Source organism: Oncorhynchus kisutch, linkage group LG25 (genome assembly GCF_002021735.2).
Source record: "Oncorhynchus kisutch isolate 150728-3 linkage group LG25, Okis_V2, whole genome shotgun sequence".
In the NCBI taxonomy this organism is placed as follows: Eukaryota; Metazoa; Chordata; class Actinopteri; order Salmoniformes; family Salmonidae; genus Oncorhynchus; species Oncorhynchus kisutch.
The window spans coordinates 5,493,250-5,565,338 of record NC_034198.2 but is presented as its reverse complement, the minus strand read 5'-3'; the positions used below and the strand labels follow the sequence as shown (position 1 = coordinate 5,565,338).

At 43.6% G+C, this 72,089-nt stretch overlaps 2 protein-coding genes across 5 annotated transcripts in view; both read left to right on the top strand.

Annotated features, from left to right (window-relative positions):
• LOC109875701 (ATP-sensitive inward rectifier potassium channel 12-like) overlaps positions 1–22,488 on the top strand; it is a 31,610-nt gene extending 9,122 nt beyond the window's left edge. The window contains exon 2 of the mRNA XM_031805279.1: positions 15,874–22,488. Within this exon, the coding sequence (XP_031661139.1) occupies positions 16,041–17,381 (1,341 nt within the window). The 5' untranslated portion in view covers positions 15,874–16,040 and the 3' untranslated portion in view covers positions 17,382–22,488. The remainder of the gene's footprint in view (positions 1–15,873) is intronic.
• A 13,555-nt stretch (positions 22,489–36,043) lies between these two features.
• Positions 36,044–69,676, top strand: LOC109875691 (mediator of RNA polymerase II transcription subunit 24). 4 transcript variants are annotated; one of them, XM_020468106.2, is made up of 26 exons: positions 36,044–36,175; positions 36,939–37,069; positions 37,172–37,254; positions 42,202–42,240; positions 42,353–42,426; positions 42,736–42,959; positions 44,351–44,462; positions 44,567–44,717; positions 44,880–44,993; positions 45,127–45,174; positions 47,845–47,927; positions 48,030–48,116; positions 48,361–48,460; positions 48,768–48,910; positions 49,091–49,128; positions 49,254–49,336; positions 49,719–49,897; positions 50,184–50,283; positions 50,622–50,797; positions 54,490–54,754; positions 62,570–62,751; positions 66,246–66,339; positions 66,485–66,584; positions 68,120–68,200; positions 68,480–68,628; positions 69,240–69,676. In XM_020468106.2, the coding sequence occupies exons 2-26, from the start codon at positions 36,940–36,942 to the stop codon at positions 69,354–69,356; spliced, it is 2,952 nt and encodes a 983-aa protein (XP_020323695.1). In that variant the 5' UTR covers positions 36,044–36,175; position 36,939; the 3' UTR covers positions 69,357–69,676. The 4 variants fall into 4 exon arrangements, with proteins under 4 accessions (XP_020323695.1, XP_020323694.1, XP_020323693.1 ...); XM_020468105.2 differs by having other exon boundaries at positions 47,842–47,927; XM_020468104.2 differs by having other exon boundaries at positions 45,127–45,180.
• Positions 69,677–72,089: the final 2,413 nt, after the last annotated feature.

Genomic DNA, 72,089 nt, shown 5'->3' with positions numbered 1-72,089 from the left:
AACTCAGTTTTGTCCAAATTTAAAAGCAAAACATTTTCCGCCATCCACTTCCTTATTTCTGAAAAACAGGTTTACAGGGTAGGCAAGTTTGCGGCTTTACCTTGTTTCATTGAAATGTACATTTATGTGTTTTCTGCATAGCAGTGAAAGTTGACAATGTGGTTCTGAATGACATCACCAAGAGGTAGCATATATAAAGAAAACAATAGTGGTCTTAGAACGGAACCTTGAGGAACACCGAAACGTACCTTTGATTTGTCGGAGGAAAAACCATCCACAGAGACAAACTGATATCTTTCAGACAGATAAGACCTAAACCAGGCAAGAACTTGACATGGTAGACCAATGAGGGTTTCCAATCTCTCCAAAAGTATGTTGTGACCAACGGTACAAGCAGCACTAAGGTCTAGGAGCACGATGACAGATGCAGAGCCTTGGTCTGACGCCATTAAAAGGTCATTCACCACCTTCACGGGTGCGGTCTCAGTACTGTAATGGGGTCTACAACCTGACTGGAGCGTTTTGCTGAGCAACTGCTTTTTCAAATAATGTTGAGAGGAATGAGAGATTCGATATAGGCTGATAGGTTTTTACATTTTCCGAGTCAAGGTTATGCTCTTTCATGAGAGTCTTTATTTCTGCCACTTTTAGTGAGTTTGGTACAAATCCAGAGGATAGGGAGCCATTTACTACATTCAACATAGGAGGGCCAAGCACAGGAAATAGCTCTTTCAGTAGTTTAGTTGGAATAGGTTCCAGTAGATAGCTCGAAGGTTTTGAGGCCATTTTAGAGATATACAAGATTTTTTTAGAGATATACAAATGTTTGATTTGTTTTTAATCTCCTCATTTAGGTTGGAAAAGTGGGCTGATCGAGCAGCAGTGAGGGCTTTTCAATATTGCACGGTACTGTCTTCCCAAACTAGACGGAAGACTTCCAATTTGGTGGAGCACCATTTCTGTTCCAATTTTCGGGCAGCTTGTTTCAGGGCTAGGGTATTTCCTCTATACTAGGGAGCTAGTTTCTTGTGAAATGTTGTTTTTGTTTTTAGCAGTGCGACCACATCTAGGGTATTACGCAAGGTAAAGTTTACATCCTTGGTTAGGTGGTTAAATTATTTTTGTACTCCAACATCCTTGCGTAGGTGGAAGGAGTCTGGAACGGTATCTAGGAATCTTTGGTTTGTCTGACAATTTATAGCGCAGCTTTTAAAAATCCTTAGTTGGGGTCTAAGCAAATGATTTGTTGCGATTGCAAACTTAATAAGATTGTGGTCCAAAAGTCCAGAATTTTGAGGAAAAACATTTAGATCCTCAATATCTATTCTACAGGACAAAACTAGATTCAGGGAATGGTTTTGGCAATGCTTAGGCCCGAGACATGTTGGACAAAACCTGATGATAGCTCTGAAAGACTTTTCGAGTGGGTCTGTTGACTTGTGAATATTGAAATCACCAAAAATGTTAAAATGATCTCCCATGACTACGAGGTACGATGTGAATTCAGGGAACTCAGTTAGGAACGCTGTATATGTCCCAGGAGGCCTGTAAAACAGTAGCTTTAAAAAGTTATTGAGTAGGCTGCATAGTTCCCTTTCAGTCGGTCACTCGGTATAACATACTATGGGGAGTCAACGACAAATCCTATTCACCTGAAGCAAACCGATATCACGCCCAATGGATGCCAAGCCCACCCCGGGAGCCCCCCCTTCCTGGCTCTTAACTGCCCCATTGGAAACATGTCCTGTGAATCATAGTGTAATATTTTTGTCACCTATACCCTTTATGTACTGTATATAATTTTCAATACTTGTTAATAATTCCTGGAAGAACGTTTCCCGCAATTTACACACTTTTCAAGCACACGAAGGCTACGAGATTCGGCTCCAACTTAGGTGTCTGTTAGTTGGGAGAGAGTACTCGTCCCCCTAGATGTTTCAAGTTTTGGGTCTTTGTATTCGTTTTGTGTTTGCTAAAGGCTAAATACATTCTGCTCTGCTTGGGTAGCTAATGCTTCATTGCTTGGGTAGGATTTGTGTTGGCTAAAACCCCACTACTTTCTGCTCTGCTTGTGTAGCCGGTGCTTCCTTGCTTGGGTAAGATGGTCAGTGGAAAGACTTCAAAAAGGCTAACCAGCAGAGTTTGAGCCGCTGACTGTGCCCTAGGGCATGTGGTTTCACAATGAAAATGTAAGATACTCATGAGTGCTGTCCTGTTGCCTGGGGTGGGAACACCCTCAGGAAGCCTTGGGTCACACCGTTCGTGTGACCATCGTCTCCAGCTGGTTCTGGACACCACCCTCTGCAACTGGATCCTGAACCTCCTGACAGGCAGACCACAGGTTGTGAGGACAAAGGAGTTGATTGTTTACTTTAGGAAGCAGAGGAGGGAACATGCCCCGTTCCACATCAACAGTACTGCAGTAACAGGACTGCAGAAAGTCACTAATTTTAATTTCCTCTGCGTCCACATCACCGAGGACAACACCACCACACTGGTCAAGAGGGTGCAATAGCATCTCGACTTCCTAAGGTGGCTGAAGAAACTCGGCATTCCACCCCGGTCCTCTCCACATACTACTGCTGCACCATTGAGATCTTCCTGACCGTTTGCATCAAGTTTCAAGTTTCCAGTTTTAATGTCACATGCATATGTAGCAGTGTGATGTTGTTCCCCTAGATTATGCACCAAGTTGCACACAAGGACCAATTCAAATAGGCCAGGTCAAAAGGGGATGTTAATAATTTGATAATAATAATAATAATAATTCAGTGTATTATTTTATTTAACTACAACTGCATAGCTATTGTTTTTCTTTGGTGTACAAACACTTTTCATATCAATATTGTACATACATGTGATTGTAAAAGTTATTTCCTTTTGGCACTCTTTTGCCTGACCTTCGGCTAGCAAGGTGCCTGAGAGCTAAGACTGCGCCAAGGGTTAACATAATGTGTGTTGTCTCTTCGTGTGCAGGGCAAATAAAAAATAATTAAACTAGCAGACCTCCAATTGTGGCAGCGTCCTAATTAAAAGTACACAATGCAGAACGAACCACGCTACACATATGTACAGTGAAATTCTTTCTTACACACTCTAACCCCAACAATGCAGTAATCAATAACGATGTAATAGATAAAATAACAAGGTAGAACAAAAACTCAAAAGATATAAGAGTAAGAAATAAAAACACAATGAAGTAGGTTAGCATACTATATACAGGGTCAGTTCCAGTACCCTATTTACAATGGGCAGGGACATTAGATCGATAGAGGTAGATACAGTTGAAGTTGGAAGTTTACATACACTTAGGTTGAGGTCATTAAAACCCGTTTCTCAACCACTCCACAAATTTCTTGTTAACAAACTATAGTTTTGACAAGTCGGTTAGGACATCTACTTTGTGCATGACACCAGTCATTTTTCCAACAATTGTTTACATACAGATTATTTCACTTACAGTTCACTGTATCACAATTCCAGTGGGTCAGATGTTTACATACACTAAGTTGACTGTGCCTTTAAAAAGTAAAAAAATACCAGAAAATGCTGTCATGACTTTATGAGCTAAATGGCTAATTGACATCATTTGAGTCAATTGGAGGTGTACCTGTGGATGCATTTCAAGGCCTACCTTCAAACTCAGTGCCTCTTTGCTTGGCATCATGGGAAAATCAAAAGAAATCAGTCAAGACCTCAGAAAATAAATTGTAGATCTTCACAAATCTGGTTCATCCTTGGGAGAAATTTCCAAACGCCTGAAGGTACCACGTTCATTTGTACAAACAATAGTATGCAAGTATAAACACCATGGGACCACACGGCCGTCATTCCAGATGCCGAGCAGTTGTCATACTAGGCGGTGATGCAACCGGTCAGGATGCTCTCGATGGTGCAAAATCTTTTCAGTTTCCTGAGGGGGAAAAGGTTTTGTCGTGCCCTGTCTTGGTATGTTTGGACCATGATAGTTCATTGGTGATGTGGACACCAAGGAACTTGAAACTCTCGACCCGCTCCACTACAGCCCCGTCGATGTTAATGAGGCCTGTTTGGCTCGCCTTTTCCTGTAGTCCACGATCAGCCCCTTTGTCTTGCTCACATTGAGGGAGAGGTTATTGTTCTGGCACCACACAGCCAGTTCTTTGACCTCTTCCCTATAGGCCGTCTCATTGTTGTCAGTGATCAGGCTGTTGTGTTGTCAGCAAACTTGATGATGGTGTTGGAGTCGTGTTTGGCCACGCAGTCGTGGGTGAATAGGGAATACAGGAGGGGACTAAGTACACACCCAGTGTTAAGGATCAGCGTCGCAGACATGTTGTTGCCTACTCTTACCACCTGGGTGGGCCCATCAGGAAGTCCAGGATCCTGTTGCAGAGGGAGTGTTTAGTCCCATAGTCCTTAGCTTAGTGATGAGCTTCGTGGGCACTATGGTGTTGAATGCTGAGCTGTAGTCTATGAACAGCATTCTCAAATCGGTGTTCCTTTTGTCAAGGTGAGAAAGGGCAGTGTGTAGTGCGATTGAGATTGTGTATATACTGTATACTTTATACTTCCCTATCTATTCTTTACTATCTATTGCATCTTAGCCGCTCTGACACTGCTCATCCATATATTTTATACTTCTATATTCTTATCCCATTACTTTACTAGATTGTGTGTTAGGTTTTGTTGTGGAATTTGTTTGAAATTAGATTTTGTTTCTGGAATTGTTAGATATTACCGATATTACTGCTGTACCGTTGGATCTAGAAGCAAAAGCATTTCGCTACACTCACAATAGCATCTGCTAGCCATGTGTATGCGACCAATAACATTTTATTTAATTTGATAACAAGGGGGCTAATCCTTGCACACCGCCTCCGAATAAACAGCGCAGGTTCTCTCTCCTGAGAGGGGCAGGTGGATGTATTTGGATGAGCCAAATTCTTCCGCAAGATTGTGTGGCTCTGGAACCTCCTCCCCAAGCATTTACTGTGGCAACAGTTCTCCCAAGTGTCTTGTTCAATGGGGTCAAGTTACTGGTTGCCGAAGTCCCCGAACCTGGTGTGGACTGGATATCAGAACGCACAGTTCCTTCTCCACATTCAGACACACGGAGTGGTGGATATGAAAACAATAATTAATTATCCCAGTCCTCAGGGTAGAGCGCTGCCCCTTCAGGAGATAATTTATGGGAGACTGGCAGTCTCACCATGGGTGATGACGACGGTGGTGAGAGGGTACAGTCTACTTTTTTGGCTTCATTACATCAATGGTCCCCGAGGTCCTAGCACCTGTCTTTTGAGAGGAGATTTCCTCTCTCCTTCAAACGCAGGCTGTTCGTGTGGGTCCCGTGTCAGAGGTACAGAGTGGTTGGTAAAGCCTGTACTTCTTAGTTACCCGAGAGCGATGGAAAGTTGGATTCCATCCTGGTCTTACTCACCCTTCACCAGCTTTTGCAGTCTGTGCACTCCAGCGATTGGTTCACATTCATAGATCTGAAGGATGCATATTTTCAAGTGCTATACATCCTCCCCATCTCCCTATTGCCCGCACATATTCTATGGTGGTGGAGGCAGTTTTGGCACCGGTGCAGTGTCAGGGGATCCGAGTATTTTGTTTATCTGGATGAGTGACTGGTCATAGCGGAGTCGAGGGAACAGGTGGAGCTCCACACTGCCACTATGGTTTTCTTTGGGGTTCATAGTGAATCACAAGAAAAGTTGTTTGACTCCGTTCCATGTCTGTGGAACTTGTTCATTTTATGTCTCATTTGTCTCATTTGTTTCTATTTTTGAGTTTATGAAAGCTGTGGTGCCTCTGTGACTTTTGTTGATGTGTCTGTTTCAGCGCTGGGTGATTGTCGACGACAGGATGGTGGTGGTATGCACCAACAGACAGGGTGGGATATCGTCTCTAACTCTCCTTAACCTGGCCCGTTATCTGCTCGTATGTAGCAATGCACATTTTCTGTTGCTCAGGCTTTGGTCCTGGACGCTCTGTGTGAGCCTCTGTTTCAAACATTGGAGTCTGTGGACCTGAAGGTCCTTTCCTAAAAGACTGCCCTGCATATTGTGCATTTATCCAGGTTACCACAGTTACCCTGCTGGTTTGAGCCTTGGACTGCTGTGGTTCGTTGATGAGGCTGCGCGTGAATGCACATTATCAAGTCACAGCAGATGCCCTGTTGTTTTGGACTTGCGGTTCCTTGTGTGAGTTCTGGCATTCCAGACTCCTCAGTACTCTATGTTAGCCTTTTTGGAACCAGTAGGATCTACGGACTAGGCCTGCCGTTGACAATGTTACCCAGCTTTTTGTCCAGAGTACCACAGTTTTCCTGTGTGTTTGAGCCTTGGGCTGCTTTGATGTGTGGCAGCGTGCGAGTACACAGTTTCCGTGTTACTGCAGGTTTTCTGTAGGTTTGAGCCTCAGGCTGCCATGGTTCAACAACTCTTGTTGTACGCATAGCCAAGTTGCAGCAGGTTCTGGTTCCCTATGTGGGGCTGTGACAGTTCAGGCCTCATGAGGCTGTGACAGTTCAGTCTTCTCAGGTAAGTATTAGGGAAAAAGGTGGCTTCTGTAATCCATTTTTGGAGTCGGTAGAACGTGCGTGTGCTGGGCTGCAATAGGTCTCCTAGTTTGGTACCCTCCTGGGCAGGCTTGGGGCATGATTGTATGTCCCCATAGTATGTTATACAGAGTGACCGACTCAAAGGGAACGTACAGTTGTGAATAGCCCAGTATTATAGGTAGGCGGGGTTTCCGAGGGCAGTCTCGGCATCCATTGGCCCATTGGGTGGGATTTCAGTTTGCTTCAGGTGAAACGGTCACCTGTGTAACCAGGATGAGAGGCCTCATTTAGAGCAGTAAATTCTTCTGGCTTAAGCCAGGATTCAGTCAGGCCAATCATATCAAGTTAATGATCAGTAATTAGTTAATTGACTATGACTGCCTTGGAAGTGAGCGATTTAACATTTAATAGTCCCATTTCGAGATTTGAGGTGTTATCACAAACTCTTTCATTTATGACAGGAATGGAGGAAGTCTTTATTCCAGTGAGATGGCTAAAGTAAACACCGCCATGTTTGGTTTTGTCCGACCTATTATAGATCAAGGCAAATCTACTCTGCTCTACTGTGCTGTACTGTGATGTCCAAACTTGTGAACCATTGACGTCTATGATTATTTCATAAGTATTGTTTGGTGGTGGAGCTCATTACAATAATAGCCCGTGTTTAGAATTATACCCAAATATGCAAAAGAAGGATATTGCATATTGTTACCTTTGTGTATTCAGGATACACCACCATGAAGTGAATGATATTCAAATCCATAATTATGCATTTCTGTATAGTACAGATCAGGGGCCCATGACCTCCTTGAATCTCCAATCGTTTTTGCGTGGTCACATAAAAAACTGAGGGAGATTTTATTCTGCGACCAAACTTTGCATCTGCACAGTTTTTCAATCAAATGTGTTTTTGTGAAATGTTCTGTGTCAATTGATCAAAGTAGTAAATAATAACAAGTCCCATGATGGTAGTGACTGCTAATTACTGCTTATCACTTATTAAAACCTCTACGGGATTGGTGTCCCTATACCGGGACGGTTGATGTTAACATGTGCTAATGTGGCTAGAATGACATTGTAAGTAACAGCAAACTTTCCAAGACATAGACATGTCTTATATGGGCAGAAAGCTTAAATGTTTGTTAATCTAACTGCACTGTCCAATTATAGTAGCTATTACAGTGAAAAAATACAATGCTATTGCTTGAGGAGAGTGCACAACAACACGGAAACTGGTTTGATACATTCACCTCTGAAGGTAAATAATGTACTTACATTCAGTTATCTTGCTCTGACTTGTCATCCTGAGGGTCTCAGAGATAAAATGTAGCATAGTTTTGTTTGATAAAATCTAGTTTTATATTCAAATGTAGGAACTGAGGCCTCCCGGGTGGCGCAGTGTTTAAGGGCGACGGCTCTGTCGTAACCGAACACGACCGGGAGGTCCGTGGGGCGGCGCACAATTGGCCTAGCGTCGTCCGGGTTAGGGAGGGGTTGGCCGGTAGGGATATCCTTGTCTCATCGCACACCAGCGACTCCTGTGGCAGGCTGGGCGCAGTGCACGCTAACCAAGGTTGCCAGGTGCACAGTGTTTCCTCCGACACATTGGTGCGGCTGGCTTCCGGGTTGGATGCACGCTGTGTTAAGAAGCAGTGCGGCTTGGTTGGGTTGTGTATCGGAGGACGCATGATTTTCAACCTTCGTCTCTCCCGAGCCCATACGGGAGTTGTAGCGATGAGACAAGATAGTAGCTACTAAACAATTGGATACCACGAAATTGGGGAGAAAATGGGGTAAAATAAAAAATTAAATAAAAAAATAATAATTTTAAATGTAGGAACTGGGTTCTACAGTTTGAAACCCTGCTGTCTCTGGCTCCACACCCATCTCGCCCGGCCATCTAGATGTGTGAAATTTAGTGTATAAGCTAACTCATCTCTGTTGTTGTTGTCTTAGCTGATTAGCTGTTGTTGTCTTACCCATTGTTGTCTTAGCTAGCTCTCCCAATCAACACCTGTGATTGCAACATGCCTTGTATACTGTTGTTTAGGATAGTTATAATTGTTTTAGTTTACTGCGGAGCCCCTAGTCCCACTCAACATGCCTCAGATACCTCTTTTGTCCCACCACCCACACATGTGGTGACCTCACCCAGCATAACTAGTGCGTCCAGAGATTGATTGAGTGATCTCTCTTATCGTCACTCAATGCCTAGGTTACCTCCACTGTACCCGCACCCTACCATACCCCTGTCTGTACATTATGCCCTAAATCTATCCTACCAGAAATCTGCTCCTTTTATTCTCTGTCCCCAACGCACTAGACGACCAGTTTTGATAGCCTTTAGCCGTACCCACATCCTACACCTCCTCTGTTCCTCGGGTGATGTAGAGGTTAACCCAGGCCCTGTGTGTCCCCAGGCGCTCTCATTTGTTGACTTCTGTAACCGTAAAAGCCTTGGTCTCATGCATGTTAACATCAGAAGCCGCCTCCTTAAGTTTGTTTTACTCACTGCTTTAGCACACTCCTCCAACCCTGAAGTCCTTGCCGTGTCTGAATCCTGGCTTAGGAAGGCCACCAAAAATTCAAAGATGTCCATCCCCAACTACAACAGTTTCTGTCAAGATAGAACTGCCGAAGGGGGAGGAATTGCAATCTACTGCAGAGATAGCCTGCAAAGTTCTGTCATACTTTCCAGGTCCATGCCCAAACAGTTCGAGCTTCTAATTTAAAAAATGTATAAGTCTCTCACTGTTGCCGCCTGTTATAGACCCCCCTCAGCTCCCAGCTGTGCCCTGGACACCATATGTGAATTGATTGCCCCCACATCTATCTTCAGAGTTTGTTCTGCTAGGTGACCTAAACCTGGATATGCTTAACACCCCAGCAGTCCTACAATCTAAGCTAGATGCCCTCAATATCACACAAATGATCAAGGAACCCACCAGGTACAACCCTAAATCCGTAAACATGGGCACCCGTCAGTAGAGGATACCTGGTCGTTCTTTAAAAGTAATTTCCTCACCATCTTAAATAAGCATGCCCCTTTCAAAAAATGTAGAACTAAGAACAGATATAGCCCTTGGTTCACTCCAGATCTGACTGCCCTCGACCAGCACAAAAACATCCTGTGGCAGACTGCACTAGCATCGAATAGTCCCCGCAATACTGACTGCATAGTCAGTTAGGAAAGCAAAGGCTAACTTTTTAAATGTGCATCTTGTAGTTCTAACTCCAAACAGTTTTGGGACACTGTAAAGTCCATGGAGAATAAGAGCACCTCCTCCCAGCTGCCCACTGCACTGAGGGTACGTGTCACCTTAGTCACACCCTGGCCTAACAAAAATAGAGAATAAAAGCCTCTCTATGGCCAGGGCGTGACTAGGGTGGGCATTCTAGTTTCTTTATTTCTATATTTTCTGTTTCTATGTTTTGGCCGGGTATGGTTCTCAATCAGGGACAGCCGTCTATCGTTGTCTCTGATTGGGAATCATACTTAGGCAGCATGTTTTGCCACCTTAGTTGTGGGTAGTTTAGTTTGTTAGTGGCCTGTATGGCCCTAGTAAGCATCACGGCAGTTTCCTTATTCCTTGTTTTTGTTGGCGACGCTAAAAAAAAAGTAGTCTCAACACGCTGCACCTTGGTCCAGTCATTTCCACCCTGATGGTGATCGTGACAGAACTACCCACCACAAACAGACCAAGCGGCGTGGCCGGGAGGAGCAGCGTTTTCTGGAGAAATTGACATGGGAGGAGATCTTGGAAGGCAAGGGACCCTGGGCAAAGGCTGGAGAGTATCGGCGTCCAAGGGAGGAGATAGAGGCGGCGAAAGCAGAGCGGCAACATTACGAGGAGTTGGCACAGCGGAGCAGGCACGAGAGGCAGCCCCAAAATATTATTTGGGGTGTGCACACGAGGAGATTGGCTGAGTCAGGTTCGAGACCTGAGCCAACTCCTTGTCCTTACCGTAGGGAGCGTGGTACTTGTCAGGCACCGTGATATGTGGTGGAGCGCACGGTGTCTCCAGTGCGCGTTCACAGCCCGGTGCGCTACATTCCAGCTCCCCGCATCGGCAGGGCTAAAGTGGGCATCCAGCCAGCGCATCTGGCCGCCAGTGCGTCTCTACGGCCCAGGATATCCTGCGCCGGCTCTGCGCACTGTGTCTCCGGTGCGTCTGCACAGTCCTGTGCCAGCGCCCCGCATTTGCCGGGCGAAAATAACCATCCAGCCAGGACAGGTTGTGCCAGACCTCCAGTGCGCCTCCACGGCCCAGTGTATCCGGTGCCTACTCCAAGAACCAAGCCTCCAGTATGTCTCCCCAGACTGGTGAGTCCTGTGCCTGCTCCCAGAACCAGGCCTCCTGTATGTCTCCCCAGCCTGGTGAGTCCTGTGCCTGCTCCCAGAACCAGGCCTCCTGTATGTCTCCCTAGCCTGGTAAGCCCTGTGGCAGCTCCACGCACCAGGCTGCCCATACGTCTCCTCACTCCAGTGATGATCCATGGCACGAAGCCTCCAGTGATGATCCATGGCACGAAGACTCCAGTGATGATCCATGGCCCGAAGCCTCCAGTGATGAGCCATGGCACTAAGCCTCCAGTGATGATCCATGGCACGAAGCCTCCAAGGAGGATCCATGGCACGAAGCCTCCAGTGATGATCCATGGCGACAAAGCCTCCAGGGATGATCCATGGCCCGAAGCCTCCAGCGACGATCCCCAGTCCGGAGCCTCCAGCAACAATCCCCAGTCCGGGGCCTGCAGCGAGGATCCCCAGTCCGGGGTCTGCAGCGAGGGTCCCCAGTCCGGGGCCTGCAGCGAGGGTCCCCAGTCCAGAGGCGCCACCAAAATATGACCATTTCGAATCCACCATACTTTCTCCGCTGTGCAATCCGGTTTCCGAGCTGGTCACGGGTTAACCTCAGCCACGCTCAAGGTACTAAACAATATCATTGCCGCCATCAATAAAAGACAGTACTGTGCAGCCGTCTTCAGCGACCTGGCCAAGGCTTCCGAACCTGTCAATGACCGTATTCTTATTGGCAGACTCAACAGCCTTGATTTCTCAAATGACTGCCTCGCCTGGTTCACCAACTACTTCTCAGATAGAGTTCAGTGTGTCAAATCGGAGAGCCTGTTGTCCGGACCTCTGGCAGTCTCTATGGGGGTACCACAGGGTTCAATTCTCGGGCCAACTCTTTTCTCTGTATATATCAACAATGTCCCTTTTGCTGCGGGTGATTCCTTGATCCACCTCTACGCAGACGACACCATTCTGTATACTTCTGGCCCTTCTTTGGACACTGTGTTAACAAACCTCCAAACGAGCTTCAATGCCATACAACACTCCTTCCATGGCCTCCAACTGCTCTTAAACGCTAGCAAAACTAAATGCATTCTCTTCAACCAATCTGCTTCTTTAATCAGCACAACAGTTTTCAGCTGTACTAACATAATTGCAAAAGGGTTTTCTAATGATCAATTAGTCTTTTAAAATTATAAACTTGGACTAGCTTACACAACGTGCCACTGGAACACAGGAGTGATGATTGCTGATAGTGGGCCTCTGTACGCCTATGTAGACATTCCATTAAAAATCTGCCGTTTCCAGCTACAATAGTCATTTACAACATTACCAATGTCTACACTGTATTTCTGATCAATGTGATGATATTTTGATGGACAAGAAATTAGCTTGTCTTTCAAAAAACAAGGACATTTCTAAGTGACCCCAAACTTTTGAACGATAGATACAAAATAAATATGAATGATTGATCCCTTAACCATCAGAAAGGTTTCACTCTAGTATTGGACATGCACACAAGCAGAGAGTGGGAAAATGCAGTATACTTATATACCGTAGGGTGCAGTGGGAAAATGCAGTATACCTATATACCGTAGGGTGCTGTGGGAAAATGCAGTATACCTATATACCGTAGGGTGCAGTGGGAAAATGCAGTATACCTATATACCGTAGGGTGCAGTGGGAAAATGCAGTATACCTATATACCGTAGGGTGCAGTGGGAAAATGCAGTATACCTACATACCGTAGGGTGCAGTGGGAATATGCAGTATACCTATATACCATAGGGTGCAGTGGGAAAATGCAGTATACCTACATACTGTAGGGTGCAGTGGGAATATGCAGTATACCTATGCTGCATATTAGGTTGCAGTGGGAAAATGCAGGGAAAGGCTGGGCTGAATACAAAAATTATAATTTTGAAAATATTCTAATTTCCATTTTTACTTTAGAGAGCCATAATGGTTTTTACACCCTCCTTTAAAGGATGTTACAGAGTCTGAAATATACAGTGAAATCTTAAAGGTTTCTTGATCAAAATCTATTAAAATCTGTTTTTTAAAATTCTGCAGAAGGCATAGTACCTTAGGATTGCATATTTACAGCCTGAATAGTATACAAGCACCTCACCCTAATAGGGTATTTTTTTTAAATCGTTATAAATATCATTACAAGACAAATATAATGTTTTTTTTGTATTACAACTTTTCTGAAAAATTGTAACAACATGTAACAAAATGTGTAAATTAGGCTATATACACATGCCCACTCCACTTTTCTGGACACTGCATGAAGTCACTATATTTTGGGGGGCTTTCATTGGAAAAAGACACTACTGGACAATTCATACATTGTTGATAAACACTCCTCTCATCTTTCTTTCTAAACAACAGTACTGCAATGTAATGTATGATACATGCATTTTATAATATATTTTCTAAGAGAATCTTAGCTAGAAGACATCATTTTCAAGATATCAACAATTAAGTCTGAAGAATGCATCTCCAAACAAGCACGGAAAATGTGGTGAATGCACCAGCTTCTGAAGCTATCATACATACATCAATATCCAAATCAAATCTACTGCAAGTTTATTTGTCACGTACTGTACATAGATTTGCAGATGTTTGTGTTTCTAGCTCCAACGGTGCAAAAGACATACACACGTAATCTAAATAGTAAAAGAAATGTCAGAACAAATCCAAATACCAACCAAATGCAATCTATATGCATCTACACAGAATTAATTTCACAAGATATACTAGGAATGAAATGTACAGTAATATACATATTAGAATGAGCTATGTCGAGAATAAAGTGTATATAGTGCATTTGGAAAGTATTCAGACCCCTGACTTTTTACACATTTTGTTATGTTACAGCCTTATTATAAAACGGATTAAATTATTTATTTTTCCTCATCCATCTACACACAATACAGCATCATGACAAATTGAAACAGGTTTTTAGAAATGTTTGCAAATGGATAAAAAAATTGCAAATATAAATACCCTATTTACATCATTATTCAAACCCCTGCCTTTTTCTACATTTTGTTATGCTACAGCCTTATTCTAAAATGGATTAAATCATGTTTTTTACCCTCATCAATTTACACACAATACACCATAATGACAAAGTGAAAATAGGTTTTTTGATATTTTTGCAAATGTATTCCAAATAAAAAACTGATTTACCTTATTTACATAAGTATTCATTCCGTAGAGCTACGAGACAGGATTGTGTTGAGGCAAAAATCTGAGGAAGGTTACTAAAGCACTGAAGGTCCCCAAGAACACAGTGGCCTCTATCATTCTTAAATGGAAGAAGTTTGGAACCACTCTTCCTGGAGCTGTCCGCACAGCCAAACTGAGCAATCGGGGGAGAAGGACCTTGGTCAGGGAGGTGACCAAGAACCAGATGGTCACTCTGACAGAGCTCCAGAGTCTATGTGGAGATGGGGTAACCTTCCAGATAGACAACCATCTCTGCAGCCCTCCACCAATCAGGCCTTTATGGCAGAGTTGCCAGACGGATGCCACTCCTCAGTAAAAGGCACATGACAGCCCACTTGGAGTTTGCCAGAAGGCACCTAAAGTACTCTCAGACCAAGAGAACAAGATTCTCTGGCCTGATGAAACTGAGATTGAACTCTTTGACCTGAATGCCAAGTGTCACGTCTGGAGGAAACCAGGCACCGCTCATCACCTGACCAATACCATCCTATCACCTGACCAAAGTCATACCCGTGGTACGGTCTGATATACCATGGCTGTCAGCCAATCAGCATTCAGGGCTCGAACCACCCAGTTTATAATATTACTTAAACTCTGTATGTATTTCTTACTGTATGTATTTCTTACTCTTTTTTGGGGGGGGGGGGGGGGGGGGAGCCTACAGGTGCATGTTTTATAAACATATAATTTGAAATGGATAATTTACTTTTATAAACTGGGTGGTTCGAGCCCTGAATGCTGATTGGCTGACCACCTTGGTGTTTCAGAAAGTATACCACAGGTATGACAAAATATTTCATTTTAGTGCTCAAATTACATTGGTAGCCAGTTTATAGTAGCAATAAGGCACCTCAGGGTTTTGTGGTATATGGCCAAGCACTCCGCATTGTATTGTAAAGCAGTTGGTTATTGTAAAAACGTAACAAGATCTCCATTTTTACGTGACATGTCAAGTGATACAGTATCGCCTGTCTCTCTGCTTCAAAATTCATCAGCTTACAGTGTATCAATGAAATTCATATAATGAGCGGAATGTATTGTTATTAACAATCCAGGTATTTCAGCAGCGCATTTTACTCTACACTATTATTCTAAATGGTAGCACATATAGAGTGAGTCTTACCACGTTATCCTATTGAAGAACACTGACTGATGGAGAATATTGATGTAGTATTCACAGCACATAAACATACATTTATGTCAAATTGATACATTTATGAGGTAATAACATAGTATTTTACAGTGTTCCGCGGTTATCAAACTATATACTAGGCACTCCACAATTTTGGTTCAGTAGTTTTCAGTTTTGAGAAGTTTGATTAAGTGATAATTAATGGTATTGTTAACAAATGACAAGAAAATCTAATCAAAAGTAAGGTGAATAGTTCATTTTTAAAAGCAGATACTAGATTGAACATGTATTCAAATTGAAAGAGTGTTTGTTTCAAATTTGTTTGTTATCCTCAGTCAATTGAAAATGTACTTAGAGTATTGATAAATTAGCAATTTTGATGATCTGTTTGGATTTTTCTGCAAATGTACTACATACTTGTGAAGACTTTTCATTAATTGGACTTTTGACCAATCATATAAGCTCCGAAAAGATCTGATGTGAAAAGATCTGATGTGATTTGTCAAAAGACCAATTAGTGGAAAAAATATCAGAATTTGTCTGCCTGTCTTAAAGCAGCCTTTGTAGTGCAGTTTCCCAGAGTCGTCATGGTGGGGTATGTTGATACTGACATGCTGTGATATACTGACATCCGTATCCCTTTCCTCTTTCCTCAGGCAGTGGTCTGCCAAGAGTACAACACCCAAAAGCACACCTCCACCTTCACCTTCTGAGATGGGGCTCTGGCAGTGATACCCCTGGGAAGGGCCTTTGAGTGATCACACATTGGGACTCAAGGATTTCCCACTTACTCCGACACTGCAGCCCGGCCTACGTGGCCAGCATGAGCGTTGGGCGGATCAACCGTTACAGCATCGTGTCGTCCGAGGAGGAGGCACTGCGCCTCACCAATATGCACAGCAGCAGCGGTGGCGGCATGAACGGCTTCGGCAACGGCAAGATCCACACACGCCGTAAGGTCCGCAACCGCTTTGTCAAGAAAAATGGCCAGTGCAACGTGCAGTTCGCCAACATGGAGGACAAGTCATCTCGCTACATGGCCGACCTTTTCACCACGTGCGTGGACATCCGTTGGCGCTACATGCTGGTGCTGTTCACACTGGTGTTCGTGCTGTCCTGGCTGGCCTTTGGCCTGGCCTTCTGGGTTATAGCATTGCTCCACGGCGACCTGGACAACCCGGCCGGAGACGACAACTTCACACCTTGCGTCCTGCAGGTCAACGGCTTCGTGGCCGCCTTCCTGTTCTCCATCGAGACCCAGTCAACCATCGGCTACGGCTACCGCTGTGTGACAGAGGAGTGTCCGGTCGCTGTGTTCATGGTGGTCTTCCAGTCCATCATTAGCTGCATCATCGACTGCTTCATGATCGGAGCCATCATGGCCAAGATGGCAAGGCCCAAGAAACGTGCGCGGACACTACTGTTCAGCCACAACGCAGTGATCTCTTTGCGCGACAGCAAGCTGTGCCTCATGTGGAGGGTGGGGAACCTAAGGAAGAGTCACATCGTAGAGGCCCATGTCAGAGCTCAGCTCATCAAACCACGGATCACTGACGAAGGGGAGTACATCCCCCTGGACCAAGTAGACATCAATGTGGGCTTTGACAAAGGCCTAGACAGGATTTTCTTGGTTTCTCCCATTACGATTATCCATGAGATCAATGAGGATAGTCCACTCTATGGGATCAGGAAAAATGACCTGGATACGGCGGATTTTGAGATCGTGGTCATACTGGAAGGGATGGTCGAGGCAACCGCCATGACCACGCAGGCCCGCAGCTCCTACCTGGCCACGGAGGTACTGTGGGGTTACCGGTTCGAGCCAGTGCTCTTCGAGGAGAAGAACTTGTACAAGGTGGATTACTCTCACTTTCACAAGACCTACGAGGTACCGTCCACCCCGTGCTGCAGTGCCAAGGACATGGTGGAGAACAAGTTCCTGGTGCCCACCTCCAACTCCTTCTGTTACGAGAACGAGCTGGCCTTTCTCAGCCGGGATGAGGATGAGGAAGAGGAGGTGGTGGGCATGGGCATGGGCAGTGGTTCGTTCAGAGCGTTGGCCAACCTGAACAGTCCGGACCGGAACAATCGACACGAGTTTGAGCGGCTACAGACCACCAGGGGACTGGACCAAAGGTCGTACCGCAGGGAGTCGGAGATATGACCTCTGCACTACCTGGGGTCAACTTCGATACGTTGTCTTTCCTTTCAAGGGTAAAAATGCAGAACAATGCGCAGTGCCATAGGAAAAGCTGTCTACTGTAATAGGATGTAAAGTAAATGAGGGGACAGTGAAAGGGCAAGCGGGACACTGGAAAAAGTGGATGCTAGCAAACGTATGCAGCATGCAAAACTGTGGTAAAGAATGTCCACAGGACCACAACAAAAGGAAAAGGCCAGCAAAGGACATTATTCCTTCATGGAAACTTGAATCTTCATTTTTCATTTGAGTTGAGAGTGTTTAATGATGCATCGAACAGGTATAATGACAATACCTAATATTCAGGACCTAGGTGTAAATATTATTGCTTAGATAAGTTATGTTTCATGTGGAGAATTATTTTAAAAAACATCTTAAAAAAGGATTTTTAGCTATTTCAAGTTGCTATTGGGCACAAATGGCAGCATTACAGTTTAAAGCTACATATAAACTTCCCACATTGCTGGAATTCACAATCGCTGGAACTGAGTTCGATGACACTGTAAAAGTGCACTGCAACATTCAGAAGCAATGAGCCATGCTAAATGATCTAACCATCCACGAGCCACTGATGCACAACATAGTTTCACAACGTGGACTTAATTTTAACCCGTTGTGATGAATAGATATCATTTGCACTATAAGCAGAACTTAAGAGTAGGCCCTATACTAATGCAATAAATTAATTTTAGAATGGGCAGTACATTTTATTGTTCATTTTGATACCCCTTGCTTAAAACATTAAAATAACACAGGATTATTCTGACCTCAATGAAGTTTGGAACTACTAAGTTGTTGATATGGAAAATATCATTACATTTCATCATTATTTTGATTATTCTCTTTACAACGAATCTATGCACATCATTAATGTTATCAGGAGACAGAAACTCAATGGAGATGATGCAATCCAATCATCATTGCATAATTCTACAAAGAGAACGGGTTTGATGAAAGTATGTCTGAACTCAATGAGAATTGAAGGGCTTCACATGTAAAAAGCATTTACCCTCTATTACACTTCATGACCAAAAGTATGTGGACACCTGCTTGTTGAGCATCTCATTCCAAAATCATGGGCATTAATATGGAGTTGGTTCCCCCTTTGCTGCTATAACAGCCTCCACTCTTCTGGGAAGGCTTTCCAATAGATGTTGAAACATTGCTGCAGGGACTTGCTTCCATTCAGCCACAAGAGCATTAGTGAGGTCGGGCACTGATTAGGCGTTCGATGGGGCTGAGGTCAGGGCTCTGTGCAGGCCAGTCAAGTTCTTCCATACCGATCTCGACAAACCATTTCTGTATGGACCTTGCTTTGTGCATGGGGGCATTGTCATGCTGAAACAGGAAAGGGCCTTCCCTAAACTGTTGCCACGAAATTGGAAGCACAGTTGGAAGATTTCCATTCACTGGAATTAAGTGGCCTAGCCAGAACCATGAAAAACAATCCCAGACCATTACTCCTCCTCCACCAAACTTTACAGTTGGCACTATGCATTCGGGCTGGTAGCATTCTCCTGGCATCCGCCAAACCCAGATTTGTCTGTCGGACTGCCAGATGGTGAAGTGTGAATCATCAGTCCAGAGAATGCGTTTCCACTGCTCCAGAGTTCAATGGCGGCGAGTTTTACACCCCTCCAGCTGACGCTTGGCATTGCGCGTGGTGATCTTAGGCTTGTGTGCGGCTGCCCAGCCATGGACTTGCACTGATGTTGCTTCCAGAGGCAGTTTGAAACTCAGTAGTGAGTGTTGCAACCAAGGACAGACCATTTTTACGTGCTTGGCAGTCCTGTACTGTGAGTTTGTGTGGCCTACCACTTTGCGGCTGAGCCATTGTTGCTCCTAGACATTTCCACTACACAATAACAGCATTTACAGTTAACAGGGGCAGCTCAAGCAGTGCAGAAATTTGACAAACTGATTTGTTGGAAAGGTGGCATCTTATGACAGTGCTGAAAGTCACTGAGCTCTTCAGTAAGGCTATTCTACTGCCATTGTTTTCTACAGAGATTGCATAGCTGTATTTCCTTGATTTGAAACACTTTCATCAATGGGTGTGGCTGAAATAGCCGAATCCACTCATTTGAAGGGATGTCCACATACTTTTGTATATATAGTGTATCTTTATAGTAAATAGCAGTTTTTGTATATTATAAAATCCCTTTTGATAGCTAAGTTCAAATAATATGAGGTGCATGCAGAAAGAATGTGACTTTACCAGGTAAATGATTGTGAGTTAAGTTTTACTTTGCACAAAAACTGTCAATATATTCATAATGGCCTACAAAGGTTATTCGTGTGGGACAGGACATTCCCTTTTCATGTTAAAATTATTCATCCAATTATTTTAGAAAAATATGGGCAAGCTTTTAAAAAAACACTATCAAGCACAAGAAACTATCTGTGATATGGTGATTTGATACCATCACACCGAAAAGATGCAATAGGTTTACATGATCAGTTGGACAGCCAATACGAAAAGCAATAATACTGAAATGCACCTTCCTATTATTTAGTCAACATAATTGACGATTGGCACAAAGCTCCGTTTTATTTCTGGGTACCCCTTCTTGAGTCTAATGATTTTTTTTGTGGTGCACCTGTTAGATAACAGCACCACACTCATCTCTCTGACTGATGTTTTGAGTTTGAGTTACATAGACATCCTTCATTCTTCATTTACTGGAGTGCTCTCCTAAGTTAGATAACTCAAGAGGTTGCTGAGCAGCTGAGTTACGTTTGATTTGGTACAACATTATATTAAGAATGATATGGACAAAATTATTTGTAAGGAGTGTTGTTGATATGGAATCTTACATCCACTGCGCACAGACGTGAATTCAACATCTATTCCAGATTGGTGTGGAACAACGTTGATTCAACCAGTGTGTGCCCAGTGGGAAGCTACCGAAACGCAACTTGAAATTCGAATTAGACAATGATGCTTTGGACTGGAAGTAACAAAAGTAGTCATAATTGAGAAAGGTAAAAAGTGTCTTGAATGTAAATAATCTAGGTTCAACTTCAAGCACAATACCAAACAAAACATTTCTAAATGGGGGCGGCAGGTAACCTAATGGTTAGAGTGTTGGGTCTGTAATAAAAAAGTTACAGGATCGAATCCCGAGCTGAAAAATTCTGTCTTTCTGCCCCTGAGCAAGGCAGTTAACCCACTGGTGCCGTGGATGTCAATTAAGGCAGCCCCCTACACCTCACTGATTCAGAGGGGGTCGGGTTAAATGCGGAATACACATTTCAGTTGAAGGCATTCAGTTGTACAACTGACTAGGTCTCCCCCTTTCCCTTAAAACCAAATAAATGTATTATTTTAGTATGTACAGATTTGTTTTTGTCTTCGTTACAATAAATTGAGTAGTTTCATCAGTATCTAAGTAAAGCAAGAAAACTAAGGTGCATGACAGACACATTTGAATATTTGGCATGAATCGTAGAATTTGAAATGTAATTTATGCCTACACATAATGCACTGCTCTACGAAATAACATACCATTTATTATGCTGTGTCATGGAGTTAATGTCCCCTAAGATACTACTTTTCTCTATTTCCTCTGACACCAAAATCACTGCCCTTCAAAGCAAGAAAACAACTATGAGATAGTCATTCAGCTGGCTACAGTGACTGATATTTTCCTAGTGGTCCTGTTATCCCTTGGGTATACTTTGCTCTAAATAATCCTACATAATGTGTTGCTTTTTTGCTTTTTTTAAGAAAATAGAGATTTTTTGGGAGATGAATGAAACCTTTTCGTCCCAATCCTAGACTTTATGCTCATTGCCTTCTGGGAAGGTTCTGGTATCAAATCAAATCAAATCAAATCAAATTTATTTATATAGCCCTTCGTACATCAGCTGATATCTCAAAGTGCTGTACAGAAACCCAGCCTAAAACCCCAAACAGCAAGCAATGCAGGTGGAGAAGCACGGTGGCTAGGAAAAACTCCCTAGAAAGGCCAATACCTAGGAAGAAACCTAGAGAGGAACCAGGCTATGTGGGGTGGCCAGTCCTCTTCTGGCTGTGCCGGGTGGAGATTATAACAGAACATGGTCAAGATGTTCAATGTTCATAAATGACCAGCATGGTCGAATAATAATAAGGCAGAACAGTTGAAACTAGAGCAGCAGCACAGTCAGGTGGAAGTTGAAACTGGAGCAGCAGCATGGCCAGGTAGACTGGGGACAGCAAGGAGTCATCATGTCAGGTAGTCCTGGGGCATGGTCCTAGGGCTCAGGTCAGTTGAAACTGGAACAGCAGCATGGCCAGGTGGACTGGGGACAGCAAGGAGTCATCATGTCAGGTAGTCCTGGGGCATGGTCCTAGGGCTCAGGTCCTCCGAGAGAGAGAAAGAAAGAGAGAAGGAGAGAATTAGAGAACGCACACTTAGATTCACACAGGACACCGAATAGGACAGGAGAAGTACTCCAGATATAACAAACTGACCCCAGCCCCCCGACACATAAACTACTGCAGCATAAATACTGGAGGCTGAGACATGTATGACACCTTTGTACCTACTTACAATGTTTCAGTGGTATCCATGGTAAAGCATAATCAGCTTCTATGCTGCATCATCGGAATGAAAAGTTCCGTCATGCCTTTTAATTTTTTAATTTTATTTTTCCGGAAAGATTTTATTCCGTTTTAATGTTATCCAATCTGACCCCATTAAAACAGAGAAGGCACTAGCAATACACATGTATCAAAAGTACACAAAGTCAACAAAGTATATTAGGTAACAGCTAAACATACACAGAAATCAACACATCTATTTTTATATTAAGTTGTTTTTAATATGACAGTATTTCCTTGAGATACAGTATAACAAGGTCATCCATATTTATTAATTTTGTACCAGAAAAAAGTCAGAAAATCAGATTGTTTTTCATTTCAGCTTTTGATTAAATGGATATTTCTCTTAAAGGGATGATTGGAAAACATTTGACCTCTGTAGAAGTCTTTCTATGGCCCAGGTGAAGAAATGTGTCCTGGGCCTTTTATTTTAATGGATAATGCAAAGCCAATTAAATTATTCAATTAAAACCTAATTGTAAAAGAAAACTGGATGGGGCGCATTTTTTTTTCAATGTACCTACCATTGTAAAACAATGAGAACATTAGTATAATACTGAACAAAAACATAAATGTAACACAATTTCAACAATTTCACTGAGTTACAGTTCATAAACTCAGCAAAAAAAGAAACGTCCTTTCGCTGTCAACTGCGTTTATTTTCAGCAAACTTAACATGTAAGTATTTGTATGAACATAACAAGATTCAACAACTGAGACATAAACTGAACAAGTTCCACAGACATGTGACTAACACAAAATGAAAAATGTGTCCCTGAATAAAGGGGGGGTCAAAATCAAAAGTAACAGTCAGTATCTGGTGTGGCCACCAGCTGCATTAAGTACTGCAGTGCATTTCCTCCTCGTGGACTGCACCAGATTTGCCAATTCTTGCTGTGAGATGTTACCCCACTCTTCCACCAAGGCACCTGCAAGTTCCTGGACATTTCTGGGAGGAATGACCCTAGCCCTCACCCTCTGATCCAACAGGTCCCAGACGTGCTCAATGGAATTGAGATCCGAGCTCTTCGCTGGCCATGGCAGAACATTGACATTCCTGGAAATCACGCACAGAACCAGCAGTATGGCTGGTGGCATTGTCATGCTGGAGGGTCATGTCAGGAAGAGCCTGCAGGAAGGGTACCACATGAGGTACGAGGATGTCTTCCCTATAACGCACAGCGTTGAGATTGCCTGCATTGACAACAAGCTCAGTCCGATGATGTGACACACCGCCCCAGACCATGACGGACCCTCCACCTCCAAATTGATCCCGCTCCAGAGTACAGGCCTCGGTGTAACGCTCATTCCTTCGACGATAAACGCGAAACCGACCATCACCCCTGGTGAGACAAAACCGCAACTCGTCAGTGAAGAGCACTTTTTGCAGTCCTGTCTGGTCCAGCGACCGTGGGTTTGTGCCCATAGGAGACGTTGTTGCCGGTGATGTCTGGTGAGGATCTGCCTTACAACAGGCCTACAAGCCCTCAATCCAGCCTCTCTCAGCCTATTGTGGACAGTATGGAGGGATTGTGCGTTCCTGGTGTAACTCGGGCAGTTGTTGTTGCCATCCTGTACCTGTCCCGCAGGTGTGATGTTCGGATGTACCGATCCTGTGCAGGTGTAGTTACACGTGGTCTGCCACTGAGAGGACGATCAGCTGTCCGTCCTGTCTCCCAGTAGCGCTGTCTTAGGCGTCTCACAGTACGGACATTGCAATTTTTTGCCCCGGCCACATCTGCAGTCCTCATGCCTCCTTGCAGCATGTCTACGGCACGTTTCCACAGATGAGCAGGGACCCTGGGCATCTTTCTTTTGGAGTTTTTCAGAGTCAGTAGAAAGGTCTCTTTAGTGTCCTATGTTTTCATAACTGTGACCTTAATTGCCTACTGTCTGCAAGCTGTTAGTGTCTTAATGACCGTTCCACAGGTGCATGTTCATTAATTGTGTGTAAGGTTCATTGAACAAGCATGGGAAACAGTGTTTAAACCCTTTACAATCTAGATGTGTGAAATCATTTTGATTTTTACGAAGTATCTTTGTAAGACAGGGTCTTGAAAAAGTGATGTTTCTGGGCTGGCATGGTTACACATGGTCTGTGGTTGTGAGGCCGGTTGTATGTCCTGCCAAATTCTCTATAGCTTATAGTAGAGAAATGAACATTCAATTCTCTGGCAACAGCTCTGGTGGACATTCCTCCAGTCAGCATGTCAATTGCCCGCTTCCGAAAAACCTAAAACATCTGTGGCATTGTCTTGTGTGACAAAAGTGGCCTTTAATTGTCCCCAGCACAAGCTGCACCTGTGTTATGGTAATGCTGTTTAATCTGCTTCTTGATATGCCTCACCTGTCAGGTGGGTGGATACTTGGCAAAGGAGAAATGCTCACTAACAGGGATGTAAACAAATTAATGCAAAACATTTGAGAGAAATAAGCTTTTTGTGCGTATGGAATATTTCTGGGATGTCTTATTTCAGCTCATGAAACAAAGGACCAACACATTACATGTTTTGCTTATATTTTGGTCAGTATACATTACTGTAGTAGCCCACAACACAACAGTGGCCATGCATGAACATAACCTTCCACCATTGCTCCCACATAGAAAATATCTGTGTTGTGAAACGACCCTAAACGCTGGCAGTAGTCTACTTATAAGGTCTGACTAATCAATCCACCAACCGTCAGCGAGATGGATCATGAGGACAAATGTGATCAAACTGAGGTCACAGATCAACATCTTCGTTGCTGCGTTGACCAAATGCCTGGAGGGACCATGGGAATTTTGGGCCCCCAGGGACCCCAGGAACCAGAACTGGAGTCCAGCCAGAGACAGATGTAAAGAGAGAGATCAATGGAGGATTAATGTTACAGAATGTAAAGGGTGCACTCGCACGACATGGGAGAATGTAAGCTCTTCTGTCACTAAGACTAGTGAGACCAGGGTTACTTTAATCTCAGATATGTCCGAAACATGCCACTATGCAACACACTGACCTAAAAAACCTGTTCATAGATAATGTGTCCAAACATTTGGAAGGGTTACAAATATACTTTGGTTAAATGATACAGTGTATTTCCTGAGCGCTCTGGAGCAGGTTTTCATCTCTGTACTTTGCTCCGTTCATCTTTGCCTCGATCCTGACTAGTCTCCCAGTCCCTGCTGCTAAAAAACATCCCCACAGCATGATGCTGCCACCATGCTTCGGAACGGTGCTTGGTGTCCTCCAGACGTGACGCTTCATCAGACCAGACAATCTTGTTTCTCATGGTCTGAGAGTCTTTATGTGCCTTTTACCAAACTCCAAGTGGGCTGTCATGTTCCTTTTACTGATGAGTGGCTTCTGTCTGGCCATTCTACCATAAAGGCCTTATTGGTGGAGTGCTGCAGAGATGGTTGTCCTTCTGGAAGGTTCTCCCAACTCCACAGAGGAATTCTAGATCTCTGTCAGAGGCCCTTCTCCCCTTTCTGTTTGAGAAAGGCCAGCTCTAGGAAGAGTCTTGGTGGTTCCAAACTTCTTTCATTTAAGAATAACAGAGGCCACTGTGTTCAATGCTACGGACATTGTTTCTGTATCCTTCCCCAGATCTGTGACTCGACACAATCCTGTCTCAGAGCTCTACAGACAATTGGCGCCGGAGGAAATGGCTGCCATTTTACAGCCTCCAAACCAATTGTGCTATTATGTGTGTTTTTTTTTCGAGTTATTTGTAACTTATTTTGTGCATAATATTTCTGCCACCGTCTCTTATGACCAAAAAGATATTCTGAATATCAGGACATCAATTACTCACCTCGTACTGGATGAAGACTTTTTCTTTAACAAGTCGGGCGCGAAGGATTTACTTCAGACCCCCGACAAGGCCCAAATCCCAGTCATTCACATGAGAAGGAGAAGGAGACTGAGATATCAGGGACGTACGAGGTGCCTTGTAAGGATTTGACGGTGAGTGGGCAATCTGCCTATACCATCAGCCCTATTAGCCAACGTACAATCATTGGAAAACAAAATATACGAGCTACAATCACGAAAATGTATTTATTTAATTTTACCTTTATTTAACCAGGCAAGTCAGCTAAGAACAAATTATTATTTTCAATGACAGCCTAGGAACAGTGGATTAACTGCATGTTCAAGGGCAGAATGACAGATTTGTACCTTGTCAGCTCGGGGTTTTGAACTTGCAACCTTCCGGTTACTAGTCAACGCTCTAACCACTAGGCTACCCTGCTGCCCCCTAAAAAAAATCCTACCAACGGGATATTAAAAACTGTAATATCTTATGTTTCACAGAGTTGTGGCTGAACGACGACATAGATAACATACAGCTGGCCTTTTTTACGCTTCATCGGTAAGATAGAACAGCTGCCACCGGTAAGACAAGGGGTGATGCTCTGTGTATATTTGTAAACAACAGCTGGTGCTGAAATCTAATATCTAATATTAAGGAAGTCTCAAGGTCTTACTCGCCTGAGGTAGAGGTGCTGATGATAAGCTGTAGACCACACTATTTACCAAGATAGTTTTTATCGATAAACCACAAACCAATACTGGCACTAAGACCGCACTCAATGAGCTGTATAAGGCCATAAGCAAACAAGAAAACACGCGCCCAGAGGCGGCACTACTAGCGGCTGGGGACATTAATGCAGGGAAACTTAAATCCGTTTTACCTCATTTCTACCAGCATGTTAAATGTGCAACCAGAGGGGAAAAAACTCTAGATCACCTTTACTCCACACACAGAGACACGTACAAAGCTCTCCCTCACCCTCCATTTGGCAAATCTGACCATAATTTGATCCTCCTGATTCCTGCTTACAAGCAAAAACTAAAGCAGGAAGTACCAGTGACTCGCTCAATAAACAAGTGGTCAGATGACGCAGATGCTAAGCTACAGGACTGTTTTGGTAGCACAGACTGGAATATGTTCCAGGATTCTTACGATGGCATTGAGGAGTACACCACATCAGTCACTGGCTACATCAATAAGTGCATCGATGACACAGTGACTGTACTTACATACCCCAACCAGAACCAATGGATTACAGGCAACAAGCTGCCGCTTTCAGGGAGCAGGACTCTAACCTGGACGCATATAAGAAATCCCGCTACGCCCTCCGACAAACCATCAAACAGGCAAAGCGTTAATACAGGACTAAGACTGAATCGTACTACACCGGCTCTGACCCTTGTCAGATGTGGCCAGGCGTGCAAACAATTGCAGACTACAAAGGGAAGCACAGCATCGAGGTGCCCAGTGACACAAGCCTACCAGAGGAGCTAAATTACTTCTATGCTCGCTTCGAGGCAAGCAACACTGAAGAATGCATGAGAGTATCAGCTGTTCCGGACGGCTGTGTGATCACGCTCTCTTTAAACAGGTAAAAATTCACAAGGCTGCAGGGCCAGACAGATTACCAGGACGTGTATTCTGAGCATGCGCTGACCATCTGGCAAGTTTCTTCACTGACATATTCCACCTGTCCCTGACTGTGTGTGTATTATCAACATGTTTCAAGCAGCCACCATAGTCCCTGTGCCCAAGAACACTAAGGTAACCTGCCTAAATGACTACTGACCCATAGCACTCATGTCTGTAGCCATGAGGTGCTTTGAAAAGCTGGTCATGGCTCACATCAACACCATCATCCTAGAAACCATAGGCCCACTCCAATTTGGATACCGCCCCAACAGATCCACAGATGATGCAATCTCTATTTTACTCCACACTGCCCTTTCCCACCTGGACAAAAGGAACAACTACATGAGAATGCTATTTATTGACTATTTCTCAGAGTTCAACAACATAGTGCCCGCAAAGCTTATCACTAAGCTAAGGACCCTGGGACAAAACACCTCCCTCTGCAACCGGATCGTGGACTTCCTGATGGGCCGCCCCAAGATGTTAAGGGTAGGTAATAACACATCTGCCACGCTGATCCTCAACACGGGGGCCGCTCATGGGTGCGTGTTCAGTCCCCTCCTGTACTCCCTGTGCACCCATGACTGCATGGCCAGGCACGACTTCAACACCTTCATTAAGTTTGCCAACAACACAATAGTGGTGGGCCTGATCACCGACAACGATGAGACCTGGCGTTGTGGTGCCAAGATAACAACCTCTCCCTCAACGTGATCAAGTCAAAGGAGATGATTGTGGACTACAGGAAACGGAGGACCGAGCACGCCCCCATTCTCATCAATGGGGCTGTAGTGGAGTAGGTTGAGAGCTTCAAGTTCCTTGGTGTCCACATCACCAACAAACTATCATGGTCCAAAGACACCAAGACCATTGCGAAGAGAGCACAACAAAGCATATTCCCCTCTGGAGAATGACACGATTTGGCATGGCTCCTCAGATCCTCAAGAAGTTCTACAGCTGCACCATCGAGAGCATCCTGACTGGTTGCATCACTGCCTGGTAAGGCAACTGCTCGGCCTCTGACAGCAAGGCACAGAGGGTAGTGCGTACGGCCAGTACATCACTGAGGCCAAGCTTCCTGCCATCCAGGACCTCTATACCAGGCGGTGTAAGAGGAAGACCCTAAAAATTGTGAAAGACTCCAGCCACCCTAGTCAAAGACTGTTCTCTCTGCTACCGCAGGGCAAGCAGTACCGGAGCGCCAACTCCAGGTCCAAAAGATTTCTTAACAGCTTCTACCCCCAAGACAGAAGCCTCCTGAACAGCTAAAATGGTTACCCAGACCCCTCTTTACTCTGCTGCTACCCTCTGTTAATTTAACTCTTTAACATGTACATTAACATGTACATACTACTTCAATTACCCACACATTGACTCTGAACCAGTAGCCCCTGTTTTTTTTGGGTTAACTGCCTGTTCAGGGGCAGAACAACAGATTTGTAACTTGTCAGCTGAGGGGTTTGAACTTGTAACCTTCCGGTTACTAGTCCACCGCTCTAACCACTAGGCTACCCTATATCACTCTGCTATAGACTTTTAGCTTTGAGGACTTTAGTTATTGAATCAGCATACCTCTGCTTTGAAAGTAATACAGTAAAAAAAATGATTCAACTGCAAATCCTCCACCTTGTGAAGAGTATTTGATGCCACAAGGCAAACTGGATGATTATAATTATGTAAATAGTTTCTCGAGTCAAATTTGTATCACATCTAACCTTGATACAGGAAACATTACTAAGTGGTAAACACCCTGAATCCAGTGGCTTTGCACCAAGGTAGCAAAACATGAGTCATTTCTTCCAACATGAGAAGCATTGGCCAACTTCATCACAATGAAATCCAGTATCAATGGCTTCATGAGTAACCTTAGTTAGCTCTATTAGAGCCTAGAATAGTGCCCTGTGTGGTGAAGTCATGAGAAAAGACCGGAAGCTTTTTGGTCTGTCTGGTGAGTGGACTGGCCTCTGTCATCACCTGCTCTAATGGCCCTTTTACTGGGAGAGAGCAAGGATGGGTTTCTCATCTCTCCATCCCTCCTTCCACCCTCCGGTCTCTCCATCAATGCCAGCAAGAGTACTGTCTCTTTATAACCATCCTCTGCAGGGTCTGAAACAACCGGATGCATCCGTTTTTCAGGGGAAATGGAACGCGAGCCTGGGGCACTTTTGGATGTTAAAACCTCTCTAGGGGGTGTGGGACGGTAGCTTCCCACCTGGCCAACTTCCAGTGAAATTGCAGAGCACCAAATTCAAAAACAGAAATACTCATTATAAAAATTCTGAAAACATACAAGTGTTATACATCGGTCTAAAAATACTTTACGGCGAAGCATACCATGCGATTATCTGAGAACAGCGCCCAGCAGACAAATCATTACAAACAGTTACCAGCCAAGTAGAGGAGTTACACAAGTCAGAAATAGCAATAAAATTAATCACTTACCTTTGATGATCTCATATGGTTGCAATCACAACACTCTCATTTACTCAATAAATGTTTGTTTTGTTCGATAAAGTCCCTCTTTATATCCAAAAACCTCAGTTTTGTTCATGCGTCTTGTTCAGTAATCCACAGGCTCGAAGGCAGTCACAACAGGCAGACAAAAAATCCTAAAAGTATCAGTAAAGTTTGTAGAAACATGTCAAACGATGTTTATAATCAATCCTCAGGTTGTTTTTAGTCATATTATTCAATAATATTTCAACTGGACAAAAGCTTCGTCAATATAAAAGGAAAACAAGAAAGGCGCGCGAAAAACCTCTGGGACACTGCAGTGTCCACTCATTCAGGGGTCTTACTCCCTCATTTTTTCAGAATACAAGCCTGAAACAATTTCTAATGACTTTTGATATCTAGTGGAAGCCATAGGAAGTGCAAGTTGAGTCCTAAGTCAATGGATACTGTAATGGCATTCAATAGAAACTACAAACAGAAAAAAATCCCAATTACTGGATGGATTTTTCTCAGGTTTTCGCCTGACATATCAGTTCTGTTATACTCACAGACATTATTTTAACAGTTTTGGAAACGTTAGAGTGTTTTCTATCCAAATCTACCAATGCATATCCTAGCTTCTGGGCCTGAGTAGCAGGCAGTTTATTTTGGGCACGCTTTTCATCCGGAGGTGAAAATAGTGCCCCCTATCCTAGTGAAGTTTTCACAAGGTGACACTATATCTTAACTCCTCCTCCACATTTACTGGATTAGTTCAACAGTGCAGAAGAGAACCTCCACCGGCCATTTTCTTATTTCGTCAAGACCAGAAAGGAAGAAACGCTGCTCTGGCGTTGCTTTTACGGCTGATAACTTAGGTTACTCTATCACTGACATCACTGTGTCCCCAGTGGACACAGGCCCTGCTCCGGCCCAGACAGAGTCTCCTGTGTCAGACAGAATGGGAGCCATTGTGGCCCTGGGGAACAGAACGTCCACACAAAGACAGGCTGGGTTGGAGGCGTGGGGTGTTAGGGGGAGACAGCATCTCGCCCAACCTGACATTGTCTATGGCTATGCCACTTTATGTCAGGCACAACAATAACCGAAGAGTCCTGCATTTAACCAGGGAGTTCTGCATTTAATGCAATGCACTACACTACCTCTCAACTCCACTGGTTTGTATGGTAACTACGGGCCCTTAGGGATGGGCCACTGACAGAACTAATATGGCGCCTGAGATGGGCACACAGAGGACAGAGGACATTGCTGCTGACAAAGACAAGTGAAACTGGAGACACACAGTGACAGGTCCCCACTACTACAGACAAGGACCTTATTGAGAACCCCAAAAATGAATGTCCCTATTACATAAGATGTCCATTCTTTCTCACGTCATTCATTCACTCTTTGGTAATCTACTGTGGTAAATTAAATAGTTACATTATGTAAGATATCAGAAAATAACATGTATGGTTTTACATATACCTAAGTATCAAAAGTATCAAAAGTAAATGTAATTGCTAAAATATAAGTCTTGAAAGTAAAGTAAAAGTAGAAATCATTTCATATTCCATATACTAAACAATCCAGATGGCACGATTTTTAAATATGTTTTACTATTTAGGGACAACCAGGGCAACACTCCAACATTCAGACATCATTTACAAACAAAGTATTTGGGTTTAGTGAGTCCGCCAGAACAGAGGCAATAGGGGTGACCAGGGATGTTCTCTTGATAAGTGGGTGAATTGGACCATTTTCCTGTCGTTAGCCATTCAAAATGTAATGAGTACTTTGAGTGTCAGGGGAAATCTATGGAGTAAAAATACATTGTTTTGTTCATGAATGTGGTGAAGTAAAATTAAAAGTTGTCAAAAATAAAAATAATAAAGTACAGCACAGATACCCCCAAAAACGTATTAAGTAGTACTTTAAAGTATTTTTACTGAAGTACTGTACACCACTGGCATTATGTGGGTTGACTGCTGTAACAACACAGAATAGTACATACAAGTCCCATGATGGTAGTGACTCTGCTTATCACTTATTAACCATCATTTATTCACATTACTTTACGTTCATAAAGGCTGTATCTGATTTATCACTTGAGAAACGGTGCAAAGCTCAGAAAAAAACAGATTCAAATAATTGCATCGGTCTGTCTATTAGTTGTTTAAAAAACAAAAAATAACCAACATTTCGGTTAATAGCTCAGAACTAGTTGTGGCCTTTTTAGTGTGATATGTTACCATTAAATTAGTCATTGTTTATCCATATCATCTTTTTTTGTTAATCTACACCTAACCTACTGTATTCTCTGTGAGGATTTGTCATAGACACAGACAGATGACACATCTCTGTATCTTTCCTATTATGGCATCTGTGAGAGCACGTGCAGCCCCATTGAGCCCATCTCCATTTTGAAGTAGTCCATTTTCTTCCTCTACTACTGCTAGGAGTTGGTAAACAAACTGAAAGGGTGCCTACTGCCACCGGGAGTGTGTTGTTTGAAAATGTATAAAGCCAAGGTTGGCGATTTACTGCCACCTGCAGTTATGGTTGGAATGTTTGTTCACAAGTACAATTCATTGGCTGACCCCTCCTGGTGAACTGGATGGAATTATGTGATCCTTTCTTTAACCCATAGGAAGTCCCACCCAGTTGAGTTCCCACATATGCTGAACACTTGTTGGATGCTTTTCCTTCACTCTGCGGACCAACTCATCCAAAACTATCTCAGTTGTGTTGAGGTCGGGTGACTGTGGAGGCCAGGTCATCTGATTCAGCACTCCACCACTCTCCTTCTTGGTCAAATAGCCCTTACATAGCCTGGAGGTGTGTTGGGTCATTGTCCTATTGAAAAACAAATGATAGTCCCACTAATCGCAAACCAGATGGGATGGTGTATCGCTGCAGAATGTTGTGGTAGCCATGCTGGTTAAGTGTGCCTTGAATTCTAAATAAATCACTGACAGTGTCACCAGCAAAGCACCACCACACCATCACACCTCCTCCTCCATGCATCATGGTGGGAACTACACATGCAGAGATCATCTGTTCACAGTTGGAACCAAAAATCTAAATTTGGACTCTTTAGACCAAAGGAGAGATTTCCACAGGTCTAATGCCCATTGCTCGTGTTTCTTGGCCCAAGCTAGTCTCTTCTTCTTATTGGTGTCCTTTATTAGTGGTTTCTTTGCAGCAATTCCACCATGAAGGCCTGCTTCACGCAGTCTCCTCTGAACACTTGATGTTGAAATGTGTCTATTACTTGAACTCATTTATTTGGGCTGAGATTTCTGAGGCTGGTAACTCTAATGAACTTATCCTCTGCAGCAGAGGTAACTCTGGGTCTTCCTTTCATGTGGCGGTCCTTATGAGAGCCAGTTTCATCATTGCGCTTGATGGTTTTTGCAACTGCACTTGAAGAAATGTTCAATGTTCTTGAAATGTTCCACATTGACTGACCTTCATGTCTTAAAGTAATGATGGACTGTCATTTATCTTTGCTTATTTGAGCTGTTCTTGCCATAATATGGACTTGGTCTCGGCTATCTCTTGAATCACCATGCCTATATTGTCACAATACAACAGATTGGCTCAAACGCATTAGGAAAAGAAGGAAATTCCACAAATTAACTTTTAATAAGGCATTGAAATGCATTCCAGGTGACTACCTCATCATACTGGTTGAGAGAATGCCAAGAGTGTGCAAAGCTGTCATCAAGGCAAAGGGTGGCTGCTTTGAAGAATCTAAAATCTAAAATATATTTTGATTTGGTTTTTTTCACCTTTATTTAACCAGGTAGGCCAGTTGAGAACAAGTTCTCATTTACAAATGCGACCTGGCCAAGATAAAGCAAAGCAGTGCGACAAAAACAACAAATCAAATCAAATCAAATCTAATTTTATTTGTCACATACACATGGTTAGCAGATGTTAATGCGAGTGTAGCGAAATGCTTGTGCTTCTAGTTCCGACAATGCAGTAATAACGAACAAGTAATCTAACTAACAATTCCAAAAAAGAAACTACTGTCTTATACACAGTGTAAGGGGATAAGGAATATGTACATAAGGATATATGAATGAGTGATGGTACAGAGCAGCATAGGCAAGATACAGTAGATGATATCGAGTAAAGTATAACATATGAGATGAGTATGTAAACAAAGTGGCATAGTTAAAGTGGCTAGTGATACAAGTATTACATAAGGATGCAGTCGATGATATAGAGTCCAGTATATACGTATGCATATGAGATGAATAATGTAGGGTAAGTAACATTATATAAGGTAGCATTGTTTAAAGTGGCTAGTGATATATTTACATCATTTCCCATCAATTCCCATTATTAAAGTGGCTGGAGTTGAGTCAGTGTCATTGACAGTGTGTTGGCAGCAGCCACTCAATGTTAGTGGTGGCTGTTTAACAGTCTGATGGCCTTGAGACAGAAGCTGTTTTTCAGTCTCTCGGTCCCAGCTTTGATGCACCTGTACTGACCTCGCCTTCTGGATGACAGCGGGGTGAACAGGCAGTGGCTCGGGTGGTTGATGTCCTTGATGATCTTTATGGCCTTCCTGTAGCATCGGGTGGTGTAGGTGTCCTGGAGGGCAGGTAGTTTGCCCCCGGTGATGCGTTGTGCAGACCTCACTACCCTCTGGAGAGCCTTACGGTTGAGGGCGGTGCAGTTGCCATACCAGGCGGTGATACAGCCCGCCAGGATGCTCTCGATTGTGCATCTGTAGAAGTTTGTGAGTGCTTTTGGTGACAAGCCGAATTTCTTCAGCCTCCTGAGGTTGAAGAGGCGCTGCTGCGCCTTCTTCACGATGCTGTCTGTGTGAGTGGACCAATTCAGTTTGTCTGTGATGTGTATGCCAAGGAACTTAAAACTTGCTACCCTCTCCACTACTGTTCCATCGATGTGGATAGGGGGGTGTTCCCTCTGCTGTTTCCTGAAGTCCACAATCATCTCCTTAGTTTTGTTGACACCACACTCCGAGGGCCCTCACCTCCTCCCTGTAGGCCGTCTCGTCGTTGTTGGTAATCAAGCCTACCACTGTTGTGTCGTCCGCAAACTTGATGATTGAGTTGGAGGTGTGCGTGGCCACGCAGTCGTGGGTAAACAGGAGTACAGGAGAGTACGTGAGTACAGGAGAGGGCTCAGAACGCACCCTTGTGGGGCCCCAGTGTTGAGGATCAGCGGGGAGGTTGATGACGAGCTTGGAGGGTACTATGGTGTTGAATGCCGAGCTGTAGTCGATGAACAGCATTCTCACATAGGTATTCCTCTTGTCCAGATGGGTTAGGGCAGTGTGCAGTGTGGTTGAGATTGCATCGTCTGTGGACCTATTTGGGCGGTAAGCAAATTGGAGTGGGTCTAGGGTGTCAGGTAGGGTGGAGGTGATATGGTCCTTGACTAGTCTCTCAAAGCACTTCATGATGACGGATGTGAGTGCTACGGGGCGGTAGTCGTTTAGCTCAGTTACCTTAGCTTTCTTGGGAACAGGAACAATGGTGGCCCTCTTGAAGCATGTGGGAACAACAGACTGGTATAGGGATTGATTGAATATGTCCGTAAACACACCGGCCAGCTGGTCTGCGCATGCTCTGAGGGCGCGGCTGGGGATGCCGTCTGGGCCTGCAGCCTTGCGAGGGTTAACACATTTAAATGTCTTACTCACCTCGGCTGCAGTGAAGGAGAGACCGCATGTTTTCGTTGCAGGCCGTGTCAGTGGCACAGTATTGTCCTCAAACACAAAGTTACACATGGGATAAACAAACGCACAGTCAATAACTCAATAGAAAATATGTATAATGTGTGCAAATGAAGTAAGGAGGTAAAGCAATAAATAGGCCATAGTGGCGAAGTAATTACAATTTAGCAAATAACACTGGAGAGACAGATGTGCAGATAAGGATGTGCAACTAGAAATACTGGTGTGCAAAAGAGCATGATTCCATATGTGTTATTTCATAGTTTTTATGTCTTCACTATTATTCTACATTGTAGAAAATAGTCAAACATGAAGAAAAACCCTTGAATGACTCGGTGAGGCCAACATTTTGACTGGTACTGTAAGTGGGAATGTGGTGACCTCTAGTGGCAAAAAGCGGTGATGACAGGTTTGAACGAAAAGAAACCAATGGGCTTGCTGTTTACTCAAAGCTGTTTCTCTTGACCAATCAATGCTAACGATGTTGTTATAGTAGAAAAAAAATAGAAAAAGATGGCGTTCATTGTCTTGTAAATCTGACTGAGTACCACGTTAGGCTAACGTTACATTTATACATTCTCGACATTTCATGTGAGTATAAATTTAACTGATAGTTTATCTAACGTTACGTATATCATAGTATTCATATTGAATACGCCAGGGCTCTCGTTCAACTTCACACTACCTGCACAGACAGACAGCTAGCTGTAGCTAGCTAGCCACTTTGCGGAGGAAGACCGATTGCTAGCTTGTCATGTTGTTGGTAGATAATTATATTTCTCAAATGCACATTGTAATACGTGAACAACTGTCTTGCGAACATATTCTACACGGGGGAAAACAATGAACGAGCTAGAAAGTCTCATCCGGTACGGTAAAGTGTGTATGTAGTAGTTATGCCTGGTTCATGAGAATAGCGACGCGTTCCGTGCGCCCGAGCTTTCTCCTTCGCAGATTTCTTCAATACTTTTGTTACTTCTCACCAAAGCAACGATGTTGGTTGTGCGCGGACAAATTCTGTGTGGACAGTGTTAATTCGTATTTAGGAGAAATTACACAACTCTTTAACACTTTGTTTACAACCAGACTGTTTCTGGTTCATGCATGCGTGTCGGATCTGCACTACAGGCGTCATTGCGGTCCGACGCATAGCGCATGAACCAGAGGTACATGTATAGCATCTAAGTCGTAAGCCAGCAGTGTCGACTAGGCACAACTTTGTTGCTAGTTTCACCAAGAAAAACGTACATCATGGAGTTTATATATCGTAGACATTGACATGTGCAAAAAACGAACTCTTGAATTCCATGTATAAGGCATGTGGTTGATAGATAATGTGTGTGGCACTTGTCAGTATGAAGGTGGTCAATTTGAAACAAGCCATCCTCCAGGCTTGGAAGGAGCGCTGGAGCGACTATCAATGGGCCATCAACATCAAAAAGAACTTCCCAAAGGGAGCCACATGGGACTACCTCAACTTGGCAGGTCAGCTGATTTATGTTGATTATCCATATCAATGTTTGGGAAATGGAAAGTCAACAATGAATGTGTATGATTTCATTATTGTTGTATTTCCCTATGTTCCAGAGGCTCTCATGGAGCAGGCAATGATTGGCCCTTCTCCCAACCCGCTCATCTTGTCCTACCTCAAGTATGCCATCAGTTCCCAGGTAAGGTTTACATTTTGAAACTCATATTTTACCATAACCTCAAAATACACACATATTCCAGGCCATATGTGAAAATTCTAACTTTTTGATGAAAGCATGAAACTTGGTTCACCTGTACAGTTTGAGGCCCTGAACATTTTCAGATATGGATCACAAAAAACATCACAAAAATGACTCATGGCGGCCATTTTCCATTCCAACATAACCAAATAATGTATTTTGCGTCATATCTCCTGAACCAAACATGAAAACATAGAACGTGTAATGTCTAACCCTATGTTTTGATGGTCAAGTATTACAATGGTGCCATGTACAACGACATAAACAGTTCCGATTATTATATAATGGTGGAGTACAGGAATACCTTGAAAATCAGACGTTTTCTCAAGTTTGTACTTAAAAGTAGTTGAATTGAAATGAGAGGAGAACAGAAAATGAGGAAATATGTTAATATGAAAAATATGAGAAAAATGCCTTGGTGTAGCGAATTAATTGCCATGCAGACTACCGAGTTTTATTTCGTCATGTGCTTCACGTTCTGGTTGCCAGGCGCGCTCGCTCATTCCACCCACACTGCCACTCAGACAGGCAGGTACAGAACTGACTGATTAGCCGCCAAACGTCACATTGATAGCTAAAATGCCAGGCAAGTATAGATCAATTCTTGCCTGGCGGGATATTGATGTTTATGAATGGGTTTTGCCAGACCCAACCAGGGATGTAGTGGAGGGTAAATGCCATTTACGCACCTTTGTTATTTTGTTCATTAGCGTTTACACACCAATTGCATTTCCAGTGTTGCTCAAGGCTTCTTGATCTGAGTTCTAATCGCTCCTAACTCTGAACGAGTGACGGATTCATGTATGCTTGTTATATTCGCCAGCTCCCCCGGTTTTGCCTTGTTACCAGCGCATTCATTCACCACTTTGTCAAACGGGAAACTCTGCCGTGTCAACAGAAATCCCCCAAACAAAAACCCTCTGACTCACGGAGAATGAGTAAATAGTCGGTGATATTTCAATCAGATGTCTAGCCAGCTAGATAGATCAAGGGCTCTGTAGAAAAAAAACTCAGAAAGGCTCGAACCTAGAAAGAAACCTAGAGGTGAACCAGACTGAGGTGTTGCCTGTCCTCTTCTGGCTGTGCCGGGTGGAGGTTATAAGAGTACATTGCCATTTTAAGGCCAGATTGTTCTTCAAGATGTTCACATGTTCATAGATGACCGGCAGGGTCAAATAATAATCACAGTGGTTGTAGAGGGCAACCGGTCAGTACCTCAGGAGTAAATGTCAATTGGCTTTTCATAGCCGAGCAGAGAGTCGGAGAGACTCCGGGACAAGGTAGCACGTCCGGTGAACAGGTCAGGGTTCCCTCGCCGCAGGCAGAACAGTTGAAACTGGAGCAGCAGCACGACCAGGTGGACTGGGGACAGCAAGGAGTCATCAGGCCAGGTAGTCTTGAGCCATGATCCTAGGGCTCATGTCCTCCGGGAGGGAGAGAGACAAAATTAGAGAGAGCATACTTAAATTCACACAGGACACCAGATAAGGAGAATTACACCAGATATAACAGACTGATCCTAGCCCCCTGGCACATAGACTATTGCAGCATATATACTGGAGACATGCAGTGGGTCAAGGGACACTGTGGCCCCGTCCGATGATACTCCCGGACAGGGCCAACCAGGCAGTATACAACCACACCCACTTTGCCAAAGCACAGCCCCCACACCACTAGAGGGATATCAATGGGCCACGAATCGACTACCCTGAGACAAGGCTGAGTATAGCCCACAAAGATCTCCTCCACCACACAAGCCCGAGGGGGCGCAATACCGGACAGGAAGATCACATCTGTGACTCAACTCACTCAAGTGATGCACCCCTCCTAGGGACGACATGGAAGAGCACTAGTAAGCCAGTGACTCAGCCCCTGTAATAGAATCAGAGTCAGAGAATCCCAGTGGAGAGAGGAGCCGGCCAGGCAGAAACAGCAAGGGCAGTTCGTCACTCCAGTGTCTTGCCATTCACCTTCGCAACCCTTGGCCAGACTACACTCAATCATAGGACCTACTGAAGAGATTAGTTTTCAGTAAGGACTTTAAGGTCGAGACAGAGTTTGCGTCTTTCACATGGATAGGCAGATCATTCCATAGAAATTGAGCTCTATAGGAGAAAGCCCTGCCTCCAGCTGTTTGCTCAGAAATTCTAGGGACAATAAGGAGGCCTGCGCCTTGTGACTGAAGCATTTTGTATACATTATTTGTCTTCAGGAACGCAGTTAGTTGCTGCGCAACAGCTTTTCCCAAAAATATTGAGAGGAATGGGAGATTCGATATAGGCCGATTAGTTAAAAAATATATTTTCCGGGTCAAGGTTTGGCTTTTTCAAGAGAGGCTTTAATACTGGATAGGGAGCCATTTGTATTGTTCAACAGGAGGGCTAAGCACCGGAAGTAGCTCTTTCGGTTCAACTGAGCTTTGGAGAAATACGCAGTCTGTAATTATTTTTTTAATGATCATGATCTTTTCATCGAAGTTTGAATTTATCACTGCTGAAGTGAAAGCTAACATCTGTTGAATGCTGCTTTTTAGTTCGCTTTGCGACAGGATTAAAAATACATTTTGGATTGTTCTTATTCTTCTCAATTAGGTTGTAAAAATAGGATGATCGAGCAGCAGTGAGGGCTCTTCGATTTTGCATGGTACTGTCTTTCCAAGTTAGTTGCAATGGAAATGAGAGCGCCATTCCAATTTTTTTGGAAGCTTTCTTCAGGGCTCGGGTATTTTCTGTATACCAGGGAGCAAATTTCTTGTGCCCAATGTTTTGTTTTTAGGGATTTGACTGAATCCTAGGGTATTAGGCAAGGTTAAATTAAGATCCTCAGTTAAGTGGTTAACCAATTTTTGTACGCCAATGTCCTTGGGTAGGTGGAGGGAGTCTGGAAGGGCATCTGGGAATCTTTGGGTTGTCTGAGAATTTATAGCATAGCTTTTGATGATCCTTGGTTGGGGTCTGAGCAGATTATTTGTTGTGATTGCAAACGTAATAAAATGTTGGTCCGATAGTCCAGGATTATGAGGAAAAACATTAAGATCCACAACATTTATTCTACGGGACAAAACTAGGTCCAGAGTATGACTCTGGCAGTGAGTAGGTCCGGAGACACGTTGGACAAAACCCACTGAGTCGATGATGGCTCCGAAAGCCTTTTGGAGTGGGTCTGTGGACTTTTCCATGTGACTATTGAAGTCACCAAAAATGTGGTGGGCCCCAGGACCGGGTTTGCGAAACCCTGGCCTAACCTATAGATTGTGGCCCCATGAAATGGTGTGTCAGCCTACTCAGTGACACCCACAGAACACACTACTGTACAGTGCATTCTGAAAGTATTCAGATCAACTTTTTTTCACATTTTGTTACATTACAGCCTTATTCTAGGACACTTTCAATGTCCTGCAATAAGAGCTAAGACGCTAATATTTGTTTATACTCCTGAGAATTGTTTTCTGTGGGTGTCACCGAGTACGCTGATACCCCATTTCATGGGTGGCACAATCCGTAGCTAAGGCTTTATAGTGCGTAGAAGTATGCCCCCAATGCAATTATGCAGTCTAATACTTCCACAGTTGGATTTCAACAGTTTTTTTTAAAACTAATGAATAATTGTATTTCATTTGAACTGATGTAACAACATTCCAATCCAGTCCAAATTGGTCAAATTTGCTTTCAATGAGGGAGTTTTCTTTAGGTAAAATGCAAATTCTACTTTTGTGACTAATTGTTATTGTGGCTAGATTTCAGCAGGAGGAAGGACTTTAGCAAACGTATAGATAGATATGTATTATGTAGAACAAACATGCCTCTGATTCTAAGGAATCATGTCAGTTCTGTTAATGGCATTTCTATCTGCACTGTACCAAAACGTCTTTGTACTAAATATGCCCACTGAGCTGTGGAAGATCCCCGCTCTGCCCATCGCTTGTCTGTCTGGAAAGCTTCCTCAACTGAAAACGTGTGGTGGGCAGGGTCGGCCCAGGCTGACCCCACCCACAGCCCATTCCGCCCGTTCCGTGGCGAGGGGTTTCTCTAGCGGTTAGAGCGTTTGGCCAGTAACTGAAAGGTCGCTAGTTCAAATCCCCAAGTTGACAAGGTGCGAAATCTGTTGATGTGCCCTTGAGCAAGGCAATTAACCTTAATTGCCCCAGAGTCATGTTGATAATTGCAGACCCTGGCCGTTACCCCATTCTCCAAGGGTGTCTCATGGAGAGTGAGATATGCAAAAAACACATTGTGAAATAGGATAAACACCTACCCAAATGAATATTATAAAATCTGTGTCCAGATATTTTCAAAGGCCTTCCTGTGTTCCATGAATTTACACAGTATGTACTTTCACAACCAGCGGCAAGACGACAGCTGAAATAATATTATTTTGCATACGTTGTCAGAAAGTGATTTTATTGGAGTTCTTCCCATTGCTTCCCATGGCACTTGACCATTTTATATAATAATCGGAACTGTTTCTGGTGTACATGTCACTGTTGTAATCATTGACCAGCAAAACATAGTTGCAAACCTCACCCTTTCTGTGTTATCATGTTTGGTTCAGGAGATATGACACAAAATAAATGTTTTTGTTATGACGGAGTGGAAAATGGTCAGGGGGAGGCATTTCTGCGATGGCTCCATATCTGGAAATGTTCAGGGTCCCAAACAGTACAAGTGTCCTAAGTTTCATGCTTTTATGAAAAGGTGAACATATCACGTTTCATATTGCTTGGACTAATAGAAGATCTGTCTTTTGGTTGTTGTCATATTGAAGGGTTAATCTGCATATTCTTCCCATGGTAGGCAAGACAGTGTAGGAGATTTGCTGGTGAAAAGTGACAAAAGGTGCTTGATTTATGCACAATTATTATTAATGGAAGCCATTGTATTTCCTCAGATGGTCTCTTATTCAAGTGTTCTCTTAGCCATCAGTAAGGTGAGTTGGCTTCCTCTTTCTGTCACTCTGGCCAATAACAACTGTCTGACTGCTACCAGACATGTTTTCATCGGATGACGACTTGTCTGACATGCTCCTTTTTGTTCCGAAGTTTGATGACTTCTCCAGAGAGCTCTGCGTCAAGTCCCTGTTGGAGATCATGGACATGTTCTGCCACCGTCTCAGGTACTTCACACTTGCTTTATCCCGTCCCACTCCCATCCTGTTATATTCTTCCTTCCCTTAAATTTGACTGGTGTTAGCCCTAGAAAATGTTTCATCCTGGCTCTGCTGAGAAAGAGATGCAACTTTCTTTTTTTGTGTGCGTTAAATATGGTTGAAGCACTAATAGTTACGAGTCTGCTGGTTGAATGATTATCTCACAGCGTCAGAGAGCGAGTGCATTTCTGACATCAAGTCATCTTTCACATTGAGAAATAATACCCTAGAATAATCCCAAACATAAATTCTAACCCCATCCACCCTCCATCCCAGCTGCCACGGGAAGGCGGAGGAGTGCATCGGGCTGTGCCGGGCCCTTCTGGGTGTGGTAGTGTGGCTCCTGACGGGCTGCGCCTGCTACTGCGAGAGGCTCAGGGAGCTGGGGCCGTCGGCCAGCACAGAAGCCAACCTGAGGGCCTGCCTGGAGAGGCTAAGGGAGTTGGTGAACAGCCAGAAGAACAGGGCCCTAGTCCACATCGCTCGCCTGGAGGACCAAGGTCAGTCGGGGGATACAGAATCTTCTAAGAGGTTGTCCTATAACTAAACTAAATAACTTCACAGATCTTCATTGTAAAGGGTTTAAACACTGTTTTCCATGCTTGTTCAATGAACCATGAACAATTTAATGAACATGCACCTGTGGAACGGTTATTAAGACACTAACAGCTTACAGATGGTAGGCAATTAAGGTCACAGTTAAGAAAACTTAGGACGCTAAAGAGGCCTTTCTACTGACTCTGAATAACACCAAAAGAAAGATACCCTGGGTCCCTGCTCATCTGCATGAAGGTGCCTTATGCATGCTGCAAGGAGGCATGAGGACTGCAGATGTGGCCAGGGCAATAAATTGCAATGTCTGTACTGTGAGATGCCTAAGACAGGGCTACAGGGAGACAGGACGGACAGGTGATCGTCCTCGCAGTGGCAGACCACGTGTAACAATACCTGCACATGATCGGTACATCCGAACATCACACCTGCGGGACAGGTACAGGATGGCAACAACTCCCAGAGTTAAACCAGGAATGCACAATCCCTCCATCAATGCTCAGACTGTCCGCAGTAGGCTGAGAGGCTGGACTGAGGGCTTTTAGGCCTGTTGTAAGGCAGGTCCTCACCAAACATCACCGGCAACATCGTCCCCTATGGACACAAACCCACCGTTGTTGGACCAGACAGGACTGGCAAAAAGTGCTCTTCACTGACGAGTTGCGGTTTTGTCTCACCAGGGTTGTTGGTCGGATTCGCATTTATCGTCAAAGGAATGCGCGTTACATCAAGGCCTGTAATCTGGAGCGGGATTGATTTGGAGGTGGAGGGTCCGTCATGGTCTGGGGCGTTGTGTCACAGCATCATCGGACTGAGCTTGTCATTGCCTGCAATCTCAATGCTGTGCGTTACAGGGAATACCTCCTCCCTCATGTGGTACCCTTCCTGCAGGCTCATCCTGACATGACCCTCCAGCATGACGATGCCACTAGCCATAATGCTCGTTCTGTGCGTGATTTCCTGCAAGACAGGAATGTCAGTGTTCTGGTGCAGTCTGAGGAGGAGATGCACTGCAGTACTTAATGCAGCTGGTGGCCACACCAGATACTGACTGTTACTTTTGATTTTGACCCCCCCCTTTGTTCAGGGACACATTATTCAATTTCTGTTAGTCACATGTCTGTGTAACTTGTTCAGTTTGTCTATTGTTGAATCTTGTTACCTATATTTACACAAATTAAATGCAATTGACAGTGAGGATGTTTTTTTTGCTGAGTTTACATGTAGTTGCATATTATTTTGATTAAACTGAAATAACAATGTATTCATATTGTTGTAGCATTTGATTTGAATGAATTTCATTGGTATGTTTGACTCCACATATGATTTGTTTCCAAAGCTTCCTGGACCAATGTGGAGCAAGCTTTGATCAAAGTGACAGAGGGGCTCAACAGTCTGACCAATCAGACACTGAGAGGCAAGCTGGAGGAGTGCATTTCATTGGTGAAGAGGTGAGAATGTAGCACTTATGGGGTACACGCCAATGGCCTTTGTAAACAATAATTGAAGCCACGATGGATGTTTTTATAATCATCTGACCAATCTTCCCACTCAGTATTCCTACGATTCTGTCTGAACAGTCAGACCCCCCACACCACTCGTTGTTCCCGTCGGTCCACGCCTTCATCATGCTGGAAGGAACCATGAACCTGACAGGGGAGACTCAGCCACTGGTGGAGCAGCTCATGATGATCAAGAGGATGCAGGTGAGCCTTAATTGGTCTAGAGTTAACGTATGCAAAGCATATGCAACTTTCACTTTGAGTTTCGCTTTTAGTTGAGGGAAGTTGTAAATCCGTTTACTTCCTGAATTGACTGAATTGAAATTGAATATTGACCTCCAAGCCCGGTGCATTTCCCCTGTGCAGCGTATCCCTGCGCCACTCTTTGTGTTGGAGATCTGGAAGGCGTGTTTCACTGGCCTCATCGAGTCACCAGAGGGCACCGAGGAGCTCAAGTGGACCGCCTTCACCTTCCTTAAGGTACTTCTCACACAGAATGCCAGATAGTTACAGTATATAAATGTTTCATGGTCCTTGGAGCAAGCATTTGAATGTTTTCTTTTCATTGGAGCCCATGAGATGTCACCATCTTACTGACCATCCTCATCTCTAGATCCCCCAGGTTCTCCTCAGGCTAAAGAAGTATCCCCAGGGTGAGAAGGTACAGGTATAGTACTGAGTTATTCTCTTTACATCCAAAACAATCAATGATTACAAGATCTGTTTCAAGTGTATTTACTAGTAATGTACTTTGGAAATATGAAAGGGGTAATCGAGGGGCTATGCATTCTGTGGAACATAATAGATGACAACTAACCATGCACGGAGTTGCATTATTTTCCAGAGAACGCAGAGAGCCCCAAGTTGGTTATCCCTTTTATACCAAGGCTGTAATTGAAAACATTTGCTGATAGAAATGCTCACTGAAGTAGCTAGAAAGTTTATGGGATAGCTGCAGTAGTTGCCTTGGTAACCAAACAGACTTGCTAGCTTGGTTAACCAAGCCGTCCGTCCTAGCTTGCTATTATGAAAATCGAATTAAGCAATGCCAGTAATATTTTCAATTAGATTTGTTTTGCTTTCATAAGCAGCTCAAACATAGAAGATGGAAGAATGAATTTCATAGCCATTGAATTATGCAGTGTATTGTAGGGCAATGATGCACGCTCTAGAACAGGGGAGGTACAGCAGGGAGTCTGCAGACCGATGGATAAATAAATGAAACCACAAACGTTATTGAATACAGGGCTGACCACTTTTGAAGATACCTTGGAGTGAGATCTCTCCTGAATGTGGGATGTGGGAATGGGCGTCCCGTCCTTGGAAAAATACAGTTTTAAAGCTAATCTCCTGCAATTCATATTTTCACATGGCCCATGACCAGGGTGGAATCAAATGTTTTAAAAATCACAGTGTATTTAGGATTCTTTTACAGTTGAATATACACGTAAAACACACCGACTTGGTTTGAAGTTACTTTGAAATGATTTGGGCATGAAATGTAGAGTATGCTCTCTGAGGAACATATAATTATGTTGGTTTTTGGTTAGAAAATGCTAATATCAATGGTTGGTTGAAGTGGCTAACCATAGGATGGTTTGCTCTCTCTCCTTGTCCATAAGAAAAGCATGGAAATATGTCCTTCATTTGGGTGAACTATCCCTTTAAAATAAAAAGAATCCTGCCGAGAGGTAGCTCTCCGAGGGGGTTGGCTACCCCTGATCTATGTTTCCCAAATACTGGGGGTTTGAGTATGTTCATCTGACAAATTATCCCACATTCAAGAAAAATCTAATGAATATTAGTCTTCAGGTGGCTGAGGCTGATTTGCAAAACCATGCCATCTTGCCTACATCAGCAAGCTCTTTTATTATTTCTGCCTAGCAGCTTGTGCACAGTACAAAAATGACAAACTAGGATAAGGGGCATTTCAATATAGACAGTAATAAAATGAGAATAGGCTATCTTCATCACTGTCCAGCACTCCCTCAAAAAATATTTCTAGATTTTCAAAGACACGTTGGCATTAGATTTAAAATAACCTAATTACACCAGCAAAATGGGTTAGAAGTGAAATAATACAACTATGGGGAATAACAGTAGTGTTCTTGCTGAGATGAGCACACTAATTAGTCTATAGTTTAGCCCATTGTAGGGGATGGGAATTGTTCTTATGACTTACATCAGCTATTGTGAAAGACCAAATAAATGTAAAGGATAATAAAATCTCCTGAAGACCAGATGAGACCGACCTGCTCCTACACACAACCCAAAATATATTTCACTGTATTGTTGTCCCCACTAGAGTCAGTTACACAATCTGTTAGAGCAAGATAATGTTCATCATACAGTTATACAGGTCAGGTTATAATTCCTGCTCAATGCTGCCTTTTCCTTGTTACAGAATAATGGACCTAGTGCTGAATTGCAAGTGAGCACATGGGGTGAATAATGTGGCCTTGCTGCTCTTAAGATAATTTAGTTCATAAACTGTGATCAGCGGCGAACGAGCGTGCCTGTCCAGTCTGCCGAGGCTACTCTCATTTTTTTTGTGATTGTTATTTCAAAACAATTTGGTGGTTCAGTTGAAAAGCTAACGCACTGAATATACACTGTATATCTGAAAATAAAAGCAGTAGGCCTACGTTTTCCAATGTTAGAAATAAGAGACGAGGGTCTCACGCCCAATGTGTGGAATATTATTAGCAGCAGATTAAACAACCTTTGGCAAAAGGATCTGTGGGAGAAGTCTAAAGTGTCTAATACAATACTACGCTGTCATTATTAATCTACAATTTATGTTCTTAGTCCTGGTAAACATGGGCCTGGGAAGCTCAGTGATATTGGTATTCACAGTATTTCACTAATTATCCATTTGTGAATTCAATACTTGTATTCCCCCCCCCCCCCCCCCCCCCCCCATTTTTTTGTTTTTGTACATAACACTGTAATTTCAACTTTAACACTGCAAAGTTTTCTCTCTGCCTAATGGCAAAATGTGAAGAATTGCAGCATATTTAACTTAAACTGCAACATTTTCTCTTCGTTGCCAAGACATGGGCCTTTAAAATGTTACTTCCCAGGGCCGACACTTGGTTTTTCCGGCAATGCACTGCCAAAGTCAGAGAAACTCATGTTTTTATCTCACTCAAGTTTTGTTCTGATAATGAAGGGGTTGCTGATGAATTTGCTAGAATGCCCTTTAAGCCAATCAGAAACGAGTCTTCAACAATACCATGGTATAATACTCTATATTAATCACCATATGAATGTAGGATAGTGAAGAGTGCTGGTCTCTGTCTTGACATGCATTATGGTCAATCTGCAGCAGGACTTCATGGATGACGTGAACATTGCCTTTGAGTACCTGCTGAAGCTCACACCACTGCTGGACAAGGCGGACCAGAGATGCAAGTGAGTGATAATGGAAAACTGAACAGAGGAAGCATTGTTATAAGCATGTTTATAACACTCGGACAGGTTATACAGTGTCTGACAAGTGTCTGTTTTTTACAGCTGCGACTGTCTAAGTATGCTACTGCAGGAGTGCAACAAGCTGTCTCTCCTGTCGGACTCCAACACGACCAACCTCACTTCTAAACGGTACGGGTAGCCATCATGCCCCTTCGTATGTGTAACATCACTGAAAGAGAATGATACAGTATAAATGCATCAAGTTTGCCACTAATATCTTTCATTCTGTCTCCTCCTCTCCTTTCCTATCACTACATTATTCTTTCTCTCTTTGCTTGTCTGTCAGTGTCTTGCTCCTTCTTTCACTCTTCTCTGTTTCCCCCTTTCTTTCTCTATCTCTTGTGTGTAACTTTTTCTTGAGGGCTGAGGACAGGGAGTATGCTCCACGGCTAAAGACTGCAGAAAACGCCAACATCCAGCCCAACCCAGGCCTCATCCTGCGAGCCGAGCCCACTGTCACCAACATCCTCAAGGTCCGCGTTCTCCCCATGCCAACCCTACCTAGTTTTACAATCAGCGGGATGTTCTATATCAACTTGTCTAATAGAAACGCTTGTTGTCATTTTCCATTTCAAAATGTTTAGCTACAGTGTGCCCTAATGAACACGATGCTGACTTTTATCCGTTACTATATCCCTGAATAATTACTAATGTAAAGACCGTTAGTTCACCTCATCATAAAGCTATCCCAGAGCTCCAACTTTTGCTAAACAACTTCCAGGTCACCCATATCACACTCTCATTACTGTGTTCTATGTCTGTCTTCTCCTTTTGTGTTAGACGGTGGACGCAGACCACTCCAAGTCTCCAGAGGGCCTTCTGGGGGTGCTGGGACACATGCTCTCTGGGAAGAGCCTGGACCTCCTCCTGGCTGCAGCCGCAGCCACGGGAAAGCTCAAGTCCTTCGCCCGGAAGTTCATCAAGTGAGACACACATCAAGCCACTAATAGTCCATCAGGACTGTTCAATACAATTTATTGACAGACTCAAACCATATTACTTTGGAGTTAGTTTTTTAGGGCAAATTGGGAAAATATACATGATGTAAGAGGGGGACAGTATTTAAGGAGATTATTTATTGATGCTCGGTCTTTGCTTCTCAGGCTGAATGAGTTTCCGAAGCACATCAGTGGAGAAGGATGTGAGTACATGAGTGTTGCTGAGTATGGGACTTTCTGAATAACATTTAACATTACGAGTGTGGGAGTTTTTAAAACGGATTTGATTTTGACTTGGAGTCGCTCTTTTTTTTCTACCTTGTTGTAGCCAAGTCGGCCTCAGTGCGAGCCCTGCTGTTCGACATCTCCTTCCTCATGCTGTGTCACGTGGTGCAGACCTACGGATCAGAGGTTGGTCTCACACCTAGTACTAACGCTATCTATGTAAGTGATCTAGGTCCGTATTCAGAAAGTGTCTCAGAGCAGGAGAGCTGAACTAGGGTCAGACCCCCCCCCCCCCCCTGTTCACTTCTCCTGTAGATTTTGCATCATTGTCCAGCTTTTTCAGCACAGCTCCACTAGGTGGCCAAAACACGCAATCGCTTTCTGCTTGTGCTATCTGAATGGCACAGCTGTGATGTCTTTGCCACATTTCTATGATGGGTAGTATGACTCATGTTACACAAGTTTCATGGTCAGAACCTGTCCCTGGTAGAGTTATATCATAGTTAAATAAAACAACATCCCCCGCTCCATATTATTATACCATATGACTCTGTTGTGACCCCTCCAGGTGATCCTGTCGGATCCCAGCCCCTCGGGGGAGACCCCGTTCTTTGAGACGTGGCTGCAGACCTGCATGCCAGAAGAGGGCAAGACCCTGAACCCAGACCACCCCTGCTTCAGGCCTGAGTCTGGCAAGGTGGAGAGCCTGGTGGCCCTCCTCAACAACTCCTCTGAGATGAAGCTAGTGTGAGTGATGGGGTTCTATCTTTTCACTCTAGGGTCAGAATCAGACTGGAATTCAGTGTTTCTCTGCTGCTGGGTTAAAAAAGAAGAGGAAGAAGTCCAGGCTATGGTTGAAATGTTGTCCGCCATGTTCAAATTTCTCTTTTTGAGGAGCTTAATTTAAACCAGTGGGGGGAAAAACATTATTTAAACTGGAGCCCTTTGTGCACCATCTCTTATCCTTCCTTAAATCTATTTATTGGCATTGTTTTCTTGAATCTGTACCGATTTATCTACCACTGTGTGTCAGTCAGATGAAGTGGCACGAGATTTGCCTCAGCACGCCGGCAGCCATCTTGGAGGTGTTGAATGCCTGGGAGAATGGCGTGCTCTCTGTGGAGGCTGTACAGGTGAGTCCCGTCTTAAGTGTCATCTATTTTGTCCTACTTTGAGCTCAATACTACGTAGACAGTGAACTGTTGAATCACAGAAGTGAACTTTCTCTTGACATAGTGGAAAATGATTGGTCATAGCGTGTAGGTCTAAATGGCTCTGCTGACATAATGGTTAGAGCCTCATGTATTTAATTTTTGGTCTCTTCGTCATTTAAACCATTCATAAAGTTAATTAATTTGTTGTACAAGTGGCCCGGAAGCATGTGCAGAGGTCACACACACTCACTCGTCTTCCCCTCTTCTCCTTTTTCTTTCTCCTCTTGCTCTCTCTCGCTCCCCACTCCCGAGTGTAGAAGATAACAGACAACATCAAGGGCAAGGTATGCAGCATGGCTATCTGTGCTGTGGCCTGGCTGGTAGCCCATGTGAGGATGCTGGGCCTGGATGAGAGGGAGAAGCCCCAGACCATGATCCGCCAGCTCATGACCCCGCTGTATGGGGAGAACACTCTGCAGTTCTACAATGAACGGTACACACACTAGACTTGGGTGTCAAATACAGTGGCTTTGGAAAGTATTCAGACCCATTGACTTTTTCCACATTTTGTTACGTTACAGCCTTATTCTAAAATTAAATAAATACAAATCCTCAGCAATCTACACACTACCCCATAATGACAAAGCAAACTTTGCACACAAAAAAGCCTATTTACGTAAGTATTCAGACTCCTTGCTATGAGAGTCGAAATTGAGCTCAAGTGCATCCTGTTTCCATTGATCATCCTTTCTACAACTTGATTGGAGTCCACCTGTGGTAAATTCAATTGATTGGACATGATTTGGAAAGGCACACACCGGTCTATATAAGGTCCTGCAGTTGACCGTGCATGTCAGATCAAAAACCAAGCCACGAGGTCGAAGGAATTGTCTGTAGAGCTCCGAGACAGGATTGTGTCGAGGCACAGATCTGGGGAAGGGTACCAGAACATTTCTGGAGCATTGAAGGTCCCCAAGAACAGTGGTCTCTATCACCACCAAGACTCTTCCTAGAGCTGGCCTCCTGGCCAAATTGAGCAATCGGGGTAGAAGGGCCTTGGTCAGGGATGGTCACTCTGACAGAGTTATAGAGTTCCTCTGTGGAATTGGGAGAACCTTCCAGAAGGACCATCTCTGCAGCACTCCAACAATCAGGCCTTTATGGTAGAGTAGCCAGACGGAAGCCAATCCTCATGAAGGTGCATGACCGCCCGCTTGGAGTTTGTCAAAATTCACCTAAAGACTGACCATGAGAAACAAGATTCTCTGGTCTGATGAAACCAAAATTGAACTCTGGCCTGAATGACAAGCGTCACGTCTGGAGAAAACCTAGCATCATCCCTACGGTGAATCATGGTGGTGGCAGCAGCATCATGCTGTGGTTATGTTTTCAGCGGCAGTGACTGGGAGACTAGTCAGGATCGAGGGAAAGATGAACAGAGCAAAGTACAGAGAGATCCTTGATGAAAACCTGCTCCAGAGCACTCAGGACCTCAGACTGGGGTGAAGGTTCATCTTCCAACAGGACATCGACCCTAAGCACACAGCCAAGACAATGCAGGAGTGGCTTCGGGACCATGTCTTTGAGTGGCCCGAACTTGAACCCGATTGAACATCTCTGGAGAGACCTGAAAACAGCTGTGCAGCAACGCTCCCCATCCAACCTGACAGAGCTTGAGAGGATCTGCAGAAAAGAATGGGAGAAACTCCCCAAATACAGGTGTGCCAAGCTTGTAGAGTCATACCCAAGAAGACTCGAGGCTGTAATCACTGCCAAAGGTGCTTCAACAAAGTACTGAGTAAAGGGTCTGAGTACTTTCTTTTTAATACATTTGCAAACATTTCTAAAAAAGTTGTTTTGCTTTATCTTTAAGGGCTGTTGTGTGTAGATTGATGAGGGGGGGAAAACAATTGAATCAATTTTAGAATAAGGCTGTAACGTAACAAAATGTGTAAAAGTCGAGGGATCTGAATACTTTCCAAAGGCATGTATTTGATTATTTGTTATTTAAATACTACTTTTCTGTGTTCGTATTTTCTTGTGGCCTGAATCAACCACTTCTATTGGAAGTATTTTCAAATGTCCTATAAATGGCCTACTATTTGGAAGTATTTTCAAATGTCCTATAAATGGCCTACTATTGGAAGTATTTTCAAATGTCCTTTAAATGGCCTACTATTGGAAGTATTTTCAAATGTCCTATAAATGGCCTACTATTGGAAGTATTTTCAAATGTCCTATAAATGGCCTACTATTTGGAAGTATTTTCAAATGTCCTATAAATGGCCTACTATTTGGAAGTATTTTCAAATGTCCTATAAATGGCCTACTATTGGAAGTATTTTCAAATGTCCTTTAAATGGCCTACTATTGGAAGTATTTTCAAATGTCCTATAAATGGCCTACTATTGGAAGTATTTTCAAATGTCCTATAAATGGCCTACTATTTGGAAGTATTTTCAAATGTCCTATAAATGGCCTACTATTTGGAAGTATTTTCAAATGTCCTATAAATGGCCTACTATTGGAAGTATTTTCAAATGTCCTATAAATGGCCTACTATTGGAAGTATTTTCAAATGTCCTATAAATGGCCTACTATTGGAAGTATTTTCAAATGTCCTATAAATGGCCTACTATTGGAAGTATTTTCAAATGTCCTATAAATGGCCTACTATTGGAAGTATTTTCAAATGTCCTATAAATGGCCTACTATTGGAAGTATTTTCAAATGTCCTATAAATGGCCTACTATTGGAAGTATTTTCAAATGTCCTATAAATGGCCTACTATTGGAAGTATTTTCAAATGGCCTATAAATGGCCTACTATTGGAAGTATTTTCAAATGGCCTATAAATGGCCTACTATTGGAAGTATTTTCAAATGGCCTATAAATGGCCTACTATTGGAAGTATTTTTAAATGTCCTATAAATGGCCTACTATTGGAAGTATTTTCAAATGTCCTATAAATGGCCTACTATTTGGAAGTATTTTCAAATGTCCTATAAATGGCCTACTATTTGGAAGTATTTTCAAATGTCCTATAAATGGCCTACTATTTGGAAGTATTTTCAAATGTCCTATAAATGGCCTACTATTGGAAGTATTTTCAAATGTCCTATAAATGGCCTACTATTGGAAGTATTTTCAAATGTCCTATAAATGGCCTACAATTGGAAGTATTTTCAAATGTCCTATAAATGGCCTACTATTGGAAGTATTTTCAAATGTCCTATAAATGGCCTACTATTGGAAGTATTTTCAAATGTCCTATAAATGGCCTACTATTTGGAAGTATTTTCAAATGTCCTATAAATGGCCTACTATTGGAAGTATTTTCAAATGGCCTATAAATGGCCTACTATTTGGAAGTATTTTCAAATGGCCTATAAATGGCCTACTATTTGGAAGTATTTTCAAATGTCCTATAAATGGCCTACTATTGGAAGTATTTTCAAATGTCCTATAAATGGCCTACTATTGGAAGTATTTTCAAATACTTATTTCAAATACTATTTTCAAAACCTTTGTTAAATGTATGGGAGTGTATTTGAGTATTTTCAAAACCTTTGTTAAATGTATGGGAGTGTATGGGAGTATTTTCAAAACCTTTGTTAAATGTATGGGAGTGTATGGGAGTATTTTCAAAACCTTTGTTAAATGTATGGGAGTGTATGGGAGTATTTTCAAAACCTTTGTTAAATGTATGGGAGTGTATTTGAGTATTTTCAAATACATGCCAATACTGTCCAAGTGTGTTTCCAAATGCATTCCAATACTCAACGACTTGTCTTTTCAAATATAACATCACAATACTTTGAAAAGTATTTGAAAGTAATTGATATATTTGAAATAGTATTTGAACCAAGGCCTGACACGCACACAGCTCTACACATGCACTGCCACTGGACAAAGTTTTTGAACAACCAAAGCATTAGCCTGATTATTTAGCCACTGAGCAGATGTCTAATCAACCAGACAAATTCTAGTTAACACTGACGTTTTAAAAGGGGGTCAGCCGATGATGACGGGAACGGATTGAATGATTTGTATCACCTTCCTTAGTGTTCAACCCGTTTCACATTGTAATCAGGCAACTCCCATAATTCACCACCAATGTATAGCAACCAGAGTGAAAATCACGCAAGCACAAGCTCATTAACCCTTCATCTCTCCCTCCCCCAGGGTGGTGATCATGAGTTCCATCCTGGAGAACATGTGTGCTGACGTATTCCAGCAGACAGGCCTGGCCCTGCGGCCGCCCATGGAGGGCCAGGAGCCCATCCCCTACCGCAACCTGCTCTCGGCCAAGGAGCCCATCCATGAGGCCCTCCGCAAGCAATTCCGCTCGGTGCTGTGGAAGGGCTGGGTGGACAGCGGCGCGCTACACCTCTTTGAGAGCCTGCTGCACACAGGAGGGGTGTTCTGGTTCACCAACAACCTGGTCAAGGTTAGTGAATGTTATGAGATGGGGTGGGGGTAAAGGGGCGGTTGACCTGTACAACAGTGGTGTTACTGTACTTTGGTCTTTTGGAAACCTTGCAAGGTGACAATCGGCTACGATTTATTTTGATGCATTTTCACGCCTACAAGATTTATCAAAGATGGAGCACTAGTTAAACATTGTTATGCTTAATGTCTTATAGCACAATATGAATTAGACATCTTTTTTTCTACTTTGACAAAGGTATAAAGTAATTTCCTAGTAATCAAATAGCCTATTAGCAAGCATAGCTAAACTAGTTTTGACTAATGCAGATGCACTTAATTTACATATCAAATGGAAAGAACAGGGATGCAAACTAGTCACCTTTCTGCAAAATTTGCCGTTTTGAATCCAAAATAGGTGACATACGTGATTCATGTAGATCCGATGAGAAGTTTGAGGGGGGGGGGGCTTTGGATCACTACTGGCTGTAAGTGTAGTGATGCACATTGGGAGTAATACTGGCTGTATCCAAGGTTCAGCCAATCATTCAAATAACATAATGCAGCACAGCACACAACTGAAGAGACAGCTTGCTAGTTACAGCATCAGCACACAACTGAAGAGACAGTTTGCTAGTTACAGCATCAGCATGCAACTGAAGAGACAGCTTGCTAGTTACAGCATCAGCACACAACTGAAGAGACAGCTTGCTAGTTACAGCATCAGCATGCAACTGAAGAGACAACTTGCTAGTTACAGCATCAGCATGCAACTGAAGAGACAACTTGCTAGTTACAGCATCAGCACGCAACTGAGGAGAGAAGAGACAGCTTGCTAGTTACAGCATCAGCACGCAACTGAGAAGAGACAGCTTGCTAGTTACAGCATCAGCACGCAACTGAGAAGAGACAGCTTGCTAGTTACAGCATCAGCACGCAACTGAAGAGACAGCTTGCTAGTTACAGCATCAGCATGCAACTGAAGAGAGAAGAGACAGCTTGCTAGTTACAACATCAGCATGCAACTGAAGAGACAGCTTGCTAGTTACAGCATCAGCACGCAACCGAGGAGAGAAGAGACAGCTTGCTAGTTACAGCATCAGCACGCAACCGAGGAGAGAAGAGACAGCTTGCTAGTTACAGCATCAGCACGCAACCGAGGAGAGAAGAGACAGCTTGCTAGTTACAGCATCAGCACGCAACTGAGAAGAGACAGCTTGCTAGTTACAGCATCAGCACGCAACTGAGAAGAGACAGCTTGCTAGTTACAGCATCAGCACGCAACTGAGAAGAGACAGCTTGCTAGTTACAGCATCAGCACGCAACCGAGGAGAGAGACAGCTTGCTAGTTACAGCATCAGCACGCAACTGAGAAGAGACAGCTTGCTAGTTACAGCATCAGCACGCAACTGAGAAGAGACAGCTTGCTAGTTACAGCATCAGCACGCAACTGAGAAGAGACAGCTTGCTAGTTACAGCATCAGCATGCAACTGAAGAGACAGCTTGCTAGTTACAGCATCAGCACGCAACCGAGGAGAGAAGAGACAGCTTGCTAGTTACAGCATCAGCACGCAACCGAGGAGAGAAGAGACAGCTTGCTAGTTACAACATCAGCATGCAACTGAAGAGACAGCTTGCTAGTTACAGCATCAGCACGCAACTGAAGAGACAGCTTGCTAGTTACAGCATCAGCATGCAACTGAAGAGACAGCTTGCTAGTTACAGCATCAGCACGCAACCGAGGAGAGAAGAGACAGCTTGCTAGTTACAGCATCAGCACGCAACCGAGGAGAGAAGAGACAGCTTGCTAGTTACAGCATCAGCACGCAACTGAGAAGAGACAGCTTGCTAGTTACAGCATCAGCACGCAACTGAAGAGACAGCTTGCTAGTTACAGCATCAGCACGCATCCGAGGAGAGAGACAGCTTGCTAGTTACAGCATCAGCACGCAACCGAGGAGAGAAGAGACAGCTTGCTAGTTACAGCATCAGCATGCAACTGAAGAGACAGCTTGCTAGTTACAGCATCAGCACGCAACTGAAGAGACAGCTTGCTAGTTACAGCATCAGCACGCAACCGAGGAGAGAAGAGACAGCTTGCTAGTTACAGCATCAGCACGCAACCGAGGAGAGAAGAGACAGCTTGCTAGTTACAGCATCAGCACGCAACCGAGGAGAGAAGAGACAGCTTGCTAGTTACAGCATCAGCACGCAACTGAGAAGAGACAGCTTGCTAGTTACAGCATCAGCACGCAACTGAAGAGACAGCTTGCTAGTTACAGCATCAGCACGCAACCGAGGAGAGAGACAGCTTGCTAGTTACAACATCAGCATGCAACTGAAGAGACAGCTTGCTAGTTACAGCATCAGCACGCAACCGAGGAGAGAAGAGACAGCTTGCTAGTTACAGCATCAGCACGCAACCGAGGAGAGAAGAGACAGCTTGCTAGTTACAGCATCAGCACGCAACTGAGAAGAGACAGCTTGCTAGTTACAGCATCAGCACGCAACTGAAGAGACAGCTTGCTAGTTACAGCATCAGCACGCAACCGAGGAGAGAGACAGCTTGCTAGTTACAACATCAGCATGCAACTGAAGAGACAGCTTGCTAGTTACAGCATCAGCACGCAACCGAGGAGAGAAGAGACAGCTTGCTAGTTACAACATCAGCATGCAACTGAAGAGACAGCTTGCTAGTTACAGCATCAGCACGCAACTGAAGAGACAGCTTGCTAGTTACAGCATCAGCACGCAACCGAGGAGAGAAGAGACAGCTTGCTAGTTACAACATCAGCATGCAACTGAAGAGACAGCTTGCTAGTTACAGCATCAGCACGCAACCGAGGAGAGAAGAGACAGCTTGCTAGTTACAGCATCAGCATGCAACTGAAGAGACAGCTTGCTAGTTACAGCATCAGCACGCAACCGAGGAGAGAAGAGACAGCTTGCTAGTTACAGCATCAGCACGCAACCGAGGAGAGAAGAGACAGCTTGCTAGTTACAGCATCAGCACGCAACCGAGGAGAGAAGAGACAGCTTGCTAGTTACAGCATCAGCACGCAACCGAGGAGAGAAGAGACAGCTTGCTAGTTACAGCATCAGCACGCAACTGAGAAGAGACAGCTTGCTAGTTACAGCATCAGCACGCAACTGAGAAGAGACAGCTTGCTAGTTACAGCATCAGCACGCAACTGAGAAGAGACAGCTTGCTAGTTACAGCATCAGCACGCAACCGAGGAGAGAGACAGCTTGCTAGTTACAGCATCAGCACGCAACTGAGAAGAGACAGCTTGCTAGTTACAGCATCAGCACGCAACTGAGAAGAGACAGCTTGCTAGTTACAGCATCAGCACGCAACTGAGAAGAGACAGCTTGCTAGTTACAGCATCAGCATGCAACTGAAGAGACAGCTTGCTAGTTACAGCATCAGCACGCAACCGAGGAGAGAAGAGACAGCTTGCTAGTTACAGCATCAGCACGCAACCGAGGAGAGAAGAGACAGCTTGCTAGTTACAACATCAGCATGCAACTGAAGAGACAGCTTGCTAGTTACAGCATCAGCACGCAACTGAAGAGACAGCTTGCTAGTTACAGCATCAGCATGCAACTGAAGAGACAGCTTGCTAGTTACAGCATCAGCACGCAACCGAGGAGAGAAGAGACAGCTTGCTAGTTACAGCATCAGCACGCAACCGAGGAGAGAAGAGACAGCTTGCTAGTTACAGCATCAGCACGCAACTGAGAAGAGACAGCTTGCTAGTTACAGCATCAGCACGCAACTGAAGAGACAGCTTGCTAGTTACAGCATCAGCACGCATCCGAGGAGAGAGACAGCTTGCTAGTTACAGCATCAGCACGCAACCGAGGAGAGAAGAGACAGCTTGCTAGTTACAGCATCAGCATGCAACTGAAGAGACAGCTTGCTAGTTACAGCATCAGCACGCAACTGAAGAGACAGCTTGCTAGTTACAGCATCAGCACGCAACCGAGGAGAGAAGAGACAGCTTGCTAGTTACAGCATCAGCACGCAACCGAGGAGAGAAGAGACAGCTTGCTAGTTACAGCATCAGCACGCAACCGAGGAGAGAAGAGACAGCTTGCTAGTTACAGCATCAGCACGCAACTGAGAAGAGACAGCTTGCTAGTTACAGCATCAGCACGCAACTGAAGAGACAGCTTGCTAGTTACAGCATCAGCACGCAACCGAGGAGAGAGACAGCTTGCTAGTTACAACATCAGCATGCAACTGAAGAGACAGCTTGCTAGTTACAGCATCAGCACGCAACCGAGGAGAGAAGAGACAGCTTGCTAGTTACAGCATCAGCACGCAACCGAGGAGAGAAGAGACAGCTTGCTAGTTACAGCATCAGCACGCAACTGAGAAGAGACAGCTTGCTAGTTACAGCATCAGCACGCAACTGAAGAGACAGCTTGCTAGTTACAGCATCAGCACGCAACCGAGGAGAGAGACAGCTTGCTAGTTACAACATCAGCATGCAACTGAAGAGACAGCTTGCTAGTTACAGCATCAGCACGCAACCGAGGAGAGAAGAGACAGCTTGCTAGTTACAACATCAGCATGCAACTGAAGAGACAGCTTGCTAGTTACAGCATCAGCACGCAACTGAAGAGACAGCTTGCTAGTTACAGCATCAGCACGCAACCGAGGAGAGAAGAGACAGCTTGCTAGTTACAACATCAGCATGCAACTGAAGAGACAGCTTGCTAGTTACAGCATCAGCACGCAACCGAGGAGAGAAGAGACAGCTTGCTAGTTACAGCATCAGCATGCAACTGAAGAGACAGCTTGCTAGTTACAGCATCAGCACGCAACCGAGGAGAGAAGAGACAGCTTGCTAGTTACAGCATCAGCATGCAACTGAAGAGACAGCTTGCTAGTTACAGCATCAGCATGCAACTGAAGAGACAGCTTGCTAGTTACAGCATCAGCACACGCTCTGGAAAGATAGCGGAGAGTGGCAATCTGCCTTTTCAGTTACAGCAGCGCGTCCCCTGAATGATAACGAAGAGGAGACGGGGGTGAGAAGGTGATGAGGTGTACTTCATGAGCTGTAACTGAAAACTGGCATTTGTAAAGTTTGAGGTGAGGGAGAAAGTGTGGTGGAACAAGTATTGTTAGCATTGTTAAGTATCTTGCTAGCTGAATCGAATTCTCCATTAGCTAGCCAGAGAAATGTTGAGCAACATTTGCCAACTTAACTGATTTAAATAATTGAGTTCATGGTGTGAAAATTAGCTGGCTAATAGTCAGACAGCTAATGTTAACGGTAGCTAACGTTACAACATCAGATGAGCTAACGTTGAGTAAGCGGCTCATCTTCTTTCTGGCTCTCGTTCTTCAGCTGGAAGAAATAATGCAGGTCCGTGCTCATCTCGAGCATGTTGGCACTCATTAGGTTGATGATGGACAGGCAGCGCTCCCGGAAGATATCCCTGGACCTCTCCACCAGGAAGGGTCTGAGTGGGGAGGTCTTGTTGCCCCAAGTAGGAGCAGGTCAGATAGAGGCAGGGGATCACCATGGCCTCCAGCTGGTGCTCGGTGGCTGCCTCGGCGAAGACTACCTTTGCGGCAAAGCATGTAGACAACACCACGTTGGCTGGGGGTGAGGATGCTCTGATTCCCCCAATCGTGATGGAGCAGGAAGCGGTCCATGCTCTGCAGCCACAGCCCTATGTCGTTAGGAACAGGAAGCGCAGCAGCTTGCCGGTGAAGGCCTGGACCATCACCCTCTTGGGTGTGTCAGGGGGGTGTTCTTGTCCGGCTAGGAGGCGTTGTCAGAGCTCCTGTCCCAGGTCTGGGGTGTTCTGGTCCTGGTTGTGTGTGTACAGATTGGTGCGGGACTTGTACTTCCCCAGGTTCTCATTGTTGAGGTGGGTCACATTGTTCTGGTTGTTCCCGTTAGGCTGCGCCTTCTTGGAGCCCTTCTTTCGCTTTATGTTGATGAGCGAGCGATGCTTCAGGTTCTTCTCTTTGGCGTTCCTGCTGTTCTGAACTGTTGTCGTTGCCCAACATTGCGGGCCCATCTCCAGCCGCCTTCTGATAGCTGGGCGAGAGAGAATACACATTTCCCATGGTGAATGGGTAGTGATCAGGAGACCGTTTGAGTAGATTCTCTCTAGGAACTTAGCTCTCATCATAAGCGTCAATAATGCCTGTGGAAAACTAAATGGTACATCTTTGCTAAATGAAATGTATAGGCAGACTACATTTTCTCACATTCAACTGCATTGTGCATTGACAATAGGTTTGTGTTTATTGATTTGATTTTAAGATGTCTTGGTTGTGATTTTACTTACAGATTTCAAGTCGATGTAAAAAAAAATAATCTAAAGTTGTTTCAGTCGTTTCTTTGTTGATTTTAAAGGACAGATGGGATTTTTCTCTCTAAGCTTAGAGTTTAAGGCTGTTATTGCTGTGTACATCTACCGCTGTCCAGGGTTCTGAAATCGAGTGTCCCGTCGTAATAAAGGAGTTTGGGATAGCGTTGCTGTGAAAGATGAAGCTGATGTTCGTCATGATAAAAAACCTTTTAATGTTATGTCGCACTGTCTGAAAATAATAGTTTTGTTGCCTCATTTTGCTATGTTCCTGTTTTGGTTAACTAAATTACTTTTGGGTGGCTGCCAGTGCTAGCAAGCCTATAGCGTTGCATTTCAGTCGACAGCCTATGAATAAAATGTTTGGGCACAGTTTCTAAACCCAGTGGCGCAACTTTGAGACTTCTGGGAACGCATGCGAAGCAGCCTCGTCCGACCAGACCTGGGTTTGGAAAGTGAAACATTTTCCTTAGATGTTAATTTTCTCAGCCTAAATGCAAAACCTAGATTCGAGACAATATCTCAATTAGCTGAAATTGTCATTGTCACAAGGTTGTAACAGAGACGTTTTCATTTTCATCAAAAACAGCTTTATATCGAAGAGGTGCAGGGCATTAAATCACGTGGCCATAACATCGCATACATGCGTGATCGGGGATTTCTATTGGTGCAGCAGTTTCTGTGTATCCTCATACTGTACTATAATTGGTTTGCTGAATTTGGATTTGTGTCAGATAACCGGTCTATTTGAATTGGGGAAAATGCAAACAGTTGTGTGTCAGGCCGGAAAGGGATAAATGCGCGCTACCAAAGTACATTTGCCTTTTCATGTGAAACGCAACATGAGAGAGAAAATTAACAAGAAAATGACAATCACATGGTGCGCACTAAAACCACCAAAAGATGCAGCCTAATTGTAAACAAAGCCACGTGTTGTCTAAAGCTGCAGTTGCTTAATCTCAAATAACTACATTTCAATGTGTTTTCATTTTAAAAGAATTTGTAATGTAAAAGTAAACTTTTACTTAATCAACTGCACTTTTCCCCCAAAAAATCTGACCACTCAATAGTGATTTTTGAATATTCAAGTTGTTTGTATGTGAGCATTTACTCTAACTATATAGGGCAGGGGTACTCTACTACTATTTGAGAAGGTCCGGTCACACACATTTCCTAGTTGGCAAAGGTCCGGATGGATAATGTAATTTATCGGCCTAATAACAAACCCCCACCTCGCAACCCATGTGACCCCAAACTGTTCACACCCCTCTTGTTGGTGGAGAGAATTTTGCCATTTACAAGCTAATTTCCCACAATTCTACACATTTCGCATGGGCAGAGATTTGTTTTGCTGTTTTTTAAAAGTTTATTTCCTGCAATTATATACATTCTTCCATGTCTTATGTGTGTTTATATGATCCAGATCCAGTCCGCCAGCTGAGTATGGAGGGTATAGAGTGTGTATTAATCCATTCCTAATTTCTGTGTGTGACTCAGGAGCTGCTGAAGGAGACTCGCCAGGAGTGGGCCAACCGGGTGGTGGAACTGCTCTACAGCATCTTTTGCCTGGACACCCAGCAGATCACTCTCACCCTGCTGGGCCACATCCTGCCCAACCTGCTCACAGACTCAGCCCACTGGCACAGCCTGGCAGACCCGCCCGGCAAGGCCTTGGCCAAGTAAGACTGTCCTCCTAGTGTAGTCTCTCAGTGACTATGTGATGTCTGTGCCATGTGCTAGCTAGCTACCTGGCTTAATAGGTGACTGTAGTGTTTCCTGTGCCACATGCAGTTTGCTTTGGAGTTGTTGAATGACTGTTTTGATATTTCTATATGATCAATCCATAAATTGGGTCTCCCGAGTGGCGCAGCGGTCTAAGGCACTGCATCTTAGTGCGAGAGGCGTCACTACAGTCCCTGATTCGAGTCCAGGCAGTATCACGTCCGGACGTGATTGTGAGTCCCATAGGGCGGCGCATAATTGGCCCAGCGTCGTCCGGGTTTAACCGGGGTAGGCCGTCATTGTAAATAATAATTTGTTCTTAACTGACTTGCCTAGATAAATAAATCTAGACCTACATTCAACATTCAGCGCTTTTGATCATTTCACATTGAGGCGCCTATATAGACTTATAACCACTATGCTAATAAATAATTATTTTCTTTAATTAACCTACATCTTGGTATTTCAAAAAGATGCCTAAATTGTCCATTCCAATAAATTAAGCAATTGAAGGTATCTAGGGCCTATGTTAACGTTGATTGTGTTCGATGGAAATGAGACCTTTCAAATGTTTGATGCAACATTTGTGACTTGACGCCTACTGTGCCAAAGCGATTTAGTGGTTAAACGGGAATGACGAGTGTGTTGATATAACAGTGATATTATAACTACAATTGTACAATTTATGCTCCCGCATATACATTTAAAAAAACCTGACTGCCAGAAAGCCCTGAACGCAAGATCGTAATATCTGATTCACACAGTGGAGGAACATATTGCCTGTATAGCCTACTGTACATGGTCAACTGTAAGTGCCCCTTTCTAGTATGGAAAACGTCTGAGGATTTTTCTACAATATTCACAACATATTGACGTAATATTTATAGAATATAAATCGATTTTAATCAATTACATGTGGAAATAAGTTTAAAAGAAATAAGTATTTGAGTGAACATTAGCAAGCCAGCAGCAGATGAAACACAGTCGATTCTCTCCCCGGTTTTAGCTTGCGGCTATCACCATCTAGCCGGCTAGAGTTAGCATATTTAATAGCCCATACCAGTAACAAACTTTGCTATGTTATCGACATATGGCAGTACACAAACAAAATCAAGCTCATTTCGCCAGCTAGAAAGAAATAGCCATTAATTAATTCAGAAATGGAGGAAGAGGATAGCTAACTATAGCAAGCTAATGTTAGTTGCTTCTTGTTAAAGAAGCTACTATGACAACATTGATCCCAAAATAAACTTTCCCATTGAGCAAAATATACAATGCAGCCCTCCAAAGGAAGCATGGCTATGGAGCTTGTGGTTTCTAGTAAAGAAATTATCAACACAAGTCAGAGTTGTACTTAAACTAAATCTTTAATCACTTATTAATAAGGAAGCAGGTCAATGCAACACACATATATCAATTGAGTGCTCTACGATAATGATGGCTGGTTGACGATTCATGCTCGGGTGATTCATTGAGAGAGCCCAGAGACAAAAGTACAAAGGTATTTTATAGCCAAGATACACCCCTTTCAACCTACATGACAAACAACAGATGTATAGGATGGGTCACAAGGTTAAGATTTGTATGACAGATACTTAGTATTCAGTTATCTTTCATTGTATAGACCAGGGTCTGGCCCTAGGGTCATCTCTCCCTGGTACCATATAGAACAGAAACATTAACTCGTGCTCTGGAATGTGATATCTAGGTTTTATCACCCAAAAGACATTGTAAATCTCCTGTCAGTGTTATCTCCCAGAGGCCCATCCTCAATTGAACAAACACAATAGTTATAAGAATCCTGTATTCTGTTGCATAAAACAACCATTTGATGCAATTAAAGTATTAACATAATCTTGCAATTTTTCACCATAAGCTTCTCTGAAATGCCACCAGATCTGTAATCGGATCCATGGCTGAAGTGTGGCATTTCAGTTTAGCCCACACTTGGTGGGCTGTATATACAACTTCTGAGCCACAGAATGGCTGAATTACAACAGAACTTGCTCTATACAGTAATAGTAGCAAAACCAAAGCAATTCAGGCATCCTTGAAAGTCAGGAAAAGTCTTGTCCTACAGAGAAACCTTGTTTTTATAGTTTAATATTTTCTATTTTGCAAGACAGGCCTCTAGAAATAATTGGAGCTTTCTAGTTACACGGTGATATCACGTGCCCAAGGTCCTTCAAAATGATTAGGCAATAATAATTTATTCGGGAAAAACAGTTTCCATTATCACTTGTCGCCAATAAAGTCGGACAGCAGAAAAATCCACCCTACAAATTTTGACGATCTTTAGAACATTTCTCCTATATCTGCCGATTCCATTACACGTCGGAATTATATATTTTTTTGCGCCATTGCTTTGGTTGAATAAACCTGGGTCAATTGAAACCTGCCTAGTGACCTCCATCGCGGTCAAAACTACTCTTTCCCATAGGCTTGTACTATCTATAGTATGACAGCATCAGCAGTTAGCAATCATGCTTACATTTGGTTAGTTTTTTTTAATCAGTGTTATTTAGAAGGAAGACCTGAGCTAAATGCGCTATGGCTAGCTAAAGTTAGCATATAGATAGCAAGCTAGCTCTTTCATTTACCCGTTTCACTTCCATGCTCACTGAAGGCTTTTTGAGATGCTTGATGAGTAGACGCCCAATTCGCCTGCCTCATTCTCACATGTATCCTGTGATGCTGTCGGCGGGGTGTTGGATTGTTTCCGAAGCTGGAAAATCTCAAACCCAACTTTTAGAACATCATTATGATATAGAACAATTGATTGTAATTTGAGAATGTTTTCAAGTTACAATTATATGTGTTTCTGGCATTGAGAAATGGGTGCTACACTCCCTTACAAAGTAAGAATTTAGATAGGACTGTATGGGAGTGGTCTGAGTGTGAGGAAGGGAACTGTTATGGGCAGAGGTTTGGAACTCTCTTTCTTATTGGCTTATTATCTAATTTACCGCCTGGTGATGTCACCAAAACAGGTCAATGTAATCCCACCAAACTGGCACAAATTTCAGGCTGTCTTTTCTAACAGCTTTTACACTAAAAGGGCATTATCCAGATAATTCACAGTATTATTCCAACCTCCACAGTATGGAATACTGTATAAAAAACACAGGAAATTCACAATTTTGACTGAAATTAAACCTACTCTGAGCTGGGAGTTTTTGTTATGGTCTTAAAACAGGTTTTAACAGTATTCCTAGGACCTTTTCTGAGATGCTTTGTGGATACGGCCCCAGGACTAGGCTTAATCTTTGCCTGTGAAGCAGGCCCTAGTTATGGATCTTCCCTGTACAGTATATATATGTAATGAATTACTGAATAAATTGGTTATCTTTTCCTAAATCTTATTTTAACAAATATATTCCTCATCTCTGCATCTTTACTGTTGGTTTTGGCAGTGTTCCATTGTTGACAGTCTTGTCCTCTTGTTCTCCAGGCTGTCTGTATGGTGTGCTCTCAGTTCCTTCTCCACTCACCACAAAGGCCAGGCCTCAGCTCGACAACGCAAGAGGCAACGGGAGGATATCGAGGTAACAACACAGGCAAAAATCAAATCACAATTTATTTAAAGTGCATTTAATGAAGTTACAACACTTTATGCGCACACAAACTATATTGCCGTGTTTCCACAGTGCTATGGGTAATGTAGTCTAACATGCCTCTTGTTGACCCCAGGACTACAGTAGCTTGTTCCCTCTAGACGATACGCAGCCCTCAAAGCTCATGCGTCTGCTCAGCTCCAACGAGGACGAGCCGGTGGTCCTTTCTAGTCCAGGTCAGTTTGCTGTTTTCTGGTGTCAAAGAAAGTACATCAGTGGACAAAAGTTGTAAATAAAAATGTTATGAATAGAGCTCATATGGTTCCTTATTCTAGTCAGAGGCATGTTTGTTCCCAGCATCATATATTTCTGTCTGAAATGTTCCACAACGTTGTGCCTGCTGAATGCAGCCCTACATATAACGATAATAGTTGATAGTATTTTTATATTCTGCTCACTGCAGGAGAGCGCAAGTTTCAAGTCTCTTTTTTTTCTTCTCTTTTTCTTACGTGGCTTTTTACTCTGACGTTGGGAATATACGATCTTTTCATGTGACATCACAATTGCCTCGGGATGAATGCCTCCACCCAGATTCTATGAAGGTTAAAACTGAGTAAGGTTTTGAATCACCATCAACAGCAGCAAGTAGACACAAGTTCTCTCAACCAAATGACAGGGAAATGAGCTTGTACCTGAGCCTTCCAAGCAGTGTAAGACTTTTGTGAAATACTGTCTTCGGAACGTCACTTTGATGACGCCTGCATGGCTCATGGTTCATCAAGGCTTTTGTTACTTTGAAACAATTCATGTCACTAGGGTGATAGGGGCATTAGTAAAAACACCACTAGTGTAATTAAACTAATTAGTGTCTGGTAGAAACCCAATGTGCAAAAAGGGGCCGTAGAGGGACATTTTGGGCAAACACACGAAGTGAAGTGAGATGTAATGTGTAGAGTAGTGGATGGAAAACAGTTATTTAGACATTTGTCTTTCTCTGCCATTTCCCTGAAATAGAAAGGAGTGTCGTTAGACTCACTTCAGTAATTAGCATTTCAGCAGTCCTTTTTACCCTTCGTCTCCTACACCAGGGTGGCAGGTAGCCTAGTGGTTAGAGCATTGGGCCATAACCAAAAGGTTGCTGGATCGACTCCCCGAGCTGACAAGGTAAAATTCTGTCGTTCTGCCCCTGAGCAAGGCAGTTAACCCACTGTTCCCCGGGCGCCAAAGACGAGGATGTCGATCAATGCAGCCCCCGCATCTCTCTGATTCAGAGTGTTAAATGCTGAAGACACATTTCAGTTGAAGGCATTCAGTTGTACAACTGACTAGGTATCCCCATTTCCCCTCCCCCAGTCCTTCTTCCTTTCTTTTCTGACACCTGTCGTTTTACACCCTTTTCTGACACCGGTCGTTTTACACCCTCCTTTTCTGACACCGGTCGTTTTACACCCTCCTTTTCTGACGCCGGTCGTTTTACACCCTCCTTTTCTGACACCGGCCCTTTCCTTTGAAATCCATTTAAGGGAAGTGGACCAGTGCCAACTTAGAGCAGGATGTTATGGATTTGAGACATAAGGAGAGTCTTTGAATAAGGAAGTTATCAGAGCAGTGACGTATTGACAAAATTTCCCTATGGGGTCTTTAACCTTGGCTGCCTATAACCCCCTACTCTCTTGTCTTTGCTATTGAAGACCTTTTCCCCTTCTCCTTTCCTATTGATTGTCACTATAATGACCTTTGATCTTTACCTTGTCTCCTGTGGTTGTGTTAGGTGACCGGTCCATGTCCACCTCCCTGTCGGCTTCCCAGCTCCACACGGTCAACATGAGGGACCCTCTCAACCGTGTCCTAGGTTAGAACCACGTACCTGTCTTAAACCTTTAGCATCTCGCAGGCATCAATGGTTTACCAGTATGGCTTACCAAGGCATGTTCTCTTACTAAGCAATTGACAGTTTTCCCCACTTCTGATATTTTCATCATTTTAAATGTGCATTTGTTGTATTGCTTCTCATAATGATCATTTTACAATTTAATTCTAACTTCTGTTTAATTTAAAAAATGCTTAATAAATCTGTCTCCTTGTCTCTAATTGACCTCTCTTACATCTGCCATGCTCTTTTCCTCTGAAGCCAACCTCTTCCTGCTGATCTCATCCATCCTGGGCTCCAAGACGGCAGGGCCACACACCCAGTTCGTGCAGAGCTTCATGGAGGAGTGTGTGGAGTGTCTGGAGCAGGGCAGCCGCGGAAGCATTCTGCAGTTCATGCCTTTCACCATGGTGAGTAGTGTCACAGGCGGGCTCATAGCCTGTGGCAAAAATGAGGGGACACGAACAACCGGTATAGGCCAATCAAAAATGTTCTTTATTGTAATCCAAAACTATAACTTTAAACAAAGGAATGAGATGTGAAAGTATCATAATTTAAGGTGTATGTAAAGTGCATGGATGCGTGAATCTGTGTGTGTGAATATGACTGAGTGAAAACTAAGTAAAACTACAAAGGAACAAACAAACAGGATCATACCTGGAGGAGCAGAGAGAGACACGAGTGATTCGTTAAGCAGTTTAAATACCCTGAGCCCAGGTGACTCCAATCACTAGCGACCCTCTGCCTGCAGGAAGAACCGCCCCTGCACTGCAGAGGAGGGGCCGTGACAGTAGTGAGAGGGAAGATAGGGTTATCCATGTGATAGCAGTTGGTGATTAACAACTTTGATAGTAATTGTGCATGAGACCTCCAGCATTAGATATTTACGTAATACAAGTTCTATTACTGCCATGATGGGTTTTAGAGTGTTGGTGAAGAATGTGTAGAATACCACAGCTGTTCACGTGTGTGTGTGTGTGTGTGTGTGTGTGTGTGTGTGTGTGTGTGTCTCCTTCTCCAGGTCTCGGAGCTGGTGAAACTTCCTGCGCTGGCCAAGCCCAGGGTGGTCTTGGGAATCACAGACTTGACTCTGCCCCTGGGGAGGAGGGTGGCAGCCAAGGCCATCTCAGCCTTATAGACCCCTAATGGTGTCCACTGCACGGCAACCCACCACCGCCTTCTCCATGGATTCTATTCCACCAGTCACTCAGGGCCGAACCCAACTTCTTAGTTTCATCACCCTGGCATAGACATGCCAGTTTCGGCGTACTCCTGAGTTGGTGACCAAATAGTAATGTTATTAAACCATGGTTGCATCCATCATTCATTTGAAGGTAGTTTGTCTTTCATTTTGATCTCTATGGTTAGCTATATCGGTGTTTTACTCCCCTGGCATCCTATCGATACAATGTACATAATGTCTTTTTATAATAAAGAATCATGTCAAATGTATGTTAATTTATGCTGATATCTTTCAGATTTCTATCATTTTCACTTAAACACACAGTTGAATACAAGTTAATTGACCTTCAGCACTGTAAGAGAGTAATAGGTTACCAGTATCATTGTTTACAGTGACGTCCTGCCTTGACTTGCTTTGAATTTTGTCGTAAAAAAATATGGCTGGTGAATGTCATGATCACATGACATTGATATGTAGTTCTCGAAATTAACACTGTTGAGACACAGGGCCATATTCATTAGGGCACATTGTAGCAAAACATTTTACCACAGAAATCTAAACGAGTTTCTTATTGGGCAAGTTTAGTTAATCCCTCCCTGTTTCAGTCCGTTTGGTAACTATTGAATACGACCCCGCGAAAGACCACAGTAACCATAATCCCACATTGCAGAAGATGCTTGCTCACTGTGTTGAGTAATCCTGAAATTCCTCTGTAAATGATCAACCAAGCATCTATACACAAGTTTAAGGAACTAGTGCTTTTACTGTGAGCTTGTATGGCCTACCACTTCGCGGCTGAGCCGTTGTTGCTCCTTGACATTTCCTTTTCACAATAACGGCACTTAGTTTACCGTGGCAGCTCTATCGGCAGAAATTTAACGAGCTCACTTTGAATCCCTCACTTTGAAAGCCAACTGAGGTTGAATCTTGAAGTGTTGCACCCTCTACAGGCATCATGGTTATTATCTGTCCCTGCTGGTCATCTATGGACGTTTGAACATCTTGGAGAATGATCTGGCCTTAAAGGCCACATGTACAGTTGAAGTCGGAAGTTTACATACACCTTAGCCAAATACATTTAAACTCAGTTTTTCACAATTCCTGACATATAATCCAAGTAAACATTCCCTGTCTTAGGTTAGTTAGGATCACCACTTTATTTTAAGAATGTGAAATGTCAGAATAATGTAGAGAGAGTTATTTCAGCCTTTCTTTCATCACATTCCCAGTGGGTCAGAAGTTTACAGACACTCAATTAGTATTTGGTAGCATTGCCTTTACATTGTTTAACTTGGGTCAAATGTTTTGGGTAGCCTTCCACAAGCGTCCCGCAATAAGTTGGGTGCATTTTGGCCCATTCCTCCTGACAGAGCTGGTGTAACTGAGTCAGGTTTGTAGGCCTTGCTCGCACACGCTTTTTCAGTTCAAATTTTCCATTTGATTGAGGTCAGGGCTTTGTGATGGCCACTCCAATACCTTGACTTTGTTGTCCTTAAGCCATTTTGTCACAACTTTGGAAGTATGCTTGGGGCCATTGTCCATTTGGAAGAACCAATTGCGACCAAGCTTTAACTTCCTGACTGATGTCTTGAGATGTTGCTTCAATATCTCCACATAATCTTCCTCTCTCATGATTAGCTACGAGACAGGATTTTGTCAAGGATCAGATCTGGGGAATTTTTTTTAATCAAAAAATATCTGCATCATTGAAGGTCCCCCCAAAAAACAGTGGCCTCCATCATTCCTCCATCAGGGAAGTGACCAAGTACCCGATGGTCACTCAAATTTCAAAAAATCAGTTTTTGCTTTGTCATTATGGGTTTGCTAGGAAAATTGTACTGGTACATTGTATTATTACATTAGTGGAGGTAGCTGAGGTGAAGACAGCTCATAATGTCTGGAAAGGAGTGAATGGAATGGCATCAAACACATGGGAACCACGTGTTTCGTGTATATGATACCATTCCACTTCATCCATTACCACGATCCTGTCCTCCCCAATTAAGGTGCCACCAACCTATGTATTACATTAACTGGAAACCTAATGAGATCTTTTGGAGAATGTTCTGTGTGGGTTGTTACAGATGTTGTGCACAATATTTTAGTGAATGTTAGGAGAACATTCCAAGGATATTTCATTTAAAACCAAAGCAATTTTGGGGGGGATGTTCTCATCCTAATGTTTGATAAAACCCTAACTAAAAATTCATGGGAATCTTAGCTAATGTTCTGGGAATATTCCCGGTTTGCTGGGGAGACATGGAGGAGTTGAGCAAGAAGAATTGGTTACTGTGGAGGGTATTCAACAAAACGATGACATCAACTTCTTCAAATGGGCGACAACACGGCAGGTACTACCCATGGGCTTCGCTATTCTGATAAAATGTCATCCTTTTAGTAGACCTTGAATCGGTCTGTTCTAAAGCAGATGGTTTATCCCCACTTCCTTCCTCTTTCCCTCAAAAACATTAAACTGACCCATATTTTTCATGCATTTAAACTCTGTACTGTATGTATCACTTCATCTGAGTAGACTGGGCATAACCTGGCAAAAGCCTTGTTGAAACTGATCAAAATGAACTGCTATCTATCTAGTTGAAAAATTCACCCTGCTGTGACCAACATGACTGGTATAGTTGTAAGTGTCTGTATTTGGCTTAAATAATCACCCAGTTGGGGTTTGGAAAT

Bases quoted from the DNA above. Each gene is read 5' to 3' on its own strand.
- LOC109875691 (XM_020468103.2), top strand. From the start codon at position 36,940: ATGAAGGTGGTCAATTTGAAACAAGCCATCCTCCAGGCTTGGAAGGAG. The intron at 44,463-44,566 runs GTGAGAATGTAG...CTTCCCACTCAG, and splicing joins TGCATTTCATTGGTGAAGAG to TATTCCTACGATTCTGTCTG. The intron at 49,129-49,253 runs GTGAGTACATGA...ACCTTGTTGTAG, and splicing joins GCACATCAGTGGAGAAGGAT to CCAAGTCGGCCTCAGTGCGA.